This window comes from Delphinapterus leucas, chromosome 7 (genome assembly GCF_059928025.1).
Source record: "Delphinapterus leucas isolate spDelLeu-1000000601 "Yukka" chromosome 7, BTC_Dleu_Yukka2, whole genome shotgun sequence".
Taxonomy (NCBI): Eukaryota; Metazoa; Chordata; class Mammalia; order Artiodactyla; family Monodontidae; genus Delphinapterus; species Delphinapterus leucas.
Window position 1 is genome coordinate 51,873,055 of NC_143135.1, and position 56,049 is coordinate 51,929,103.

At 44.5% G+C, this 56,049-nt stretch overlaps 2 protein-coding genes and 3 pseudogenes across 12 annotated transcripts; 1 reads left to right on the top strand and 4 right to left on the bottom strand.

Annotated features, from left to right (window-relative positions):
- Nucleotides 1–16,125: 16,125 nt before the first annotated feature.
- Nucleotides 16,126–22,402, bottom strand: KCNE3 (potassium voltage-gated channel subfamily E regulatory subunit 3). 2 transcript variants are annotated; one of them, XM_022593799.3, is made up of 2 exons: nucleotides 22,144–22,402; nucleotides 16,126–19,258 (listed from the first exon to the last, which is right to left on the bottom strand). In XM_022593799.3, exon 2 carries the CDS (start codon nucleotides 19,216–19,218, stop codon nucleotides 18,919–18,921), a length of 300 nt encoding a protein of 99 aa, XP_022449507.1. In that variant the 5' UTR covers nucleotides 19,219–19,258; nucleotides 22,144–22,402; the 3' UTR covers nucleotides 16,126–18,918. The 2 variants fall into 2 exon arrangements, with proteins under 2 accessions (XP_022449507.1, XP_022449508.1); XM_022593800.3 differs by having other exon boundaries at nucleotides 22,286–22,400.
- LOC149748740 (uncharacterized) lies at nucleotides 20,383–29,558 on the bottom strand (annotated as a pseudogene). Its single transcript, XR_016393978.1, has 4 exons — nucleotides 27,820–29,558; nucleotides 26,474–26,559; nucleotides 22,377–22,446; nucleotides 20,383–20,604 (listed from the first exon to the last, which is right to left on the bottom strand). The product of XR_016393978.1 is annotated as an uncharacterized LOC149748740 (transcript).
- Nucleotides 29,559–30,008: 450 nt separating this feature from the next.
- On the bottom strand, nucleotides 30,009–35,629 carry LOC111184810 (RWD domain-containing protein 4 pseudogene; annotated as a pseudogene).
- Nucleotides 35,630–37,479: 1,850 nt separating this feature from the next.
- On the top strand, nucleotides 37,480–40,131 carry LOC149748741 (anaphase-promoting complex subunit 13 pseudogene; annotated as a pseudogene).
- Nucleotides 40,132–43,287: 3,156 nt separating this feature from the next.
- LIPT2 (lipoyl(octanoyl) transferase 2) lies at nucleotides 43,288–51,101 on the bottom strand. 9 transcript variants are annotated; one of them, XR_016393845.1, is made up of 4 exons: nucleotides 50,561–51,048; nucleotides 47,825–49,372; nucleotides 46,856–46,913; nucleotides 43,288–44,300 (listed from the first exon to the last, which is right to left on the bottom strand). XR_016393845.1 is itself a non-coding variant. In XM_089915304.1 (4 exons), the coding sequence occupies exons 1-4, from the start codon at nucleotides 51,006–51,008 to the stop codon at nucleotides 44,294–44,296; spliced, it is 633 nt and encodes a 210-aa protein (XP_089771430.1). In that variant the 5' UTR covers nucleotides 51,009–51,101; the 3' UTR covers nucleotides 43,288–44,293. The 9 variants fall into 9 exon arrangements, 5 of the variants coding, with proteins under 5 accessions (XP_089771430.1, XP_022449513.1, XP_022449512.1 ...); XM_089915304.1 differs by having other exon boundaries at nucleotides 49,253–49,372; nucleotides 50,561–51,101; XM_022593805.3 differs by having other exon boundaries at nucleotides 43,288–46,509; nucleotides 49,253–49,372; nucleotides 50,561–51,079.
- Between the last annotated feature and the right edge of the window lie 4,948 nt (nucleotides 51,102–56,049).

A 56,049-nucleotide genomic window follows, 5' to 3' on the forward strand; every position in this document is an offset into this window, starting at 1 on the left:
GCAAATGATTTACCTTTATAAAATAAATTAGGAAAATAAAGACATTTTTACTTACATTTCAGTATACTTTCTTAAACTGGGGAGAAAGGGGTTGAATTATATCCAACTAGCCAGAAGTTACAAATTGTTCATAACAATAAATCATTTCACATGTAACTTAATCTATTAAGTTTTTCTGTAGGGATGGGGAAAAGGCTGAGAACAGTTAATTTATACATAGAACTTTGGAATTCCCTGATATAGCCAATTATTGAAGGCTAGTGATTTTGGAAATTTTTGCAAAGAAGATGAGACTAGAACTGCATTTTTTTTTTTTTTTGTGGTACGCGGGCCTCTCACTGTTGTGGCCTCTCCCGTTGCGGAGCACAGGCTCCAGACGCGCAGGTTCAGTGGCCATGGCTCACGGGCCCAGCTGCTCCGCGGCATGTGGGATCCTCCCGGACTGGGGCACGAACCTGCGTCTGCTGCATCGGCAGGCGGACTCTCAACCACTGCACCACCAGGGAAGCCCTAGAACTGCATTTTGATTGAAGTATAGGATTTAAGCAGATTGCAGAGAGACGATGGGGAGTGGGAGGAAGGATTCACTCCAGACCCTAAAAGTGTCGAGTAACTGTAAGACTTACAGCAAGTGAAAATAACATGGCATAAATGGTCGTTATATGGTAGGGAGTTTGTTAGGTACTTATATATTATCTTATTTAATATTTATAAGAACCCAAGACAATTGGGATTACTTTCACAATTTCCCAGATAAGGAAACTGATCTCAGGAGAAATAAATTGCCCAAGGTCAACCAGCTAGGAATTGAGGTAGATTACATATGGCCACAAATTCTTTTCAGCTCTTCTCACCAGCACCACCATATAAGGAACCTGGTTTAGCCTTCTGGAGGATGAATAGCCACATGGAAGACACCCCAGCAAAGCCAGACATGTAAGTGAGGCCACGATGAACCTTCCACCCTGCAGACCATCCCACTAATTGCCACCCCATGAGTGAGCTCAAGTGAAACCAGCAGAGGAATGGCCCAGCTGATTCACATAATTGTGAGAAATAATAAATTGCTGTTGTTCTAACTGCTAAGTTATGGAGTGGTTTGTTCCACAGCCATAGGTAACAAAAACAGCCAAGTTTTTACTTTAGGTTTTCCTTGTTCCAAAGCTGGTATTCTTTCCATGACACATACTACTCTTTGTCAGTGATAACATAGGACTATTCAGGAAGATTATCAGGCTCCTTCGAATTCTTAAGAGAATTATATTTTAGATGCACAGAGTTGGAAAAGTCCAAGATGTGTTTGGATAACAGGAGGAGGCCATTCTAAGTAAGGTGGAAAGTTGTTGTCCATGAAGTAGTAGAAAGAAGGGTCTTATAGCATAGTGATTAAGAGCAAGAGCTGGGTTTGAATCCTAGCTCCATCAGCTGATAGCTCTGTGACTTCGCCCAAGTCTTATAACCTCCCTGTGTCTTGGTATTCCCATCGTTAAAAGGAAATAAAAATAGAACCTTCTTCCTAGAGCTGTTGTTGTAAGTATTAAATGAGATAAAGCATGTGAAAACTTAGAACAGGAACTGACTTGCAGTGGGCACTCAATACAGGGACACCGAGTACAATAGATTGAGGAAGATACCAGAGGCAGGGAGTCCAGCCTGCCCTTGAGGTGAGGATAATGTCATAAAGGCAGTGCTTGACTCTGGTGATGATGTTTGCTGATGGCAGTAGCAGGGCCCTTCTAAACACTCAAGAGTCTTGGAAACTTTTGTGGATGGAATGCTGAATTTTTTTTTTTTTTTGGTATCTCCATATCAGAAGCAGAGGTTTTTTTTTTTTTATAGTAATAGCCGATTTAATGAGTTGACATAATAAGTCCTTCACATAATGTGTTCAGCTATAAAGTATTCACATCCTTTTGTTATTTGATCACTACTATGCAAATAATTAGGAACCATGGAGTCAGAGTTCTGGTCATTCATTCAATAGATATTTATGCAGCATTTGCCATGTACTGGGCTTTTTGCTGGGTCCTGGGGGAAACAATGGTACAGAGAAACAAAAATGAATAGTCTCTGTGCTCACAGAAGTTATAGTAGAGAATAGAGATAAAGTAAGCAGGCAATTACTGTCCAGGGTGATAAATATTTTGTTGGAGGAAGTATGGGGTACTAATTGTGCTTATAGGAGGTATTCCTTACCCAGCCAGGGGAAACAGACCAAATAAAATATATTTCACTTCCCAAAATGAAGTGATCTAATGGATATCTGAGAGAAAAGTTGGAGCTAGCAAGTTGATGCCTGAAATTCTGCCACAAGTCAAGACTAGTTTGCTTAAATAGTGGGTTCATGTTGAAGAGTAATGAAGAGAATATTGCATAATTGGTGGGGGAATCTCTCATTCCTGACAGCAGAGAATAAGACAACAGCTAGTTGACTGGGACCTGGAGGTGACTAAACAGTAATATAGTAAAACTGACCTAGAGAATGTATCTCAATAGGTGACCCAGAGATACAAAAGAATGGGAAGAAGGTGAGATGAAGGGGTAGCTCATCTTTTAGGTCATAAGTGTGCAGAAAAACAAAAGGTGCCACAATGGGAAAACAAGTGTCAGATGACATGGAGTCTGCTCTTGGTATGGCCATTAACTCCCTTTTAATATGATGTTGGATAAGAAGTAGTCCGTCTCGGAGACTGATTTCTTCATCTGTGACCATCTCAAGAGAGTGGCCTTGTCTCTGGTCTGTTACAAAAAAGAAAGTGAAAGTGATCAGACTAGCTGAGTAGTATTTTGTTTCAGTAACATTGTCACTTGAGCCACAACCAGGCCAAAGCCCAGAGGATTTTAGGATCGAATGTTGAGCAGGTTAAGTCGGTAGCTACCAGTTCTAGAAAGGAAGCTACCAGTTCTAGAAAGAGAGCTAACCTTTCTAGGTTAGTGGTTGGCCCCTCTGATTATTTACTGAAGGTTTGCAGAGGAAAGTGGACTGTGATTTTACTTTGTTGCCCATCCTACTCCCTGCTCGTGTCACCCTTCTGCTCTCCTTCTGTTACAGGGAACTCAGAGAAGGTATATGATAAAATGAGCCTAGGGGAGCAGAACCCAAACCAAAGCTAATTGCAAATGGTGGCACTTCAGGTCTCAGTGTGGGAATTAACTTTAGAAAACGGTGATGGACCACATTTACAGTATTGTTTTGTCTGCCTGGCACCCACCCTTTCTTCTTGGAACAGTAACCTCCCTTCTGTTTGAACACTGATTGCCCCACTGTAGTCATGTGGTTCCAGGGGGGGCTAGAAATCACAGTGTCCCCCACCCTTGGCACGGAGTTGGATATGTCACACAAGCCAGGACAAAGGGAGATTTTGCAAATTGGAATTAAGAGAAGGGGCTCAGTGCCTCTCAGCTGGCAAAACTGTGAGGTGGAACCTGAAACTAGTGGTAGCCACGTCCCTTGCTGTGTTGAGGGAGCCCATCTGTAGTAGGTAGGCCGAAAAGAGAGGGAGGCAGGTGTGGGGGCAGGGTTGGGGGTAGGGGGAGACGAGAAGGGGGAGGAGAATTAGAAGGCTGTCTACCTTGTGGCATTATTGTGCCTATTTCCATTGTCTTGGAGGCCCAGCTACAACTTTCCCCTTGTTATGCGAAGAAATATATTTGCCTTTTAGCATTTTTGGGTTTCTGTACCGAGCAACCAAAAAAGTACTACCCGACCCAGAAATCTTTAGTTTTCTGTTGGAAGTCACTACTCACTGTTCAGATACAAGGCTACTGCTGGTCCTGGGGCTCTCATAGGTCCAGCTTCCCTGGAACAGCCACTTACTTCTCATGTTATTTCATATTTTTACAGTTTACCAAGTGGTAGTTTTAAATCGTTCCTCACGATGACCCTTTGAGATGGACAGGGCAAGGCAGGGTTATTCCTATTTTGCATCAAAATCAAGTCACACAGTTTGTGAGAGGAAGAGCAAGGTCTTGAATCCAAGATGTGGCTAGGACTCTTCCTACTATGGCAGGCTCTCTGTCCACTTGGGCAAGAGCATCGGGCTGGCTCCAAATATGTTGCTCATTCGTTCAGCAAATACCACTGAGCCTGTGCTAGGGCCAAGCAACTTTCTTGGCCCAGGGTACGGTGTCGAACAAGACACAGACTCTACCTTCACAAAGCTGATAACCCGGAGTGGATATAGACCAGTAAACAGGCATTTAGAATAAAGTGTGGTAGATATGATGGTAGGGGGAGTACAGGGTCCTTCTGAAGCAGATAAGAGGGGCACAAAACCTGATCTGATTTAGGAAAGGCTTCTCAGTAGGATCACTGCCAGCCCAAAACTGATACCTTTTCCTCAAAGCACTTGACAACCAACTGCCAAAAAATTGTTATAAAAATATATAAATCTGTAATATCTATACTGTGACACACCCTAGGTGTGTGCAGTGTGCAGCCTGCACTAACTGTGTGAGGCACCCTACTTCCCAGAGGAAATACTATTTAAGCTGAGATCCAAAGGGTGAGGGTGAGTTAGCTGACTCTCTACCTGTAGGCCCCAGGCATGAATTGGGTTTGCTGCCAAACACGCCATTATTTATTTAGGCAGCACAGTCCTCCTGTGGCTACTCTTATGTCCTCATGGACACCACACCCTTTCCCCTTCACTTCAGCCTGGTCTCCCAGGGAGCCCAGAGCACTCTGTCCCTGCGGGTCATACAATCTCCCCAGACCTGTTTGTCTACCAGAGACTAGGTTTAGGGTTTGTGTTTCTGGACCATAGCCCTCAGTGGTGCTTAATTCAAAAGGGAAGAAATCCCAAGAGAAAACCGGATCCTCTCTGGGAGGCACTAGCCTGCAAGGTACAATATCTGAAGGCCTGGAGCCTTCTCCCGATTGGCTGCTAATTATGCCATTCCCTTGACTGCAGTTTTTTGTTTTCTTAGCTTAATAAGAGAAACAAATGAGAAGGGAGCATGGAATCCTGTTCTTTTTTTTTTTTATTTCTTTTTTATTTTTGGCTGCATTGGGTCTTGGTTGCTGCCCGCGGGCTTTCTCTAATTGCGGCAAGCGGGGGCTACTCTTGGTTGTGGTGCGTGGGCTTCTCATTGCAGTGGCTTCTCTTGTTGCGGAGCACCGGCTCTAGGAGCATGGACTTCAGTAGTTATGGCATGCGGGCTCAGTAGTTGTGGCTCATGAGCTCTAGAGTGCAGGCTCAGTAGTTGTGGTGCATGGGCTTAGTTGCTCCGCGGCATGTGAGATCTTCCCGGACCAGGGCTCAAACCCTTGTCCCCTGCGTTGGCAGGCAGATTCTTAATCACTGTGCCACCAGGGAAGCCCCGGAATCCTGTTCTTAGTATCCTAAAATATTAGGCCTGGGGAAAATCCCACGGTATGCTTTCCCCTCCAAGCGTTCTTATCTAGGTGAAAATAAGCAGCAAATGCAGAGTTAAAGGGGAGTAGAAATTGTTTGTATAAGAGAAAACTGGAGGAGGGTTCATAAAGGACAAGGACAGTGCTGTGTTGATAATATTGGGGGTTCATGTGTTGGTGGAATGTTTATGAATCTCAGATCTTTTAGAACCAGCTGACAGGGGGAACTATTTTCCTCCCCCGATCGTCTGTACCTCTATATAAACATAGAAGAGTCACGTTTTGATGTCCTGAATGTCTTGATCATGAAATAAGCTCCACTTTAGAGATTTTACTGGTCCCCATTCCTATACTCTACTACTTATCATAATGATTGTTATGTTTTGTTATGTTATGTTACATTATGTTATATTATTTCTGAGTTCACTGGAAATTCTTTTCATCTTACACCCCCTCTTTTTCATGCCTCTCTGCAGGCTCTTCCAGGGTTGTTTCATGGAAGCTGTTAGAATGTTAGACTGTTCAAATGGGAAGAACTTTAAAGAGTGTCTGGCCTAGCTCTGCAGATTATAGCCAAGGAGCACAGGCCCACAGGGGCACTGAGTGACAAAGGTCAGCCAGGGAGTTAGAGGCAGAGCTTGGGTGTCATGCCCAGCGTTCTTTCTGCCATGGACACTATCTCTTTTGCCAGGTGATGAGGCTGAGATGAATTTTGGCATGGTTCTGAAAAGCCCACTGTCTTCTTTCTTCCCACTATAAATCCCTCTTTCCCAGTTCCTTCCTCTTCTCTCCTTTCTCCCTCCCAAACTTTGACTCTGATCCAGGAGCTACAACAGGTGTTGGGCCTGCCTTTCAGCAAATCCTGAATCTTGGCTGGCACGGTCCTGGGGGTGGAGCATGCCCTTGTGCCACCCGGTTGGCTGCCAGATCTTGTTTCAAGGTCTCTCTGGTAACCTGCAAGGCCGATTCTACTAAAAGTCTCCTTCCTCCTTGGCACATCTGGTGAGTGGCATGAGAGAAGTCTTCAAAATTCTCCTCTGAGCTCCCCAAAGGGGAGGGATATTTTATTGCAACCTTATCTTTAGCTCCCTAAGGATTTTTCTTTTTTGTATTAAGCTTGACACAGTACTAGTATACAATGGAGGCTAGTAAAACATGCCTAGTGTTGGCAATAATGGTAATAAAAAACTTACCTGATTATCTGAAACCTTCCCAGACTCACTCATTCCACTGGAGAGGGTGGGGCTGCTGTAGTGCTGAGTGTAATACCTTTTAGAGGCTCGATAAATGTTTGTAATAAATATGTCAAATATGTGTTAGCTTGAGCTTAAATTATATCCACTTTTTGAATTCACACAGGTGTGTGCATGTCTGGCGTGGCAGGCATGGAGAGTACACTGCTCAGATCCCCCACATGGAGAGCTTGCTGGGAGGAGTGTTGGTGTCTGACAGCCTCTGGCTGTAGCACCTCCAAAATCTACTGCTGTGTTTACACCACAGTCATGCTCTCCCTCTCCTTCTCCCTGTCAGTGGCTGAGCACTGCAGACATGCTAGAGCCAAGCCACTCCTGCCTAACACAGCGTTCCTCTAATGGGCAGTCTTGTTCTGTGGCTTCCGATTAGCCTGGCTGAGACTTTCTCAGAGCTGCATCGAAGTCTGAGGCTTCTCCTGCCCAAGGCTCCTTCCTTCTCCCTTTCGTTTCACAGGTGTCAGACCTGCATTGTAGCCTGCGGCTCTCCAACCCGCTCCTCTTCCCTCTCCCTTTTTCTTTTTTTTTTTTTTCCTTTTTGCGGTACGCGGGCCTCTCACTGTTGTGGCCTCTCCCGTTGTGGAGCACAGGCTCCGGACGCTTAGGCTCAGTGGCCATGGCTCACGGGCCCAGCTGCTCCACGGCATGTGGGATCCTCCCGGACCGGGACACGAACCCGTGTCCCCTGCATCGGCAGGCGGACTCGCAACCACTGCACCACCAGGGAAGCCCTTCCCTCTCCCTTTTATCCTTCCCAGGTGTTTCCCCTAGTAAGTCTCTTGTATTTCTTACGCCATCTTGGCATCTGCTTCCCAGAGGACCCAAACAGGTGCTTCCACCTTAGTGGGCCCAACTCACAAAGTCTATTTTTCATGAAGGTCTTGGGTCTCTCCGGGGAGGAACTCATCCTAAGGAAAGCAAGGAGATAGGCAATCGGGTCCAGCAACCGAATCTTCAAAATCAACGAGAAGTGAGTCAAAGTTCAATCAATATTAGGTTTATCATGCAGATTTGTTTCCTGGCCTCACTGCAGCCCTACCCCTACCCCTACCCCACCATTGGTTCATGCTTAGTAATTTGTGGAGGGGAATGGGGGTGAGGAGGAATCAGCAAAATATAGAAGACCTTCTTTACTAAAAACTCCATGAGTCAAAAGGGCATAAATAACATCTATTGGAAGCTCATGTGACAAAATATAGCACAATGGCAGGAGAAAAGTATTCTTCTCTCCTCTGCACAATCCATATAATGGATTCTGTGGACTGGGGACCCCAGAAGGGTCAGCGTCACCTGGTATCTCAACAAACCAGTGAGTGAGAATCACTCTTTGGGCCTCCCAGAAATTAAGAGATGCATTTCTCAAGGAGCTAGAGTCCTTTATTAACAGGTGGAGGCAATAGCTTGCAAAACTATGTACAAATATGAATTACAGATTATCAGAACTGAAAGGAACTATAGAGATCATTTAATCTACTGGTTCTCAAACTATGTTCCAAAGAGATTTTCACAGGCCTGGGGGAAAGAGTGCTACAGACAAAATATAAGTGTATGGTAGCCAAAGAAGGGAGAGATTAATTTGATGAAAGAGGGTTTTCAATGAAAGTAAGAGGATGAGCAGATGAATGAACTAGTCTAGGTCCAGTGGCTAATAGAGGAAGAGCTAACATGAGAATCATAATTTCCTGGCCTCCTGTGTGCTTTCGTAAGGGCACTTTTGTGATGTGGTGGCTGTGAGCAAATTGCTCAGAATGGAAAGAATTTGGGGGTCATGGTGTATGTTTTTTCCTCTATATTCCTACTCCTGGGAGAGAGGCAGAGCAGATCTGTCTTTTGGATGCAATTAGGTGACTCTAAACAAGTATGCTCTTTCTGGAGTCTGGTTTTCATTAATTTTATATCCTCAGGCTCACAAGTCAGCCAGGGCAGAGATGTGGACAGAAAGGCCTAATGGAAGGGATATGTTTGCTTCTAATTTAGAATAAGAACAACCACACCCTGCAGATCAAAATCCATGGAAACTTCCACTGCCCTGCAGCAGTGTATAAGAAAGCATTCTTAGGGCTATTTAATAGGCTCCTGAGAAAAGATTCCATATCAATACTTGGGGGAATGTTCCATTTAATATCCTTGTCTTGGAGATTCATGTTGCTCATAGAAAAGTCTCTTGAAGAGCTCTGCAAAAGATGTCTATTTAACCTTAATCCAGTGTTTTGCAAACTTGCTTGTTGATGGAAACTTTTATTCATGGAATATCTATTGCCATTATACAGAAAACATTTGAGAAGCGCTGAGGTGAAGACTACTGACTGAACAGAGGAGGTCTGGGTTGTGGTCCTGGCTCTGCCATTAACTCACATTTTTCATCTTCTTTGGACTTTAGTTTCCTCAGATGCAAAAGGAGAGGGTTGGAATCAATGATCTAGAGAGAAAAAAGAACTACCATTTATTGCACACTTACTCTGTGCCAGGCACTGACATGCCATCAGGACCCTTAGAGGGGCCCCATGCTTGGTGTAATCTGCTGTCATCATCTTGAAATTCTTAATAATTTTTAAACAAGAGGCTTTGCATTTTCACTTCGCACTGAGCCCCATAAATTATGTGGCAAATCATGTAGCTGGTCCTATGTGTGTGTATGTATGTGTATGAGAGAGAGAAAGAGACAGAGAGATTATCTCTAATATTATCTCTAATCTTTACATCAGCCTCAAGTATGTGTATTATTATTTATGATATACAGATATGGAAACTGAGAATGAATGAGGTGATATAAATTGCTCAAGGTCACATAGGGAGTGAATAGCAGAGCCAGGATTCCAAGTGAATCCACTGGGCTCTAAAGTTTTGCTCTTTCCACTAGACCAGCGGCCAGTGCAAACATTCTGTAATTCTAAGATACTTTCGTTCTTCAAGCTATTACTAGATCTATCTCACTGTTCAAGTAACAGAATAACTGTATTGCTACCACTCACTGTCTAATTGAATATCTGGCTAAATGAATTAGTGAGCAATGGACTAGATGTCAGTGAATGCAAGGCTAGATGACAATAGAAAGTTAGACAGATGTGGAGTCCAGAAAACCTGGTTCTGCCATTTACTAACCACGTGACCTGCGGTGACCCACTTGACTTTTCTAGGTCTCAGTCTACCTCATAGGTACATTGTGAGGGTTAAATGAAATAGTGTATTGCCTAACGCCTGATAATCCCTCAAAATATTATTACTATTCTTTTATTTACCTAGCCAGGCTAGATTTACTATTGTGATATCAGAGCTCCAACTATTGGAACCCATTTGACTTGTTCAATAACAAGCGTAAAAACATTAGATGTCTTTACTTTTTTTCTGAATCAAATTAAATTTTAATTTTTCTAATTCAAATTAAATTTAGCTTCAGCCTCATCTACCATGTTGGTGGGACATTCCATATCAGAACTTCTGTGGGGATAAAACAACCTCAGGGCTTACCCAATCTAGAAAACCTGGGGAAGTGTCTTCAGTCCATTGAAGTTGTAGCTCATTGTCCAAGCAGGAGTACTGCAGTCAGATGTATCTGACCCAGTTGCTCAAGGCATCTGCTCCTTCTATTCTAAACCAGGCCACCAAGAACTCCCCTATGGCTCCCAAAGCCATGGCTTGGTGTTCATTCCCCAGGTGTGCTTATAGTCACCACTGCCAGAGATACTGGGAGAGAGCCAAGTTCAGGTCCCCTCCTGGCTGTGTAGACTCCAACTCTGCTCCCTATTAATCTTCAGAGTTTTCCCCCCTCCCAAACAATCCAGCTCTGTCCCTTTGAGAATGTATATGTTGGAGGGTTTCCCTGGTGGCGCAGTGGTTAAGAATCTGCCTGCCGATGCAGGGGACATGGGTTCGAGCCCTGGTCCAGGAAGATCCCACATGCCGCAGAGCAACTAAACCCGTGTGCTGCAACTACTGAGGCTGCTCTCTAGAACCCGCGATCCGCAACTACTGAAGCCTGTGTACCTAGAGCCCATGCTCCGCAAGAAGAGAAGCCACCACCATGAGAAGCCCTTGCATCGCAACGAAGAGTAAACCCCGCTCACCGCAACTAGAGAAAGCCCGCATGCAGCAACGAAGACCCAACGCAGCCAAAAATAAAATAAATAAATGTATTTTTAAAAAAAGAATGTATATGTTGGAAACTAGTGAATAAAACAAAAAAGAAGCAGACTCACAGATTTAGAGAACAAACTAGTGGTTACCAGTGGGGAGAAGGGGAAAGGGCAATATAGGAGTAGGGGGAAAAAAGGGTTATTATGGGATTACATGAAATCATGTGTGTGAAACTTTTGAAAATTGTAAAGCACTATAGAATTTAAAGAATTTTTCATTCAATTAAAAAAAAGGATACATTAAAAAAAATAAAAGAATGTATATGTTGGAAACAGAGACCTCTAAATGGTCCAAACCTTCCCTCCCTATCCCTCAAAGAAAGCCTCCCAACCTACAAAGGACTAACTGTGTTTCTGAAAAGGATGCAGAGGAAAATTTTCTTTAAGTCTTTTTACTGAGTCCACAGCAGAAAAAAAAATAAATTGATTTAATTAATCAGTCATTAATTCATACACAATGTTCTCAAACTTTTTCATCTTCTGTGAAGATTCCCATGACCCCTTTCTTCCTTGGCCACTATAGTTCATATGCAATCCTGTATGTCTTATCTTTACTGCCAACTGGGGAAGTGGGCGGGGAAGGGGAAGTGACAGGACTAAACAGATTATGTTGCTGATTCTCTCCATTTTGGGGTGAAAATTGTCACAACCAATTGTTTGGAATTCCACATTTCTGATCTTTGGAACCCCTTGGGAACAATGAGAGCAGTGGGTGGAAAAAACACAGGCTTTGGAAGCTTTGATTTATGGGAATACGTTTATATGTAATGGCACAGAGTGCTTGGTGACAGGGTATTGGAACAGGCTAGGACACTGATGTTCATGGCATAGGTAAAAGAGAAGGAACCATTAGACCAGCAGTTTTCCCCCTCGTGTAGACAATTATACTGGTGTCTGCCAAATCAAGGGCAAAATTAGAATTTTGCTCTAAGGTAGCTGCAGAACTATAGATGAGTAGTGCTGGGCCCTCTAGTGGCCAGTTTTTATTCAGTGACCATAACTCGCTGTTTTTCTACACTGCCAGTCTCTATTACTGCCTTGTCTTCATTTTGGTTTTGCTAGAACCACTAACTGTCTCCATCTATATTCTGTCATCCCATCCCTCTGTCATTACTGACAACTACTTAGGAACAGGCTCAGTGCTAGGGAACAGTTCTTGAGGGAGAGATTGATTCCCTTGGAAACAGACTGAGGTGGAGAGTGGCATGCAGGTCTTTTGGAGAGCGCTCTTGGGAGGTACATCAGTAAGGAAGTGAGGAAGCAGGAGTGGGCAGAGGGAGAAGCTAACTCACAATTTGGTTGCAACCGAAACCTCAGCTGATCCTACCAGGAGTTCTGGAGCTGAGATGGCTCCTCAGTTGTCCCAAATAGATGCGATGGAACCAGCCTTTTGTATCCCTGTATCAGTCTGTCATTGGTCATGAGCTGCCCCCCAGTAGGGGTTATAGCCTTGGCTGAAATAGTTCCCTCTGGCCCAGGAAAATGCACAGTGAGGGGTGCAGCTGTGAGCTGCCAGCAGCCCATGTTTGCAGCAGTTGGGTGATGGGTGCATTGACCCCAAGGATCCGGGCAGAGTGTCACTGTATCCACTCCTGGGAGTTAGCAGTCATATTTAGGGGCTCCCCGAGCACTTTGTCTGTACCTTTCTTTTGTCAGTTACCCCTGTTGCAGGGAGGAAAAGTCCAGAAACAGAAGTCAGGAGACATAGATTCTAGTACAGACTACTGCTGCGTGATCTTAAGTATGTTACCTAAATTATCCTGGCCTCAAGACTAGCAATAGTCAATATGGTTCAGTAACAGTCCTTACCATTCATATTTTACAAAGTGTTCTCACATCCACTTTTAACTGAATCCACCAGACCAAACTCTCTAAACCAAATGAGAGAATGGAGATGGAAATGTCTTGAAAGGTTGAAAGCACCATACACAAACACATGTGAGAGATTATGTAGCACAATACTCATAATAATGTTGATTCATTTCACCAATACTTATGGAGCATACACTTTGTGCCAAGCCTTATTCTAGTTGATGAGGGCATAGAGATGCATTAGACATGGTCCCTGCTTGCACCTTTGCAGTGTTTCTAGGAGGGGAAAAGACATGCCTGGAGAGTACATTGTGGTAAAAATTATCAGAGAATTATAAGCAGGACAATAACATGAGTGAAAGAAGCCTCCACCTGTGAAGAGGAGGGTAGTTCAAAGTAGAGCTTCATAGAAATGGAACAGTTTTCTAGGTAGAAAAACAAGTGGGTGAGCTAATCCTTGCCCCCATGAAGACACGGACTGTGCCTTTCTTGTTTGCTGCTATATTCTTTTGCCAAACACATTGCCAAATATCTTGGTTGTACTTAATAATTATTTCTTGAATGAATGAATGGTAATCCAAGAGCAGAACTGTAAGCCTGTAACTGTCCCACAGAGATCTTTTGAAATGTATTTAAATAATCTCATCCTCTCTCCAACTGAGGGAGGTGCATCAATGATTCACATTAGATCTTTTCTTGAGATTTAACCCTTCTAATCTCCCAGCAGATTCTGTGGCTGGTCTCTATATGTTTCTCTTATTCCCAGTGTTGAGTTAGTGCTGTAGGGACTCAGGGACTCTTACCCAAGAGCTGTCCCAATTGACTGATTATCCCCATAAGCACTGTGACAATGACCTCTCTTCTCTTTGAGGCATCTTGCTTGGAGGTAAAAGGAGCTGGGCGAGGACAAGATTGTGACTGCTCTACTTGATCCATGAAAGGGAGCAGAGAGGCCAGCCACAGAGTGTGCTAGGAGATTAAGAGTGTTTAGTTTCAAGAAAGGAACTAATGTGACTCTCAAAGGGACCAACTATAGTGGGGAGAATATGGGCTTTGAATTTAGGTGAGTCTGTGTTAAAATCTAGACAGTGCTACATATTAAGTGAATGTTAAACAAGCGATTTCACCTCTGAGCTTCTGTTACTTCATCTATGAAATGAGGTTAAAAAGGTAATTACCTCTAGAGCTTCCCAGCACAGTGCCTGGCAGAGATTGGTTGGTCATCAAATAGTAATTTTTCTTCCCTTTCTTTCCTGTTCACTAATTTCCTTCTCTCCTGCTCCTAGACCTCATTCTGTCACAGTTTAACCATAGATGGGTTCTCTGATTTCATCCAGGCAGATCATGTTCTTGGTTTCCTAGTGGCACGTGAAAGAGGATTCTTTTTCCTACACAAAGCTGGCTGAAAGACTTGCTTTGTCTGTTTCCCCTTTGCCTAAACAAATATCTTGGATATTACCACTCCAATGAGAGGAGAGACCAGACTCACCAGTGCCAGAAAAAAAATAAAATAAAAGAGCAAAAGTCACATTCCCAGGACAGGCTTAGTTAGACCTGCAAGGCTCCCGCCTGCACCCCTCAGAAAACATGACTGAATCAGAATAATAGCACTTCTTCCTCTTGGCAGGACTCTACTCTTTTTTTTTTTTGGCCACACCACACGGCTTGTGGGATCTTAGTTCCCTGACCAGGGATTGAACCTGCGCCCTCAGCAGTGAAAGCACAGAGTCCTAACCTCTGGACCACTAGGGAATTCCCAGGACTCTACATTTTTTTTTTATCATGACCCGTCCTGGGGAAAGTGAGGAGGGTAGAGTGAAGACCACTAGCTGTCCACAAAATCCATTCTTTCTTCCTTAGTAATTGAGGTTTGGCTGCTTGCAGCCAGCTGTGGCCATGTTACTGAACCCTTGTCAATAGATGTGGGAAGATGGGATGTATGCAGCTTTTGCCTTGCTTGCTTAAGAGCAAATCTCAGGCTCTGGAATTCTGTTCTTTCTCTCTCCTCACTAACTAGAAATGCTTCAACCAGAGTAAACTTGGAAGCTACACGTTGAGGATGGCTGTCATAATCCCAGGTCCCTGAATGAGTAGAGCAGAGCCATCCACCTACTTGGAATGCTGCCTTGGACCATACTACACTGGACCACCTAATCAAATCCTACCTCACATCTCCAGGAAACATCCATGAATACATCCCTCTCCCTCTTCTTGACCATCACATTTAATATTGGTTCCCCACATTTTCTGTACTTAAGTGTATTGTTTCCTATTGGGTTCTTTTTGGTGTAATCTTGTTTTCTTTATTTAGTGTGTGCTTCTCGGCTCTTAAGCTAGAAGGAGATCACAAGATGTGACACTCTGCTTCTGCTCCCATTTCCCCAATAGCACAGCTGTTGTGGATGCTGACGGAGCCCCCGTGTGGCCCCTTCCCCAGCTGCTGTGAGTGTTGGCTGCTGTCACCTCAGAGCTGCTGCTTTCTCCAGCTCAGCCAAACGTGAGCACCCGTGGGAGGTTACATGCCCCCCTCTAGCAGCCAGCAGTCAGTGGTGACACAGGGTAGAAAAGGATAGTCACTAAAGATGGGGCTGATCCTGTGATGAAAACTGAGCTTCAGAACCTTCCTGAGGAACTAGGCTGTTGCAGATCTCCAACCAAGACAACTGGTCTAGGCTGCAATTGCTCACAGGTGCCACCCTTCTCCAGAGACCTGCCCTCAGCTGATGGGCACCTCCTCACAACCCTCCTCTCTTCCCCCTCCCCACCAGGGTGGCCCACAAGCAATGACTGACTGATATGGGGCATAAAAGCCCGGCCCCTTTGCCTCAAGGGGGTGTAAGTCTGCCTTGTGGTTTATGCCCCAGTTCCCTGTGGATCAGGCCAGGGCTAGATGTGACCTGACATGTACCTTGTTTGTCTTGTTCCCTTTTCTATCTACTTCACTCTTTCCCTTGCACGTTTCCCCCAAAAAGTGCTCCCTCAATAAATGCCTGTCTCAGACTTTGCTTCTAGGGAACCCAACTTCAGTCTACTGATGTCAATACTCTGCCGTCATCTTCCCAAATCATCTCCGGGGACCGTTCAGACCCATGGTCTGGGCTGGGTATGCCATGGTGCTGAAATTGGGTTGAGAGTGAGGAAGGAGCTACGTGAAGAACAAGTGGGCTCTACTGAAGTAGCTGTAAGGAATACCTGCTACATAGGGATGTTACGAAGGTTTTAAAATCTAAATGAGCTAATGTCTGTAAAATGCTTAGGCCATAGCCTGACATGTAGTATCTTAAGTATTAAGTGCTTTTAAGTATTAAGGCAGGGATTTCTTTGATCTTTTTCATTTGTTTATGTATTCCAAGTGTGCCTAGATGAGTGCATGGCACATAGTAGGCACTCAGCGTCTGAATGAGTGATTATTGAAGTTTTGCTTTGAGGGCCCAAGGTGATGTGCTGGGATCTGGCCAGCAGAGGGCAGAACCAGTGCAGCCAAAAGAGCCTATGGGCTGAAGGAGGCAGTGGGATAGAGCTGGGGGGAGAGCCAAGGGGAGTACCTACATCATAAAATATTAGAATGTTTAAATTATACCTTAAAATCTTATATTTTTATTTAGCCCAACGTTGAGTGTACATAATGAGGTATACTGAGCCCCTACTTTGTAAATTAAGACAAATAAGTAGTTCCAGGCCCCAAGATCCCTAGAGTTGCCCCAGTAGCTCCTCTTTGGTTTTTTTTTTTTTTTTTTTTTTTTTTGCAGTACGCGGGCCTCTCACTGTTGTGGCCTCTCCCGTTGCGGAGCACAGGCTCCGGATGTGCAGGCTCAGCGGCCATGGCTCACAGACCCAGCTGCTCCACGGCATGTGGGCTCTTCCAACCACTGCGCCACCAGGGAAGCCCCTGGTAGCTCCTCTTTTGAACTACCACATACTCCTCTCAATAAATCCCCTTTTGTGCTTATGCTAATACACACTGGATTTCTGTAACTTACAAGCAAAAGAATTTGTATTACTCTATTTTTAAGCCCTGTGAGTATAAGGACTGTGTGAAGGGGAGTCTCCCCCATAGATGGGGACACTGAACTCCCAGCGCAGCCACTCTGGGGTGCTTCCTGCTCCATCCAGCTGCCGACCTGCTCTCTTCAGGAGGGTGGTCTGGCCACATTTCTGCCTCCAAGCTTCCCTTGTCTTGTTCCATTCATTCTCTCTGCCCACGTAGATCTGTCCTATCTCTCAAAGCCCAGTTCAAATTCTACCTTTCTCTGGCTCCTCTGCATCCACTCAATCTCATTTCTCAAAATTCTGATAGCACCCATTACCTGACATTCATTCTTATTCTTGTTGGGATTCCATATTTTATTTGGGTGTTTGGGCTGGGCGGTCTCCAAAGTGCCATCCAGCTGTAGACTTCCGAGTCCGTTGTCCACCTATATGTCACGTCTTCTTAAGCAGGTCTCCACCTTCTCTCTCAAGAAGATATGAGGAAAGGCTTGAGAGCACACGTGGGGCTCAGCACTGATTTGCATGGAATCAACATGACTAACTGCTCATGGGAGCAAATGTGTTCTGTGATCCTCCATTCAAGTAACACACAGGTGTTTATTTTCATTTTTTCAAAGTAGAAGTAGCTCCCCCCCGCCCTATTATATAAGAAACATACTTACGGTCAAATAAATCAAATATTACATAAATTTTTAAAGTAGAAAGGGAAAATCACCCATAATCCTTCTCTTCAGAGATAAGTGCTCTCAAAATATGCTTTCAAAGTTTTTGATATACACAAATATGTGTGTTTTGATAGGGCTTTCTGGAGACCCCATGGAGATTCCTTAATAACAGAAATTAAACAGAACAGTGGGAGGTTCCAGCCTGGGATTTGTAGCTGGCCACATTTCATGTCTTCAGCTGAAGCATGTGAAACTACTGATATTCAGCTGTTTTTGGCCTACAAGCACAGCAGTTTTATGTGGTTCAAATCAATGTATGTGAAGCCTAGAATATCAGATCTGGTAGAGCCCTTAGAGACTTTCAACTATTTCAACTTTCTATTTCACGGTGCTGAAGAAGGACAAGAGTCAGAGAGGGAAGTGTCTAGCCAGTTTATATACCACACTGGTAGTAGAATCAGGGCTGGTTCTCTTTCCACTGAATCAGGTACCTGCCTCTTTTAATATGGTAATCTTCTAGGTGCGATAATAATCTTCTAGAAGCAGATTTCAACTTGATATCAGAAAATTACTCACTCTAGAATTCATTCAAAATGAATGAACTCTAAGGCTGCCTTAGAGGTACTGAAGTCCCCAGGACTGGAGATGGGGCTGGGAAAGGCACTGGGACATTGGTGGAGGGGCACAGGGACAATGGAGCTAATGAGGCTTAACAGTCAGGGCTCTGTACTTGCATGGCTCCTTCTTAAGATCTTAGGAGGGGCCCCAACAATGTATTACCATGGTGATATGTTTTTGTAATACTTGCAAAAATAAGATATTTTAAAATTCTTTTTCTTAAGGAGGGCCCCCCAGAATTACATAAGTTTCAGGCCTAGATCCACTCCTAGGTAGCACACAGTTTTGCAAAGCACTAGGCAAGGTGACCAGAGAACCTGGGTTCCAGTCATGGTACTGCTTTGGCCCAAATGGGCAGAATGGCACTTGCTCTGCTTCCCTCACAGGGGGTAAAATCACAAATGTTAAATGGGCTGAAAAACATAAAATGTGAAAAAATATAAATAAGTAACATAACTTAGATTTCCTGTCTGTGATATGAGATAATCATTGCTGCTTCTCATGGTCATTGAAGATAACACATCAAAAAATGTGTCCTCAGGGCATTTTCCTGTCTCATTTCCCTCTGCTACAACTTCCTCTTTTCCTTCCTCTACCCCCTAGCCCCCAACACTCCGGCCACTAGAACACTCATTTGTCATTATATGTTGCCACTTTTATATATATATACATATATATGTGTGTGTGTGTGTGTGTGTATATATATATATATATATATTTTTTTTTTTTTGCCACACTGAACGGCTTGTGGGATTTCAGTTCCCCGACCAGGGATTGAACCCAGGCCCTTGGCAGTGAGAGCACGGAGTCCTAACCACTGGAGCACCAGGGAATTCCTGCCACTTTTATATATTTGTTCAAAGGGCTCCTACCGTCTATAACGTCTATCTTTGCTGGAAAAAATCCTTATCCACAAGGCCTAGGTCTGCTAGATCCTCTCCTCCTTCCCCAATGATGACCTCCCTTAGTACTGTTTCTTGTTGATCTTACAGATTAGAACACTGAGGCCTGATGTAACACATAGCTGAGTTCTGGAGGCCCCACAAGATAATCCTCAGGAATCTTGATCTTCTGCCATCCCCGGCCTCTTAGCATTAGAGCATAGACACACGGTTCTTGATGTATACATGATAGGGGTCACTGCGCTTATCCACTTTGCGGGAGCGGGTGTATCCAAGGATGAGGCTGCCCACAGTGGCAGCAAATAGGAACATGACGAAGAGAATGTACATGTAGGAGTTGTCATCGCGGCCAGGTAGGCTGGCCCGCCTCTCCTCAGTCAGGTTGTCTGACCCTGGCCGGCACAGCAAGTTGCTGTGAAGAGTAGCATTTAGAGCCTTCAACACAGTGTGCAGGCTCTCATACCAGGTCTCAGTCCCATTGGTGGTCTCCATAGCAACAGGGATTCAGGTGGGGGAAGAATCGGAGGATGCTCTGGTAGTGACAGAAAAGAGAGAGGATGGCTTCTGTTACTTGTAGATTGAATGACCTTCCCACTCTTTCAGACCCCAGCTAAAATCCCATCACAATTTATTCTAACTACTTGTTTGCTTGTCTGTCTTCTCCACTAGACTGCCAGCCCAAGGAAGGCAGGGAATGTGTCTGTTTTATTCACTGCTATGTATGAGCACTTATGACAGCACTCAGTAGGTGCTCAATAAATACTTGTGGAAGGAAGTCTTCCTTGACCATTGTAAGCATGCTGATCTATCCTTTCTTTGGGTTCTAAAAGTCACTGAGCTTTAGGCTAGAAGGGCCTTAGGGATTATTTACTGTAATTTCTTCCATTTTACACACAGGCCCAGAGAGAATAGTTGGCTTGTCCATGATCACAGAGAATACTGGAGGTAGAGCCGAGGTACAGCCCTGCTCTTTGATGGCCAGCTCAGAGCTCCTCTGGCCTCCACACCAGCTCTGGGGAGGACTGTGTGGCACAGTTAGAAGACATTCCTCAGAACTCTCCCTCAGCACAGTTCTTTCTTATGCTCCACAGACACCATGTAGAAGATGTTTGGGGTTGGCTTAGATTTCCCCCTACCTGGGTCATTTGACCTATAAAGCATCCTAGGTCCCACTCTAGGTATTCCTAGCTATTGAGGAGAAATTCTGTTGGAAAAGAGGTGGCTGGGGGAGCAGGCAAAGGCTGATAACCACTGCAGGCACTGGGCCTGAGGGCTTTGGAGTGAAAGGAATACTCAGTCCAGTTTGGGGTTATACCCACCCCAGAGAGAAAAGACACTAGCACCTCAACTATCCTGCCTTCCAAAACAATGTCACTGTGTACATGGCATATAACTGGTGATAGCAGATGTTCCTTTTCCTTCCTCTCAGAGATCCTTAGTCTACAATGTAGAAAAATAGCCAAAGGCAGCCTTGTATCCTAGTCTCTGGAAAAACATATGTCATTCCTTTAAACAAGGCTCCATGCTCACTTCCTTCAGGAAGCCTTTGTGTGCTCCCAACATACTCCACAAGCTTTATCATCACAGCCTTCCCTTTGCCCCAGCACTTACATATGAGGCAATGTGTGGCTGTCCTCTTGCTATTGATAAGGGTTATCAGCAGACCACATGCTCCTGGTCAGAAAGGCTGTGTCTCTCCTCCAAGTCTAGGGGACTACCGTAGTTCTCCTTCCCTCAGTGGTCTCCAGTAAAGATGGCCACTTTGGATTTCTCTATAGGCCAGGCACTCAGTGTTCACTGACTGGTTCCAAAGCCCTCCTTTATCTAGGTAGAGCTGTTTAACTTGACTATTAACCATCACGTCTCTTCCCCGGAAAAGATGACAGTTAGTTATGACCATGATAAATATTCATGAAGAACTCTATGAATGCAGAATTTGGGGGGAAGAATCAAAATAATACAGCAATAATCCAGGACTGGCCCACAATTTATGCAAGGCCTTGGGGCCCCCTGCCATCTAGCACTCGGGCAACCTTGTCTGGATGGAAAAGGGGAAGAGTTAAGATCGAGGAGGCATAGGTTCTCATCTACTATCCCACTTGTCAGGCAACAAGTGGGAAAACAACATCACTGTGTACATGGCATATAAATGTGCCTTCCTCTTTCCTCATATGGGCTAATGGAAAGCAGGAGCAGCACAATGAAATTAATGGCTCAGTGAATCACCTGGCCAGTCATTGTTTATGGAGGCCCACTCCTGGGCAGCCTTATTCTGGGAGCTTTAGGAGGCCAGTCCCTATACTCAGGGGCACAAAGCCAGCTCTTAATGTGGGAGACAATGTAGGAGCTACTGGGGCTTAAAGGAAGAAGGGATGAATTCTGACCAGTGCTCAGAGAGTGTTCACAGTGATGGAAGAATTTGAGTTGGACCTTGAAGGATTTTTTGGAAGTAGAGAAGGCAAGGGAAGCAAACAGATGGACTAGAAAGCACACTTTGAAGAATGGAAAGTAGCATAAAGAGTGTAAGATGCGTGAAAGGATAAGATAGGATGTGGGATGGAGACATTGGCCCAAACCAAATCATAGAGGGCCTTCAGTGCCAGGCTGCAGAGTTGGAACTTTATCCTGTAGGTGGAGAAAAACCATGGAATGATATTTTAAAAGGGGGTAAAATAATCAGATCTGTGCTTGGAAAGGACACTCTGGCTTCTATGTGGAGTGTGGAGTAAAGAGGGCAGGGATGGAGGCAGGGAGCCCAGTGATAAGTGAAATAGTGTGGGTTCAAGGTGCTGAGTCCTGAGCTGGGGCAGAGGGAATGACAAGGTGGGGGCGGGGACAGATAGAGGATGTGAGAGGCATTTGGAGGTGGGAATGGCTAAGGCAGTGGTTGCAGGAGGAAGGGGCCTCAGACAGTTTTATAAGCAGACAACAGACAGATGGCATAAGTGCAGGAAGAGCTCACTTTGAGGGAAATAAGTTTCTTGCCCTGTTTGCACTTCAATTTCCTCATCTATCAAAAAAGATTATCACCAGGAGTTGTTGTTCAGTGGGTACAGAGTTTCAGTTTTGCAAGATGAAAAACTTCTAGAGATCTGCTGCATAACAATGTAAAGATAGCTAACACTACTGAGATGTACCATTAAAAATGTTAAGACAATAAATTTTATGTTGCTTTTTACCACATTAAAATTAAAAAAAAATTTTTTTAATTAAAAAGGAAAAAAAAAAAGATTATTATCTCTGCTCTGCCCCCTGCCCCAGGCTTGCTTGAGCATATACTTTTATTATAGTGAAGAGGATTTTTAAAATACATTTTAATAAAAAACACAGTTTTCATTAAAATGAAAATCTGTTTTTCATTTTTGAGAAGTAAATACATACACACAGCAAAAAAAAAGAAATTGAAGCAGTACGTACAATGAAAATGCAGTCTCTCTGTTCCCAATGGCCCAGGTTTCTTTCCCAGGGCAGTCACTGTCACCAGTTTTCTTCGATAGCCTTGCATGGGGGTTTGAACTGACAAGGCAGACGGAGGGCCACCTCCATCTGGAAGACTCACCAAACAACAGCAAATTCACTGGCTCCTAGTCAGCTCCAGGAATCTCCCTGTGGGTGCCCTAAGGCTCCTCAGCCCCTCAGGATGTCCTGACATGTCTTCAGGATGTCCCTGGACACATCTGGGGTCTCAATATTGACTTTGGGAGCTGGGAAGGCCCAGAGCTGGGTGGGGAGGGGACAGAAAAAGAAGGAACTAGACACACAGAAAAAACTTCAGAACGAGGGTGGATCGCCCAAGGCCAAGCCCCAAGGGTTGTGCAATAGCTGTGCTTTGGGTGCTGACACCCTGCCGCTTCCCCTCCCCTTCCTGCAGCAGCTGGATCAGGCCAACCTAGGGTTGCAGTTATAGGAGCTGTGCCATGGCCAAGGGACATCTGATTGCTGTCCCCCGACTCCAGATTCACAATGTCTCATCTGGGTGACTTCATGAGAAACCTCAGTTCAACACATGAGCTGCTGCTCAGGGATCAGCTAACAGTGCAGTCTAAAACATCCCCTTTCCCCAGGGTACTGGCATCTTAGCAGGAGCCTCTAAAAGGCTGAAAGGGCCTGAGACCCAAGGAAATGATGTGAGTGGCAGAATGGCAGCCAGCAATTGGGTTGCTATTTTATGTAGGAACGAATGATGTTACCAATCAACCTATTTGGATAGACTGGGTATAAACATAGGCATGGCATCAACACTATCTGTACCATAGCTTTGTTGTGAAAATTAAAGAAGAAAAGTATGCAGTGCCTGGCACTAGACGCTCCACAGATGTGGTGGTGGTTTTATTTGTGCAGAGCAGAGGCTGGCAAGGCCTTCAGAGTCCATCTAATCTAACCTCCCTCATTTTACAGTGAAAGAAATGAAAACCAAAGAGCTGTCTTGGTTCAGCTGCTACTTGTGTGACTTTGGGCATGTGACTTCCCTTTTCTGGGCCCCAGCTTCTGTCTGCATCTGTAAAATCAAAGGGTTTTTCTATGTAATCGTATAAGGTCCTGATCAGCTCTAACATGAAGATACCACAAAACCATACGTGAGATTTGGGAGATTGGGTAGGCTGGCGGGAGAGGATTTGGGGGACTCTCTAGAGTCCCTTAAATCACGAGATAGAGAAGACTTCAGATTCTTTCCTCACAGGTTAAGATGCTTGAGAGTCCCAGGACTGAGTTACACTTAGTATTCCAGCCTAGATAAACTGAAGGCCAAATTTGCTGACTTGTTCATTTTTCCTCTTTATAGCTCACCTGCCAGGGTGATCTAGCCTGGGGGAGACAGACTCTGTGTTAGAAAGTGGGGGTAGGGGGAAAGCGTCGGGGACAGGGTGGGATCTGAGGTGGAGTTCAGTGAGGGGAGTAAAGGTTCACACAACCATTTATTCCTCACACCCTCCTTCCAGTGCCTCTCTGGATAGACCTGGATGGATATTTGTAGTTCTGATGGAACATGCAAAGGAGCCACAGTTGCATATCTTTAGAAGCTGGGTTGAGGTGGGATGGAGGACCTGTGTGCAAGGAGAGGCAGAGAGCTCATAAAGGGACAGCTTGGTTCTCTATGACCTGCCTCTGGGTCCCAAGTTGGGAATTGGCAGCTGGCAATGTGGGGAATTTTGTTCCTCTTTCTGAGCTCCTTGGCTTCCCTCTTCAAGACAGTTGCCGATTGTGAAGGTCTATGGATGGAGAAGACAGAGCTCCTGCCGTGGAGAGTCCCTGACTTGAAACAAGAGATAATCATTTAGGAAGGGAGATGAACAGTGACTGAAAAGAGATTTTGAAGATCGTTTAGAATCTAGATTCTAGGCCAACCCCTCCATTTTGTAGTTGAGAAAGCTGAAGGTCAGAGAGGGGAAGTGACTAGTCCAAAATGACATGGCTAGTAAATGGTAGAGCTCTGATGAGAACCCAGGTCTTTGGGGTGCTGTTCAGGTGCTCTTTCCGCTACAAATAGCAATGTCTTCTGGCATCTGAGCTGCATTTCACACCAAACACAGGCTCCTCATGTCCTGGGGCATCATCTCCTCTAAGTCCACCACTACTCCTTTTTCCTGCACTACAGATTCTTGCTAATCTTTTTTTTTTTTTGGCCACACCACTGGCATGTGGGATCTTAGTTCCCTGACCAGCGATCAAACCCGCACCCCCTGGATTGGAAGTGCGGAGTCTTAACCACTGGACGGCCAGGAAAGTCGCTCTTGCCAATCTTAACTGAGGATCCAGTAAGGGGAGAAGTTGGTAACTTTTGGAGGAGTTAACCTTCCTTTCTAGCCTTGCTCCCCATGGCCCTTTCTGCTCCAGACCTACTCCTGCTCTTCTATATAAGCCAGGTGCACTCTCTTCCTCCACACCCCGATGTCACTCTTTCCAACACATTAATAGCTTTGCCCAAACTGTTCTTGACTTGAGCTCGCCTGGCCTTTAACTTGGGGATGGAGGCATAAAGCTGGGACCTGGAGGATGAACTGGGTATCTTAGTAAGGTTTTCTTTCAGGTTTCTCTGGGGAAAAGTGAAACGCCACCATCGGTTCTTTTGGTTTCCCTATGCTCTGTTTCAGCTTCTCTTGCAGAATGAGTGTCTGAAGTGCTTGGAAATGTGGTAGAGAGGCAGGGGAAAAAGGCCACATAAAGCAAGTGGATCCAGAGATAACTCCTGGGAATGCACAGTTTTGCCTCTGGCCCCTCTGGTGGTCTTATCACCACCATGGGCTGGTGGGAGAGGAACCTTAACGTATAGTTAGAAGGAGACACAGAAATAGAATCTGAGCTGGAAGGGATCTTAATAATCACGTCATTGGTGTAACCCCCTCATTCAACCAGTGGGAAAAACCACCCCACCCCAAGAGGAAATCACTTGCTCAAGGTCTCACAGCCTAGGAACTGGGACCAGAAACAGGTATCTCATCCACATATCTTTCCACTATAAGTCCTCTGTTGCCTATAGGACAGTCTAACCTCCTGCGATTATCATTCAAGCTCCTTTGGATATGACCCTGCCTCCAGCCCCATCTCACCACAGCTCTCCCCACTGCCTGTGTCCCATGATACTGAGCTATAGCCATTCCCCAAACATTCCTTGCACTTGCACACCTCTTGCCTTTGCTCATGCTGTTTTCTTAGGCAAAAATACCCTTCCTCTTTTTTATCTGCCTAGTGAACTCCTACTCATCCTTCAAGACCGAGCTCCAATATAACCTCTGTAGACCCTCTCCTGAGACACCACCTTCCCCACTCCCTAGCCAGTTAAGTCTCTTCTTCTCGTCTGTTCCTAAAGTGCTTTGCATAAAACCCTATTAGAGCAGTATGCTGTACTGAAATTGGGTGTGTATATCTGTATAAATATAAATAGATATAGATATAGATATACTAAACTGTGCGCTGGGAGGTGTGAAGGTAGGGACCTGTGCCTCATACATTTCTTTATAGCAGGCACTCAAGAATAGGTGGATAAATGTCTCTTCTTATTAGACTATTCCCCCCTGCGCACACACATACGCATTCATGAAAACAGCTTACAGCACTTAAAAAGCAACTTCAAGGGCAGGCCAAAACAGATTCCATTTGGTCTGGGGAAGGGGAAGCTCAAAGAAAAGACACCGTCTCAGTCAGATGGGCAAGTGAGTCAGGGGAGGAGGAATTCTAAGCCACCTTTGGAAGCCCAGATGTTCCCTGCACCAGAACCCCATTCAATCCAAAGGGCAAACATTCTTGGCCCCAAAACACCAGCAGCAGCTTAGCAACCCTCTTCCCTGTGTACCCACCCAGGGGGCAGCCACACACACACACCTGCTGCACACACACAGTCCAACTCCCAGTCTCCCAGCCTCTAATCTTGCCTTTCAGGTATGCCTTTCATGGTTCCAATCTTGGCTGTATGCTTGGCTGTGTGACCTTGAGCACTGCATTTATGTTCTCTGAATCTCGTCTATGAGATGGGGATAATTACCCCTGTCCTGCTTGCCTCACACGCAACTCGGGGAGACCAAAGGGGAGAGGTGTTTTAGAAATTGCAAAGTATTATGTAAACATAAGAGAGAATTATTGGGCAGCCTGGTCACCTGTTTCCTTTTCTGTTTCCCTATCTCCTCCGCCACCCCCCAGTATTACCAAGAACAGCTATCCCTATGTCCCCTCTCCCCATCTTAGGTTCTCCTACCCTCAGAGGAAGCCAGGAGGTTCTTTATTACTTTTCTTCATTCTCAGACACACTTACCTCCTTCAGAAGCCTTCCTTGTTTCTCATCCTCTCTGATCAGCCCTGTAATCTCTCTCCATTTAGGGGTACCATTCTGTAGTCCTGCTGGTGATAGAGAACACACCAGAGTTGGAGTCAAGATACCTGCCCCTATTTTGTAGACATGTCTAGCCGTGTGTCTTGGTCAAGTCATTTCTCCACTCTGGGGCCTCATTCTCCCCATCAGTAAGATGGGATATCTTGTCTTGCCTCCCTCTTAGTAGGCATTTTGAGCATCCACCCATTCAGTTTATAGATAGAAGTGTGTTTTGCAAAGTGTGGAGTGAGTGAGGGATGAAGGTTGTTTGTTCTCATCTTAAGGAGTCAAGAAAATCTGAAAGCAGTTTCCTTGCCTCCAGCTTGGCTCTCCTCCATTCAGAGCGGTTAACTGGCTGGATGCCAGGAGATAAAGAGCAGCTAACATATTTACAATGCACTTTTGTAGCTGAAGTGGAATCAGCCCTGGGCTAGGAGTGGGGAGAATTGGGTTCTACTTCTGTCTGGTCCCTGGTGTGACCCTGGACAAGCATCTCCCCACTGGGCCTCAGATTCTCCATATGCAAACTGCTGAGGAGTGGGGAGGGGGCTAGGAGGAGACACTCTCCAAGGGGCCCTCACACAGGGGTCTGAACTCCTGTACCTTCTACACAAGAAACTCCCGGGCCCAGTCCCCTTCCCCCACATGCCATACGGAGTACATGGGCAACAGGACCAGGAGGCTCATTTTACATTTGGTGACCCAGGAAAAGAACGCACAAAGCACAGAGCAGGTGGGCGATTGGCACAGGTTTACACAACCTGTAAACTAGAACTCAAGTCTCCTGACTCCCAGCCTAGATCTATGTTACTAGTACTAGAAGACATCTAAGGGAGCTTCTAGGCTTTTCCTAGGACTGTGGCGCATAGGGCGAGGGGCACAATAAAGTAGCGAATGGGCAAGGCAACTCGCACGCTGAGCAAGCGGCTCCCGCCTAGCAAGAAGACACGCCGGGTCCCGGAGCGCCATTTCCGCGTGTACTCTCGCTGCGGAGCCGCAGGTTGGTTGTTATATCGTGCGCTCGCATATCTGTGGATGTGGAAGGAGCTTGGGTGCCGCCGCCGTCCCGGGGCCCGTGAGTGCCGACCTAAGCCCCCACGGTTTCCGGGAAAGGCGTGCCAGGAGCCCAGCTTCGCGCTCCCACGTGCGCCCCGGGATCCCTGTGGCTCTGTCCAGGGGAGGATCAGTATGTATCTGCGTCGGGTGGCGGCCTCCAGGGAGGCGGATAGACCCCTCATTTCTACCCCTGGCGCCGGCTCAGCCTTCCCGAGCTGGCGGGTGCGCCTTACCTGCCGGTCGGCAAGGCTCCCAGGGGCGCCGTCTGTTCGTTGGACACCTCGCCCTGGGCTCGCGGGTGCCCCGCACTGCGCCCCAAGGCGCTCCGCCAGCCCGCCTGCTCGCAGCCCGCGGCCAGCACCGTCTGCGCCCCCTCCGCTCTGCGCTCCAACCCTCGCTCAGCTGCCTTTTCCCTTCCTCAGGGCGTCCCCTCACCCGGCCCCGCCCGGCCCCTAACACACCCACTTCTCCCGGAGCTGGCTTCGGGCGCCTCCGCCCAGCTGCTTGGCCTCACCCAGCTGTGGGCTGCGACCCTTCCGTCCCCTGCAGCGCCTGCTTCCTGGACGTGAGACCGAATGTTCCTTGCTTCGCTTCAGCTTGCCCGGTCTGAGGAGGATCTCAGAAGAGCGTCGGGTGCCGGTGGAATCAGACCTTGCTCCTACGTGGTTGTATGGTGGCGGGCAGGTCACTGCTCCTCACTGGGCCATGGCTTCCTCGCTATAAAACGGGTACAGTTCCTGCATGCATTCTTCACAGGGTGATGGTTAGGGTCAGGTGAGATCTTAGAATCCAAAATATTAAAGCCGGATGGTCACTGGAGAAATCATCTGATTCTAACACAAACCCTCTTTTCCAGACAGGATGCAGTTTGGGGAAGGGGCCCAGTTTGGGGAAGGAGACTTGCTCAGGCTCACTAAGGAAGTCACTGGCAGAGCTCAGACTCAGAAGCCACTAGGCCACTCTCTCCCCTTAACCTCGGCCAATGTTTCATCCAAGTCTCAACAGTCCTTCACATGCCCAGACAACTGGTGTCCAGCCACACCACGCTGCTCCCTGTCCCTGAATACCCTTCACTTTATGGCCACCAGGCCCTTACTCAAGCCGTTTCTTCCTTGCTGGGGACACTGCAGGTTCCAGAGAAGAGAAGCATCCAGGGACAGCTGGGAAATGAGGACCAGGAGGCCATGGGCAAGGGAGTGGACGGTGGCAGGGAATAGCTCTCAGGGACTCTGTGGGGAGTCCTTATCAGAGCCCTCTTTGCCAGCCTCCGGCCTTGGGATAGTTAATAACAAACTGAGGTGACTTCCCTGGTGGCGCAGTGGTTAAGAATCCGCCTGCCAATGCAGGGGACATGGGTTCAATCCCTGGTCTGGGAAGGTCCCACATGCCGTGGAGCAACTAAGCCTGTGTGCCACAACAACTGAGCCTGTGCTCTAGAGCCCGTGAGCCACAACTACTGAACCCACATGCCACAACTACTGAAGCCCGCATGCCTAGAGCCCGTGCTCTGCAACAAGAGAAGCCACTGCAATGAGAAGCCCACGCACCGCAGTGAACAGTAGCCCCCAATCGCCACAACTAGAGAAAACCTGTGTGCAGCAATGAAGACCCAACACTGCCAAAAATAAATAAATAAAATAAGTAAATTTAAAAAAAAAAACAAAAAACTGAGGCCAGCTCTGGCTCCCTTGCAAACAAAAATCTGTTCTAGGGCTTCTCTGGTGGCACAGTGGTTAAGAATCCGCCTGCCAATGCAGGGGACACGGATTCGAGCCCTGTTCTGGGAAGATTCCACATGCCGTGGAGCAGCTAAGCCCATGTGCCACAACTACTGAGCCTGTGCTCTAGAGCCAGCGAGCCGCAACTGCTGAAGCCCGTGCGCCTAGAGCCTGTGCTCCGCAACGAGAGGAGCCCCTGCAATGAGAAGCCCTTGCACCGCAGCGAAGAGTAGCCCCCGCTCACCACAACTAGAGAAAACCCACCCACAACAATGAAGACCCAACGCAGCCAAAAATTAATTAATTAATTAAAAAAAAGAAAAGAAAATAAATTTAAATTTAAAAAGAAATCTGTTCTAGGTAGGACATCTGAGGCATATACCCTCAATCACAGAATCTCAGATTATATCTAAGAAGTGCTGTCATTTAAAAAAGACCTGGGCTTCCCTGGTGGCACAGTGGTTGGGAGTCTGCCTGCCGATGCAGGGGACACAGGTTCGAGCCCTGTTCTGGGAAGATCCCACATGCCGCGGAGCGGCTGGGCCTGTGAGCCATGGCCGCTGAGCCTGCGCGTCCGGAGCCTGTGCTCTGCAACGGGAGAGGCCACAACAGTGAGAGGCCCGTGTACCGCAAAAAACAAAAATAAAAACAAAATAAAAAATAAAAAAAGACCTATCACATGGAGGGAATGTTGTACAAAATTGCTAATCTTCATCAAAACATGTTACTTCTGTCCCATTACTGGGCATATACCCTAAGAAAACCATAATTCAAAAAGAGTCATGTACCAGAATGTTCACTGCAGCTCTATTTACAATAACCAGGACATAGAAGCAACCTAAGCGTCCATCGACAGATGAATGGATAAAGAAGATCTGGCACATATACACAATGGAATATTACTCAGCCATTAAAAGAAACGAAATTGAGTTATTTGTAGTGAGGTGGATGGACCTAGAGTCTGTCATACAGAGTGAAGTAAGTCAGAAAGAGAAAGACAAATACCGTATGCTAACACATATATATGGAATTTAAGAAAAAAAAATGTCATGAAGAACCTAGGGGTAAGATGGGAATAAAGACACAGACCTACTAGAGAATGGACTTGAGGATATGGTGAGGGGGAAGGGTAAGCTGTGACAAAGTGAGAGTGGCATGGACATATATACACTACCAAACGTAAAATAGATAGCTAGTGGGAAGCAGCCGCATAGCACAGGGAGATCAGCTCGGTGCTTCGTGACCCCCTAGAGGGGTGGGATAGGGAGGATGAGAGGGAGGGAGATGCAAGAGGGAAGAGATATGGGAACATATGTATATGTATAACTGATTCACTTTGTTGTAAAGCAGAAACTAACACAGCATTGTAAAGCAATTATACTCCAATAAAGATGTTAAAAAAAGACAAAAGCAAAGAGACAGAAAAAACATGTTACTTCTGTGTGACTTTTGTAGTTTCATATTTTGACCCAGCTACTTTTTTTTTTTTTTTTTCCTGTCTGGATATCATCTCTCAGGGGAGTCATCCTGACTCTGAGCAGGCAGTCTCAAATTTCAGTCTACCTAAGAATCACCTTGGCCTTTATTTTAAGTGAAGTAGACTTTTGGGTTCCACTCCAGAGGTTCTGATTCAGGAGATCTGGACTAGAGCCCAGAAATTAGCATTTAAAAAAAAAAAAAAAGCTTCTGGAGAGATTGTGATTCAAGTGGTTCTTGAGACCAGCCTTGAGGAAACAGCCGTGGCTCAGTAAGCATTCCTTCCCACATCCTGCCAAGCCTTGCATCTAATCTATAGGAGTGTTTATTACAATTATGAAAAGTCACTATTTGTTCACCTCATCTACTAGATTGTGAATTCTCTGAAGTTAGGGATTGTCTCTTGTCCTAATAAAATTTTGGAATCACAGTCTTAGAATCATACCATGTTAGAGTTCTAGAATCATTTATTGATAGAACCTAAGTTGGAAGGACTCTTAGTTACCTAGTCAAATCCCTTACCCAAGAATTCCCTATATTTCTTTGTATGTGTGTAATAGAGGTTTTATTGCTTATTAATTGTGTCATTCCATACAATTTTAAGTAAACAAACTTAGAAAATGATGATGGCAGTACTGATGAGATATTGATGATGATGGCAATATTGATGAGAATGTTCAACTGTTTCACATAAGGTAGTAAGAGGCACCACTGCCACCATCACCCCACCTCCGAAATTTATACATTTCATATAAAAAGAGTAAAAGTAGTTCATTGGCATTTAACTAGCATTATTCTTTGTAATCTATGAACCATGATAAGCCTGAACAATTTCAGAATCTTCAGAGCAAAACCATTTTCTTCCACTAGCAAATGTAGCAGTTGCAATTTCTTTAAAAAAACAAGCAAACAAATCAACATATTCCAATGGTCCTGAATTTTAATGTTTATATCATATTAATTCAAGAAATAAAATGTGATTCAGCATTTGAAAATGAGGCTGAACTTCCTCACCATAATTATACTTACTTCATAATTCAAACGATTTAACTGAAGCCAGCGTTAGCCCAGTAAAAACCATGGTCACAACTCAACTGCTCTTTTGCTAAGGAAACTTCTTTAAAAGTTAGCTATTCTTTAAAAACTCAGACCCAAGCTGCATAACTGTGACTTGAGGAACCAACAATCAACCCTTCCAGATACCACTGTAGTAGTCCTATGTGGTTTTTGTGTTTTTTAAAATTAATTAATTTATTTTTGGCTGCGCTGGGTCTTCGTTGTGGTGTGCGGGCCTCTCATTGCGGTGGCTTCTCTTGTTGCGGAGCATGGGCTCTAGGCGTGCAGGCTTCAGTAGTTGCGGTGCACAGGCTTCAGTAGTTGTGGCTCGTGGGCTCTAGAGTTCAGGCTCAGTAGTTGTGGCACACGGGCTTAGTTGCTCTGCAGCACGTGGGGTCTTCCCGACCAGAGCTCGAACCCATGTCCCCTGCATTGGCAGGCGGATTCTTAGCCACTGCACCACCAGGTAAGTCCATCCTATGTGTTCTTATAGCTGGGGAGCACATACAGAATCACTGTGAATCACACATACATATCAATAACTTGCTGGTAAAACTACACCAATAGTTTCCTCTGTTAATGATTTTTTAAAAAAATAAGCATGTACTACAGTTCAGCAGTTGAAAGACTTCTAAGTCTATTATTTTAAAGATGCTGAGAAATACATTTGGATACTTGAAAAGAAGCAAGACTAGAATTGTGGTTTTATATTAAACCATTTAGAAGACCTCAGTTACAAACAACTAAAAATACATAAATAGGAATTTCTTAAAACCATTTTCTCTTACAATACAAAATTAAATATTAAATAAATAGGAATTTCTTTAAACCATTGTCTCTAACAATACAAAAATTAAATATTAAGGCATCTTTTACTCCCATCTATTTTGGTATATACAGCAAAGAGAAATGTTTTAAATAGGAACCAGCACTTCTATTCAAATGCTCTCTAGTGTATTTGGCAGATTTGTTTTTATATTCTCCTGTTCAACATTCCATTGAAAGCTCTTATAATTGAACACTGTGACCGAAACCAGGGGAAAAGTATAAACAGATATTCGTTTATTAAAAATAAGCAGTTCACCCTTGAAAAGTAAAAAGTAACTACAAACAATATTATGTATAAAGTTCAAATACTAGTATTTAAATCTCTGAAGCAGTTTATGCTTCAGTAATTAAGAGAAAGAAGAGATGAAGGCTTCACTAAGATGAGAAGCCTATTAATATGGATCATGCTGTGGACTAATTGTTCACTCAGTATTCTGTCCCACTGAGATGAGAGTTTGAAAAGGGCTTCATATTCCTTTAAAAAAATTACACCAACTAGAATAAGATCATATGAGTTAACATTGATTATTATTCCCCATATTTGTCCATTTACAAAGCTCAATTGGCTTCATAAAGTATACTAATCAGTAACATTTTCACCTTTTATTAAGGTAAGTTTGTGAAAATAATTTAATACAACCAGATCTCCTCATGAACTTTCAGCTTAAAACATTTTTTATGTAAGAAATATATCCAAAAAATCTGTTTTTATAAAAAGTCACTTCAATACCAGAAAAGAGTAATAAAAGATTTTGAACCCAGTTTATTTTTTAAAAGATGCTCTTCCCATGTCTCAAATTCCAAGTGCTATTCATCATCTTTAAAGCCAATTTTGCTTAACTTCACCACATCAACCCAGTTCCATCCTCGAGGAAGTTCTCCTTTGTGATCTGCTTTATCTACCAACTTATGCTTCTGGGCTTTTTTTTTTTTTTAATTCTCTATTTTTAAAAAAATATTTATTTATTTGGTTGCACTGGGTCTTAGTTGTGGCACACAGGATCTTCATTGTGGCTTGCAAACTCTTAGTTGCAGCATGCATGTGGGATCTAGTTCCCCGACCAGGGATCAAACCCGGGCCCCCTGCATTGCAAGCCCAGAGCCCTAGCCACTGGACCACCAGGGAAGTCCCCTAATTCTCTATTTTTTTAATTGAAGTATAGTTGATTTACAATGTTATGCTAATTTCTGCTGTACAGCAAAGTGACTCAGTTATACACATATATACATTCTTTTTTTAAATATTCTTTTCCATATGGTTTATCCCAGGAGATTGGATATAGTTCCTTCTGGGCTTTTGAAAGTTGTCTTTTTTTCTCACTTGACGGGGCTGCATTAGGAATTTCAAACAAGATGATATTTCTTGTGGCTGTCGTAGAATTAAGAGGGATGGTGATTCTCCATGAACTGTTGTTTATTGTCCTTCACATATTCAAACAACATGTGGGTCATGGCGGTCCTTCCACTGCTTCCTGTAACTTGGCTGATATGCTCTGCTTTACAGCTGATGATATGATGCTAAAAGATGAGTTCATAGATATGACTGGAGGTGTTTGAGGATATGTTTCTGTCCAGGAAATCTCTATGAAGAAGGCTTTGGGATCACCATTTTCTCCTATCTTATACTGAAATGAAATGGGACTTAATTCCTGGAAACTTTTCATCTCCTTCATAAGTAGAATGTGGTGGCTCCAGTTCCATCTCCTGGTCCTTCTTGGCGCTCAACGCGCTGGTTGCAAGGCACCTCCCTTGGACTGCATTCAAGACAGCAAGAGAAAATGAGGGCAGTGGCTCCAAGGCCCATAGCGGTGGGAGGCACACCCTTCACAGGGCAGAGGAAAGTCGCGCACACGCCCCTGGCCCTTGGGCAGCGTGAAGCTGCTGGCTAGGGGCTGGCCTGTATTTCATTTTTGACAACAGATTGATCAGCTTGTCTTGCACACCTCTAGTGAAAAGGAGCTCATTGCCTCCAAGGCATCTGAGGCTCTGATTGTTAGGATGTTCTCACATTTTGATAAATACTGCCTCCTATTGACTTCTACCCTTTGGTCCTTGTGCACAATGGAGACATCAAGTACACTCCTAATCTTTGTTCCCTTTTTCAGTCCTTCAAAAACTTAAGGTCTGTCTTCCATTTCCCCTTCTCTGGAGTGAGGACGGGGCAGGAGCCCTGTTAGGGAAGGCAGCTGGCCAAGGGGCCAATGGAAAGTGGGCTGAACTGCCTCATTTTCCCCAGCTGTGCCTTGCAGTCTTGCTATGAGGCTTAGATGGCCCAATGTGTGTAACATGCCAAGAGCGTGATGCATACGCTTAATAAATGGCAGCTTCTAGTGTTATTAGATGAGAAAAGGAAGGATGAAACAGAACTCCTCTCCTGGGGAAACCGTAGTCTGAGAAGGACCTTCAGGGAACTCTCTAATCCAGAGAGGCTGGGGACAAGGCCCTGGACCTTGAGATGGGGGACGGGGGAGTGAAGTGGGCCAACTGAAGGGGTCTGGGGAAAACTCATCTAGAGATACACCTCCTTCAAGTTTTGCGTAGATGCCACCTTCTTTGTGAGGCCTTTCCTGACCATCCTATTTACAAATCCTAATCCCTCCCTTCTTCTGCCCTCCCTTAAAGCCCTTCCCTGCCTTGGTTTTCAATCTGATCTGTTTAACTTTAAAATATATACATATTTTGCTACTGTTGTTCTTGCTGCATCCCTCAACTGAAGCTCACAGCTCCTGTCTGTCAGCCCTATCTCAGACCTCTCTTCTTCTCTGGATTCCTGTAACCACCCCCTTTCCTCTCCCCTTCAGGCCTGGAGAGGTAATGGTGCCCAAATGTTTCAAGATCCAGGGTACTTCACAACCCCCTGTGGTTTCCCTACTTCCTGCCTACCTCTTTGAATAGAGCCTCCTCACATTACTGATGTGACGTGGCCATCTGCTTCCTGCTGGACCTGGCTGATGCAGAAGGCCATTCTCCTACAGCCCCTTACACTTCCCTTGAACATAGCACTTACCATTCTGTGTTATAATTGTCTACTTTATTTGTTGATTCCACACCTAGAACATAAGCTCCTTAAGGGCACTAAGCCAGCACTAAGTCTGCACAGAGTAGACCTTACTGAGAATTTGTTGAATAAATGAATGAATGAATAAAGGTAATGAAAGGAAAGATCACTAGGAATTACGTTATCAGGGAAGGCTTCCAAGAAGAGATAGAACCTGAGAGAGCCTGATGTTCTTTCAACCTCTCGGCCACACCTCTCTCCTCTGAGCACTAGACTCCTATATCTAACTACCTACTTGACATCTCTGTTTGGATAACATGTTGTGGCTGGAACTCGTGACTTCCTTCCCTGTTCCCTTCAGTTTTCTGTCTCTTGGTAAATGCAACCGTCATCCACCCAATTCCCTGTTTGTTTCCTTCATAGGACTCAACCCCAACCCAGTCTTCTATTTATCTGTGTACTGATTTGGGGTCTGCCTTTCCCATTAGACTGTAAGCGCTGCAAGAAGACAGGCCAGGTGTATCTTTTTCACCATAGAATACCCAGGATGTAACTCAATGTCTGTCTAGTAGGTGGGGGAGAAGCGTTGGGAGGTAGGACGAGCATGGATGATGTCTGTCGTCAACGGTCTCAGAAGCCTGGGTTACCAAGGAAAATACAGCATGAATCACAGAGGAAGTTTAATGATCACATCAAGTAATTTTATTCCATTACTCATCAGGAGCCTGTGTCTGTGCTTCTGCAATCTTGTCTCCTCTTGGCCTGTCAGTTTAGCCCACAGAACATTTATCTTCCTGTTCTGAGCTTAACCATCCTCCTGCCCCTGCAGGCAGCAAAGAGTGGTGAAAAGAGCACTGGAAGACGTGCAGCAAGGTGTGGTGTCAGGACACTGAAGATCTCAGTGGCCTCTTCTTCACCCTCACACATGCTGTGTCCTGGGCAGCAAGGTGGAAGAGTACTCGAGAACACAGCTTCTGGGGTCCAATGGAGCTGGGTTTGAATCCTAGCCCTGCAATTATCAGCTGTGAGAACTTAACCTCACTGAGTCTTAGTTTCCTTATGTAGAATGGGGATTAAAAACAACTACATCTTATGGTTGTATGGATTACAATAAGATATTGTATTTAAAGTGCTTCACCTCGTACCTGGCACATAGCAAGTGTTCCATAAAGAAGAGCTATTGGGAACTCCCTGGTGGTCCAGTGGTTAGGACGCCGTGCTTTCACTGCCAAGGGCACAGGTTCAATCCCTAGTCAGGGAACTAAGATCACGCAAGCAGCACAATGTGGGGAAAAAAATTAATAAGGGCATATGTGTTCATGGTTGTATAAACATGGACTTTTTGAATCTTATGGTTTAAACAATAAGGGCTATGGGAATGCAGAAGAATGTGGGTTCAATGTGGACTAGGGTTTGCAGAGATGATGGATGTATCAATCAGGAATCTTAGTTGCAACAGACAGAAAACCCAGCTCAAACTGACTTAAGTAGAAAAGGGAATTTCTCAGCTCATAAAAGTATAAAATCCTGACATATCTAGCTTCAGGCATGGCTGGATCCAGGAGCTCAGATGATGTCTTCAGGAAGCTGTCTCTGCTTTTCTCACTGATGCTCCATGCTCAGGCAGAATCCCATATTGTGGTAACAAAATGACTGCCTGAATTCCATGCATACACTCTATTCTATGAATGAAACCGGTAGAAAGAGCTTCTTTCCCCCACAACCCTCCTGACAGAAGTCCTGGGTCAGACTCTTATTGTCCTGAAACGGACTCAGTGCCTATCCCAGTCACAGAAGCTGGTAGGGGGTGTGTCATCTCTATTCAAACCACATACACTTGGGTGGGGGAAATGGGTGGAGGGGGCAAAAGGTACAAACTTCCAGTTATAAAATAAATAAGCCGGGAATTCCCGGACTCTGCGCTTTCCCTGCTGTCGGCCCGGGTTTGATCCTTGGTTGGGGAATTAAGATGCCAGGAGCTGTGGGGCACGGCCATAAATGAATGAATGAATGAATGAAATAAGCCATGAGGATGTAATGTACAGCATGGTGACTATAGTTAATAATACTGGATTGCATGTTTGAAGTTGCTAAAAGAATAAATCTTAGGCTGTGGAGCGGCCTCCCACGCCTGTACCAACGGTGGTGGCCTGCGAGGGTCATTTTTAGCGGGGGGTGGGGGGGAGGCGTTTTAGCTTTGCTAATGTAACTGCACGTTTACAGAGCTCTAAAACAGAGATGGATAAAACTGCCCTGCCCCGGGGAACATAGGCATCACCTGTCTGGGAAGACCCTGTGGCGGGCAATGCAACAAGCTCCCGATGGGGACCATTCACTGTGCCCAGGGAACTATGGGGCCTGCGGAGGGGCGGGGACCGCGTTCTTCCGGGCACTTAGAGAAAGTTCCTGCAGGAGGTGACCTGGGAGCCAAGTTTTTAGACTGACTGAGAGTTAGCTGGGAAAAAAGGAACAAGATAGAACATTAAAAGCATTGGGATAGTCACGCGTGTAAGAAAAATTTTGTTCAGGAAAGTGGTAATGGCTTATTCTGGCGAGTGTGGTAAAGTGCTTGGGATGGTGGAGGTGTCCTGGTCACTGCCCGCCTTATGCTTTCCACTCTGCCAACCCCTGAAGAGTGAAGGCACCTTACCGCCTAACTCTGGAAATGCGATATTGACCCCGATGAGCTGACGTCCAACTCTGAGTTTGGAAGGAAAAGTAGGTGTTAGTGATGGGGCAAAGAGACCTTTAAGTGCAAAGGTTGGAAAGTATGACAGGGTTAGAGGTGTCCGGAAGAGGGACAGATGGGAAAAGATTGAGGCCAGATTGGGGAAAGATATGCTGAGTCATTGATACAAAATTTACACACAGCAATTGGAAACAATAATGCCTGAGCAATCAGTCACAAAGCCGACCTAACTTGTTTAGTGGATCATAAGGACGAGAAGGAACCGATCAAGGGCAGAGTGTGTGCTGAAGCTAGAGTGATCTGAGAAAACTTTACAAAAAGGTGGCATCTGTGTGTGACCACGAAAATCAGCTGGGAGGGACTGTGATCTTATAAATAAACAGATGAGATGAGTCTTTCCCAGGGTAATATCATGCCAAAAGACACATCCAGGCTAAAAAGCCTGGAGAATCCTACTGCTGGATTACATTATCTCCTCAGTCTTCATGTTTAGGAAATAACCTTTTTGGCTTGCAGATCTGGCAAGATTAAAGCTGCAGGAGAATGGACAGTGAGGTACAGAGAGATGGAAGGATCTTGGATTTGATTGATGATGCTTGGTGAGAAGACAAGCTGCCTTATGAGGATGTTGTAATACCACCGAATGAGCTTCCTGAACCTGAACAGGAAAATGGCGGCACCACAGAATGTTAAAGAACAAGAAATGAAGTGGACTAACCTACCCTTACAGTACCTCCATGAGAACATTCCCCCCATAGGAAACTGACACCTGGCTCCTTGTTCATTGACAGATTTTTTCAAATACACAGATACAAAATGTTTTCTTTCAGTCCCTTAATTTGAATCTTTGAATGATAGATCAACGCTGAAAAATGTACCACTAATTTTGTGGCCGCAAAATGCAAGGTGAAAATATTTAACCAGAATGAGAAGCTGATTGCGATTTCTTGGGAATGCAGAATATCTGGCCCTTTGAACCTAAAGTTCTTCATTGACTAGCGTGTGTTTGAACATGATTCATTAAACATTTGCCTTTAACTCTGATTTTGCTTTACTGTCAGAGTTTAACACTTCCCAACTACTTATATTTGTCCTGTGACACAAGTGATTGAAGATATGAGAGGGAAAGGCGAAGAATGACAAAGCCAGACATGAGAATTAACTTCTCATATACCCCCATTCTGAGAATCATCTGAGTGGGTGTGTGTGTAGTCTGTAGATGTAGTGGACATATAGGTAGGCCATTCACTGACAAGTGGGATTCCTAAGAATCCCCATATTTTCAAACTTTGGATAAATTTACAAATTAAAAGCTATCTTGACAGTTAACCTCTGCTCTCCCTACAACTTCCTTTGGTGCTGCTGGAAAGGCGAGATGGACCACTAGCTTTATCCAGTAACAGGACTTCTTATTTTCTCAAAGCCCTTTCAGATATAACTGAAGCACCTTGGAGTCAGTATTTAGTTACACGTTTGTACAAGAACTTGTATTTTGAAAAACACATTGAGGGACATTTATCTCCTAGAATTATTTGCCTCTGTTATGTGATATCTCTCTTGTTCTCTCCCCAGATTGTAAACTCTGTGGGAAGAGGCCCTGGCTTTTCCATCTGTATCCCTTATTGAAAAACTGGAAACACTGAATAACTGAAACCTCCCTTCAAAAAACAAAAAAGAATAAATCTTAAAATTTCTCATCACAGGGCTTCCCTGGTGGCGCAGTGGTTGAGAGTCCACCTGCCGATGCAGGGGATGTGGGTTCGTGCCCCGGTCTGGGAGGATCCCACATGCCGCAGAGCGGCTGGGCCCGTGAGCCATGGCCGCTGGGCCTGCGCGTCCGGAGCCTGTGCTCCGGACACAACAGTGAGAGGCCCGCGTACCGCCAAAAAAAAAAAGAAAATAAATTTTGTAACTGTGTAAGGGGATGGATGTTAACTAGACTTATTGTGGTGATCATTCCACAATGTATACAAATATCAAATCATTATGTTGTATACCTGAAACGAATATAATGTTACATGCCAATTATACTTCAATTAAAAGAAACAAACAAATACACACACATAAAACTGGTGGGGGGTGATTCCCTAAGGAAAATCTGGATGCTACTATCAGAGGTAGTCTGAATGGCTGTACAGGCTGAAGCAACAAGTATCCTCTATAGTAGGCCTTGGAAAACAGATATGATTTGGGCAGACAGGAGATTGACAGTTGAGCAGAAATGAGAAACGAGAAGAGGGGAGTAAGTGTGCCGTGAGCACGGCTCACATACCTGGGCAGAGGGAGCAGGCATGTTCTGTGGAGTCCTAGAGAGAAGACCTGAGACCAAGCGGGCTTGGGGATGGGAGAGTCACAGGATCCAGATCTCTGCTCACTGGGAGTGTGGGACAGGCTGCCTCTGATGGGAATGGGCTTCTTATCTTGGAGGTGAGCAAGTAGAGCTTCCTTGTCAGAGTGGCTATCAGAGGAGCCTTCTAGATGGGCTCTGAAATCCCTTGCATCCCTCAGGTCTGAAACTCTGTAGTCCAGAAATCACCAGCTTCCCCAATCCTGATCCCCACCCACTTCTCTCTCTTCTATACTTCTCTCTAAGGGGAGCGCTACATCCTTCTCCCTGATAGAGTTATGGGGTGTCTGAAGACATTCTAAATTCTAATTCTGGCTCCTAATTCTAATTCTGGCTCCTACTGCAAGTGTAGGACCTTGGGGGGACCACTTGTCTTCTCTGGGGCTGTTTCTCCCTCAGCACAGGAAGGGGTGAGGCTGTCTGATCTCTGGGGCCTCTGTCAGCTCTGACCTCCTTGAGTGCCTGTCAAAGACTCAGCCTGGCCCTGGGGAGCAACAGGACACACTACAGCTCTAAGGCCAACCAGGTGTGTTGGCTCTTCAGGGTCTCAAAGGCACTTTCACACTCATTGTCTCCTTTGGTCCTTTCACCTTCCTGTGTGGATGGCAGAGTGGGAGTCAACAGGAGTGCTGTTGAAGGTACAGCCTTTGGAGTCCAGACTTGAGTTCAAATCATGGATCTGCCTTTAACTAACTATATGAACTTGGGCAAATCTTCATTTGAGCCGGTTTCCTCTTCTCAGAACACAGTCAGCAATACAACCTTGTGGGTTTGTTATTTGCTGTGATGATTAAATAATGCCTGTAAAGTGCTTATAACAGCCCTGGGCCCATGTGGGTTGGGCTGGAGAGAGGTGAGTGTGGTGGAATTGAGCTGAGCTGAATAACAAAAACTCCTTGAAGGTACCCAGCATCTCACAAGGCATAGCATGTCCCCAGTCCAGCCTCTGACTGCAAATCAGGGCCATGTCAGTCAGCGTTCTGGCAGGAAACAGATGGCACCCTGAAACTAGATACTTTGAAGAGAGCATGAAGGAGGATTTAGGAAACTGACAAGGAATGGTGCAGCATGTCTGGCTAGCAACAGTGAGGAGGGAAAGCATTGCCAGGCTTGGAGGGCAAGGGTGGGATGGGTTTATTGGAGCCCAGGGAGGGCAGCCAGGCTGGGACTGTGACTTCATGTAGAGACTGCAACCAACCCATGCTGACCTAGCAGAGACGGAGCTGGGAAATGAATCCCTTCCTTTCCCTCCACTCCCTCCCCTCCCACCCTATGGTCTTCTACTGCTGACTTTGTACCAACCCAGATGGAAGCTCAAGAGCAAGGAGTCCCATGGTGGGTGGAGAAGGGTGGTGAGCATACAGAGGGGCAAATGGGAGGATCAAGCAGAGGCAGTGGCAAGTCAGTCAAATGGGTGAGGTCCTCCGCATTCATTTTCAGGCTGCTCCGGGCAAGGGCTAGTAGAGAGGAGTAGAAGTAAGGAATGTGGGAGGAGGCTGTGAGGCCAGGCTGTTCACCCTAGAAAGGGGTAGGAGGAAAATCTGCTGTTCTTCCAATACCCACCTGATCTCTCTCACCTCCAGGCCTTCGCCTATGCTGCTCTCTCTGCCTGGAACACCCTTCCTCCTGGGGCTGGCTAACTCACCCTTAGATGCTGCCCGCTCCTGGATCAATCTGTGCCTAAAGTCTATCCCCAGACTTCTTAGATACGAGATCTAAGATACTGCTTTTCATTGCGTTTGAGCCAGGTTTTCTCTTTCTTACAACTTAGAAGTCACTTGAGCCTTTTCTGCCCCTCTTCCCTTTTAAGATTTGTCACTTCTATGTTCCCATAGTACCTGTACAGACTTCTCTCATGGTACTTATAACAGGTTACTGCGAACAGTTTTTACTGGTGTGTCTCCTCCACCAAGCTGTGAGCTCCCTGAAGACAGGGACCAAGTCTGGCCCATCTCTGTGTCCCCAGGGCCCAGCACAGGCTGACACACCTTGCACTGGCTGTTTGGCCAAAAGTCTGCTTTTGGTTTTAAGGTTTGTTGGATTCGCTGGCAAAATAACCACTCATCTCACACAAATAAACAGCTTCAATCAAATCTTTAATAGAAGGTGATTTAACTTAATTTCAATATACAACCATTAAAAGGAAAGGAATAAGAATATTAACAGAGTATATAAATTTCAATATACAATCATTAGAGGAAAAGGAATAAGAGTGTTAACAGAGTATATAACAGAGCATACATCACTGAATTGGGCCGACGCCTACTTCCAGATCCAAGCAGCAGCTGGGAAGTCCCTTGCACAGCAACCTGGAGTCCCAATTGGGAAGGTCCCAGGTGGTGTGTTCGCCCCACGGGTGAGACTGCAGAGTGCCGCCCAAAGGAGTCCTGCTTTTAACGCCAAGCTGCAAACTGAGGATCATCAGCTTGCGTGAAGATATGCAGCTCTGGCTGTTATTGCAAATGCTTTGATACTTTAGTTGTAAGTCTCAGAATGTTCGCTGATCCCCGGGAACTGGCCAGATTCCCAAGACTTGCGAGCACCGTTTCTGCTGACCTGCATGTAGTCTAGCAGTTCAGCATGTAGCTCTTTCAGGGTCTTTTTTTTTTTTTTTTTTTTAGGAGTTTAGTAATTTATTTATTTATTTTGGCTGTGTTGGTCTTCATCTCTGTACGAGGGCTTTCTCTAGTTGTGGCAAGCGGGGACCACTCTTCATCGTGGTGCGCGGGCCTCTCACTATCGCGGCCTCTTTTGTTGTGGAGCACAGGCTCCAGACGCGCAGGCTTAGTAGTTGTGGCTCACGGACCTAGTTGCTCCACGGCATGTGGGATCCTCCCAGACCAGGACTTGAACCCGTGTCCCCTGCATTAGCAGGCAGATTCTCAACCACTGCGTCACCAGGGAAGCCCCAGGGTCTTTTTTAGTCAAAGGCCTATTGTTGCCTCTGAAGCCTGAACAAGACTATTTTACTAGCTTCTCCAACACTGGCCGGACCACACCAGGCATGTTATCTTCAAGCAACACAGGTTAAGGCCATGTTAGCCAATTGGAACCTGTTGAGATGAGGGCAGTGGGGGCAGAATCTGGAAGCCATATTTTATGAAGAACAGAAGAATCAGGAAAGTTTAACTTGAAGAAGAGCCCGCTCCTAGGATAGAATTCATTTGCTGACTCAACAGGCCATTTCTGGGCACCTCTGTGTGAGGCCCTGGGCTGGTCCTGAGAGGGCCATGGGTGAAACAGCTATAGTCCCTGCCTGGGGAGCTCACAGTCTGGACGGGGTCAGACATGGAAATAAGTAACTACATTATAGGGGCCACTGCCACCCGAGGGGGATGCACAGTGTGGCCAGGGAAGACCTCTCAGAGGAGGACTTGCAGGAGGGCAGAATTATGACACTGTTGAGGGCAGGTTTCAGTTTGGGATGAGGAACAACTTTCTAACAATCAGAATTATGAAGAATGCTCCACGTCTGGAGCTGTGTGAGCAGGGCTGGGATGACCACTTCACAGACTGGATACTGATGTCTGTCAACAAAAGGACCAAAGCTACAGGGAATTCCTCATAATAACAGTCATTGAACCACTGTTTCCTTTCACATGCTAGGATACAAACAAACAAAACAAAGAAACAGTCTCTGGCTTAGCAAAGCTCACAGTTTAGGTAAATTGAAAAAATGTAACACTATAGTCTTATACCAGTGTCTCATGAACTTGAATGATTTAGGAACCCCTTTTAAAGGAAAAAAATCATTGAGGTACTCAGTGCTGATAATCTAAATATGTTCAAATTTAAACTCAGTTTAAACTCCAATGCAACTGTAAAAGCAAATCTTTTACATAGTATTTATTCAATACAAATTTTAATGAAAATGAACAAAACTAAAAAACTAATAAAATGCTAATAACACTAATGCTACCGGACATATTGAGTTCTTTTGCACTCAGCCTGCCAGGTCTATAGACGTATTCCAGCTGGTAAGTGAAGAAGGAATGATAGAATCAGAGTATCACATCTTGCAAACCCCTAATAAAATAATGAATCTAGGGCATAGTCATCACAAAAAAAAAGAGGAAAAAAAAAACCCCAAAACAGATACTACATGCTACTTGATGTAAGAACACACCATCACCTACAAAGCAGATGTGCTAAAAAAATCATACCTGAATCATGCCAATTGTCAGGATCTACTTTTTAACCTTCAGGAAACGCAGGAGAAAAAGATAAAAAAGATGGCGGGGGAACCATAGGTGAAAAGAGACATTTATGAGACATATGAGCCAAATTCAGTGTGTAGACCTTGTTTGAATCCTGGTTTGAACAAACCAACTACACGAAGGAAGGAAGGATGGAGGGAGCGAGGGAGCGGGGGAGGAGGGACAAAGAAAGAAATCTGAATATTAACTGAATATTTGTTGATATTGAATAAGTATTTTTTATATGTGTTAATGACATACTGTGGTTATGTTGTTTTTAAAGAATCCTTATCTTTTGGGAATACATACTGAAATATTTATGCATGAAATAATATGGTACCTGTGATTTGCTTCACAACAATCCAGGGAGGAGGCAGGAAATGGGCACTGGTTTAGATAAACTAAGAATGGCCATGAGTTGATTGTTTTACCTGTGTTATGCGTACATGGGGTTCATGGGGTTTGTTGTATGTTTGAAAGATTTTATAATAAAAAACTTTAAACATGAAGAAAAATCTAAGATGCTAGAACATTTAAAATTCAGGCATTGTACATTGCCAATGGGAATATAAATCGGTATGTTTTATGAAAGGCAATATGATAATATCTATTAAAATAAAAATGCACATGTCCTTTGACTCAGAAAATCACTTCTAGAAACGCAAACTCTGTGCTCACTGTGTGTGATACAATATGCAGACACACACACAGACACACATGCACATTTATACAGGGATCCTCATTGCAGCCTTATTTGTAAAAGAAAAAGATTAGTAATAACCTAAACATCCTCAATAGGGGGCTAGCTAAATAAGTCATGGTAAATCCACTGAATGGAATACTCCACAGCTGTTTCGAAAAATGAGGATGACTCCATAGCCGTTTTTAAAAATGAGGATGTTCTTTATATACTGACCTGAAACAATCTTATAAAGTGGAGAGATGTGTGTATAGTATGCTACTATATGAAAAAGAAAGTACACATATAAGCATGTATGCTTATATATATATATAAAATATCTATGAAGAATATAAATAAGACATTTACCATCATTTAGGCCTCCAGGAAAGGGACTGGGTTTACAGGGGAAAGGGACAGGAATAAGACTTACATTACAATGGTAGCATTTTGTACCTTTTAAATTTTATTCCATGTATATGCATTGCCTATATTTTTTTAAAAGATCTAAGTTTTAAAAGAAATTAAAACAAGATTAAGATGTTAAAAATATAAAGACTATCTAGCAATGTGGGAAAATCTCTGTAATACTATGGTTTAAAATAGTATACATAATTTTATCCACACAATAATTCATAATAGAATTATAAAACAGAATAGAATAGAATAATAAAAGATGTCTGCTCATAATCAAGTGCTGGAAACACACAAATGAAAAGAATGTTTTTTTAGGTGGGAGTGCAAGTGTTGTTGTTTGTTAAAACTTTATAGTTATTATAATACGGTATGATAATAGGTAAGGTAAATTACAATTTAGTGAAAAAATTAGATTTTGATTGCAAATATCTGATTTCCATGAAGGTTTTCAGTCAGAGGCTTTTTTCATGAAGCGAGGTGCACCTGGTCACACTGTCAGAGCAGGTTCTGTTTGGTTTCCTGCCAAAGGAACAAGGGCTGGGCCAGTCACTGCAGTTGGTCACGTCCTCAAACTTAGCACTCATTCACCAGACCTTGGACAATTTGTTTATTTATGAGGAAAAGACTTCTCATAAACAAGAAGAGGCTTTCTGGAGGTGGAAAAGCCAGGGTGTTAACTATCCTCTTTCGTACACTCAGCTTCCTTCCTTGAGGAAGGGCCCCAGTGGGAAAGCGTAGGTGGGCTCTGTCCAGAAAGGAAGGAGAGTCAGGAACCCACAGCAGTGGCCTGAGCCAATTCCACACATCCAGCCTCAGCCTAACTCTGGCCTTCTGCCCTGCGTCCTCCTCAGCTCTGTCGACCCACCTGTTCGTGGAGGCATGTCTCCTCCAGGATACCTGCCCTGCTCGCCCTTCAGAGGCAGCTGTGGAAGAGTGGAAAAGAGCCCAGATTAGGAGCCAGGGACTGACTGCCCCTAACTAAGTGCATGACCTCAAATAACTCACTTAGCCTCCCAGGCCTCAGTTTTTTCATCCATAAAATAAGCCTACCTATCTTGCTGTGCTGCCAGAAGAGTGAATGAGATCGTCGTGTGGTCTCATTCTGGGTCCTGCACTATGTCTCTGCCTAGACTGCTTCTCAGTCTCCTTGGCCTGCTCCTCCTCGGCCCGTGCCTCACATTTATCAGTCCTCTGCCCTCCCCTTCTCTTTGGGCTCCCAGACCGAAACCATCGCTCATCACAGCCATGCTCCAGATTCAAACACCCAACTGGCCCTCTCTACCTACATCTTCCACAAGTATCTCAAACCTGATTTCCCTAAAACTGAACTCATTATCATTCTCTCCAAACTTGGTCATTATCCAGAGTTCTCTATCCCAGCAATACCTCTAGCATCCACCCACTTGCTCAAGCCAGAAACGTGGGGATTTTCCTTGACTCTACTGCAACATTCATGGATAACAGCAGCAGTAGCCATCTTCCACTACATGGCCTGGGAAACAGAGAAAGCTGGACTGAAGTAAGATAGAATGAAGCAAACACACCAAGAATCACGGCAGAGAACAGGAGAGAAAACACCATGTGGGCTCCTAAAGGGCTACATGCTCTGGTTCTGTTCTGGAGCCCTGCTGCAGCCCCATCCTTGGGGTTGCAAGGCCCCCTCGGTACCTTTTCCAATAACCCTCCCATTGTGGGGTTTGTTTGATTGTTTGTTTTTGCTTAAGTTAGTTTGAGTTGGGTTTCTACACTTGCAAATACAAGAGTCCTAATTAATACAAACATATTTTATCCGTCAGCATAAGCTAGTTATGCTGTGGTAATGAACAACCCTCACATTTTGGTAGCTGAACTCCACCACCTGTCCATCAGCAGCAGGGAGCTCTGCTCATTGCAGTCCCTCAGGAAGCAGCCGCCATCTTGAATGTTGTTGGTTACTGTTCCACAGAGCCAGGACTGGAACTAGAGTTGCCTGACTTCTCATTCAAGGTTCTTTCTACTCTAACTGCCTGTGGTAGTCAGTCTCCAAGATGGCCCTTAATGATCCTCACCTCCTATCACCCTCGTGCAGTCTCTTCCATACTGAATAGGGCTCACATATTAAGAGACTGCAGAAATGACTGTGTGACTTCCAATGCTGGGTCATAAAAGACATTGTGGCTTCCACCTTGTCTCTTTCTGGCATCACTTGCTCTGGGGGAAGCCAGTTGCCAGGTCATGAGAACATTCAAGCAGCCCTGTGGAATGATGAGGAACTAAGGTGAGGAATTAAGGTCTCCTTTTAACAACTACTACCAACCAAGCATGTGAGTGAATCATCTTGGAAGCTGATTCTCCAGCCCCAGTCAAACCTTCAGATGAGAGTTGCCCCAGCTGACATCTTGATTGCACCTGAGACACCCTGACCAGAACCACCCAGCTAAGCTTCTCCCTAATTCCTGACCCACAATATTGGGGTGATTTGTTACACAGCAATAGATAATTACTATAGAACCTTACAAACAGAGATGTCGTATAAGAAAAACTTACTTCTATCTTTGGCATTTGTACAGTGTGAGAAATTATTCTTCTCTTTCCCCTAGCCTCTGGCCTAGCTCAGGTTACCTAACTAAAAATAGCTATCAGGCTTGAGAAATCCAACCCAGGAACACAGAATCCCATTTTATTCTTTAAAGAGGCCTTTCCCTTTCCCTTTTATTGCGGAAAGCACCCAGGTCTCCTGAGAATGAAAATTCACCACATCACATCACCTTCACCTGGATGATCCAGAGAAATGATTCTTACAAAAATCAAAGGAACTGGAGCCCAGGCCTCCCCAGTTAAATACAGTATTGAGGAAATAATAAATATTTGAGAAATGACACTCTGTGATATCTGAGTTTTTCTGAGAAAATGGTGTCAATGGTAGTGCTAATGCCTTATATTTATACAGCACGCTTTTCATAATGTTTTCACATCTATATCTGAGGTAGGTGGGGAAGATATAAATAAACCAGGATACATATGGAACCAATGGCTCAGAGCTCATGATTTGCCCATAGTCTCATGGTGTGTGAATGACAGGGCTGGGTCTAGAATCTGGGTTTCAGTGACTCCAAGTCAGGTGTGGTGCTTTCCAAGGCAGGACCTCCAGGCTGTGATAATATAAATGCCCTTCAGCTGGGGCTGTCCTCGGAGATCAATGTGCACTTATAGGTCTCTTTAAAGGCCTCAAGGAAACGTGGTATTACTTCATCCACAGTGACATGCCTCTGGAGCTCCTTACTCAGGGAAGTGACACCTGTCCCAACCAGCCCACAGGGCACAATGTGCTCAAACCACGTGAGGTCCGTAGAACAGTTCAGCGCCAGGCCGTGAGATGTAATGTGCCTTCCACAGCGGACTCCTGCAAGACAAACCAATGGGTCTTAGAATAGGTACCCTCCCTCCCCAGGCTTCATGATCCCCCTCAGTGTGATGAGGAAACTGGACTAGACCACTGACTTTCCAACTTTGTTTCTAGAGCACCCAAGGGGTTGTGCACAGATCAGGGGAGGGGGACAAAATGGGAGGAGAGGTGTGTCGCTCCACAGTAGCTGCACTTATTATGGAGATTACAGAAAATGTCCTTTAACAAAGAGATTCCTCCGTTGCTTAAAAAAAAGGTTGAAAAAACTATTTCACCCTTATTGTCCTGATACTGTGAAGTACCCTGGCAATTCAATTCCCGTGTGTGTCCATTGGTAAAAATGAGTGTTGAACGAGTTGGCCTCTAAGGGCCCTTCTGGTTCTGAATATTTCAGTGAAGAGGGTTAAAAACTTTGTTTTGTTGTTTATTTGTTTTTACATGTAATGAGATATTTATTAAGCCTTAAAAAGGAAAAAAACCTGACACACACTACAACATAGATGAACCCTGAGGACATTATGCTAAGTGAAATAATCCAGTCACAAAAAGACAACTACTGTATGATTCCACTTAAATGAGTTACCTAGAGAAGTCAAATTCATACAGATAAAAGTAGAATGGAGGTTGTCAAGGGCTAGGGGGGAGGTGAAATGGGGAGTTGTTTAAAAGTGGAGTTTAGGGCTTCCCTGGTGGCGCAGTGGTTGAGAGTCTGCCTGCCGATGCAAGGGACACGGGTTCGTGCCCCGGTCCGGGAAGATCCCACATGCCGCGGAGGGGCTGGGCCCATGAGCCATGGCCGCTAAGCCTGCGCGTCCGGAGCCTGTGCTCCGCAACGGGAGGGGCCACAGCGGTGAGAGGCCCGCGTACCACAAAAAATAAAAAGTGGAGTTTAAATTTTGAGAGATGAAAAGGGTTCTGGAGATTGGTTGCATAACAATGTGGAAACACCTAACACTACTGAACTGTACACTTTAAAATGGTTAAGATGGTACATTTTATATTATGTGTATTTTACCACAATTTTCTTTTAAAAAGGGGAAAAAAATCCTTCAGAGGAAGAAAGATACATTACATCCAGGACTAGTTCTGATTCAAAGCCCGCGCCAGACACACCTCCTCCCAGCCGGGGCTCTGCCCTCACCACCATTGGTCCGGCCCCGCCAGGCCCCGCCCCGAGGCGCTCACCGATTGCGCAGATCTTGCGCTCGCCCAGCCAGACGCCGGTGTAGGGTGGGGGCCGCGCGCGGGCACCTGGTAGACCCTGGAGCTCGCACAGGCGCACAGCGCACGCCTCCAGCGCCGCCACGTGGGCGCGCAGGCGCAGGCCAAGGGGTCGCAGGTCGAGTACGGGGTGGCAGAGCAGCTGGCCCGGGCCGTGGAAGGTGGCTAGGCCGCCGCGGCCAATGGCGCGCACATCGGCACCCAAGGCCCGCAGCCGCGTCGCCTCCTCGGACGTCAGGCCGCCGCGCAGCCCGGCGGTGTACACGGGCCCCGCGGGCTCGCAGAGCAGGAGCGCGCCCGCCTCGGTCCCTGGCTCGGCCTGCAGCCGCCGCAGCCAGCGCTCCTGCAGCGCCAGCAGCTCGGCATACGGCACCTGACTCAGCCACAGCAGCCGTACCGCCGGTTGCCGCATTGCGCGGGCCGCGGCGTCTGCGGGGCCCCGCCTTCTGCCTGCGCCTGGGGGCGTGCTGGGAAGGGCGGGGACTCGGGGACTTGTCCGGAGTCTCCGCCCTCAAGTGCTTGTTACTGGCTATTGACTGTACGATACCTAGGGCAAGGTGTGTCTCTCTTCATTCGTTCATTCCAACAACCAGTATTGAGGGCCTGCTTGTGTTCTGCAGGCTCTGCCCTAGGTTCTTGATACAGTAGTGTACATTGTATGGAAAAAGAAAAAGATCTGTCCTGGGAAGCTTACATTCTTACAGCAGGCAATAAACAAGTATTAAAACGTTAAATAAATAAGGGTATTTCAAATACTGATAACTGCTATGAAAAGAAAAGTAAAATAGGGTAATACGTGTCCTGAGTGGAGTTCCCCGAGGAAGAGGGAGATTAACATGCAGAAGGTTTATTGCGGTGGGGATGGGGTGAAGGTACTTTCAAGGCCAAGCCTGTAAGGGAGTGATGGAAGCAGGATTAGGCAGAAGGAGAGGTTGAATTGTGAAACTAAGCAGAAGCCTCAGCCAATCCCAAAGAATGCTCTGAGCCTGGGATGACCTTTCAGAATTATTCCAAATTAAAGAAGGGGACCAGAAATTTATGTCCTTGCATTGACCAGTGATGGAGGCTGTATGTGGACAGGTCCTGTAACTTTTGGCAAGGCTGTTTCCTTTGGAGGAGGGCAATTCCCAGAGAGAAATTGAGCCATGAGCAACTTACTCCCAGAAGCTGGGGGAATGACTGACTAGATCCTGAGGATGGATCTGGATCACAGCATCCATTATGTTGTATTGGAGTGTGATTTAAACAAATCTAAATTCATTTAATAAACTTTTACTGAGTACCAGCTATGTGTTTGACCCATTGCTATGTGAAGAGGTTACACATGACTATCCTACCCCTGTATTCCTAATAGCACACAGAACCCAGTTTTTATGTCCTCAATCTATCCTCTGAATGTGTCTTCTAAGCTGCAACCAAGGATTGTTTAATTGAAAAGAAGAAAGCAGAGAAGTATAGAGAATAATGTAACAAATTACCATTTACCCACCATCCAGGCTTATCAAATTTTAATATTTTATTACTTTTGCTCAGGTCTTTTTTAATTTTAGCTTTTTAATTTTAATTTTAGAAACTAATAACATTGATCACTCCCATAGGTACCTGAAAGACATTTCATAAATGTAGACATAAAATCCTAAGCAAATATTAGCAAATTTATCCAGCAATAAAGTATTGTTTATCCCAGGAACGCAAAATTGGCTTAACATTCTAAAATCAAACAATATAATTTTCACCGAAAAGGAGAAAAACCATGAGATTATTTTCAATAAATGCATAAAAAGCAGTTGGTAAAAATCAACACCTACTCTAACTAAAATTCTCATCAAACTAGGAAGAGAAGAGAAATTCTCCAATCTGATGAAGTGTATTGCATCAATCAGGATTTAGATGACAGAGAAACCACACAGGTAATATTTTATTTTATTTTGCGGTACGCGGGCCTCTCACTGTTGTGGCCTCTCCCGTTGCGGAGCACAGGCTCCAGACGTGCAGGCTCAGTGGCCATGGCTCACGGGCCCAGCCGCTCCGCGGCATGTGGGATCTTCCCGGACCGGGGCATGAACCCGCGTCCTCTGCATCGGCAGGCGGACTCTCAACCACTGCACCACCAGGGAAGACCCACACAGGTAATATTTTAATTACCACACAGGTAATATTTTAATTTTTTATTTTGAGAAAATGGTAGATTCATATGCAATTGTAAAGAATAATACAGAGAGATCCTGTGTACCCTTTACCCAGATTCCCTCAAAGATAATGTCTTGCCAATGTCACAGTTGGGATATGGACATCGATACAGTCAAGATACAGAACATTTCGATCACCATAAGGATCTCTCCTGTTGCTCTCTTATATCTACACCACTACTTAACTCCCAGCAAACAATTATCTGTGTTATATAAATAGCATCATACGGTATGTAAACTTTGGGAACTGGCTTTTTTTTTCCACTCAGCATAATCTTCTAGAGACACATCTGGGTTGTTGCATGTATCAATATTCATTTCTTTTTATTGATGAGTAGTATTCCATGATATGGATGTACCATAGCTTGTTTAACCACTCATCCATTGAAGAATAGCTAGGTTATTTCCAGTTTTTAGATATTCTGAATAAAGCTGCTACAAATATTCAGGTAAAAGTTTTTAATGTGAACATAAGTTTTCATTTCTCTGGAATAAGTGCCCAAGAGTGTAATTACTGGATCACATGGTAGCTGCATGTTTAGTTTTTCAAGAAACTGCCAAACTGCTCTCCAGAGTAGCTGTACCATTTTACATTCCCACCAGCAATATATATATGAATGATGTAGTTTCTCTGCATCCTTGGCAACATTTGCATTACCACTATTTCTTATTTTAGACATTCTGATAGGTGTATAGTTGTATTTCATTGTGATTTTAATTTGTATTTCCCTGAAGGCTAATGGTGTCGAACATCTTATATGCTTGTTTTCCATCTGTATATCCTCTTCAATGAAATATCTGTTCATGCTTTATGCCCATTTTCTAACTGATTGTCATTCTTTTTTTTTTTTTTTTTTGTGGTACGCGGGCCTCTCCGGTTGCGGAGCACAGGCTCCGGATGTGCAGGCTCAGCGGCCATGGCTCACGTGCCTAGCTGCTCCGTGGCATGTGGGATCTTCCCAGACGAGGGCACGAACCCGTGTCCCCTGCATCGGCAGGCGGACTCTCAACCACTGCGCCACCAGGGAAGCCCCCTGATTGTCATTTTTTTACTGTTGAGTTTTGAGAGTTCTTTGTATATTCTAAATACTAGTCCTTTATCAGATATATGGTTTGTAAATAGTTTCTCTCACTCTATGGCCTGTACTTTCACCCTCTTAACAGGGTCTTTTGCAGAGCAAAAGTTTATAGTTGTGATAAAGTCAAATTTATCCACTTTTCCTTTTATGGATCTTACTGGTCTAAGAAGTGTTTGCCTAGCCCTAAGTACTGAAGATTTTCTCCTCTTTTTCCCTAAGTTTTGAAACTTTGGAGTTTTTGTTTTGTTTTGTTTTTTTGCAGGTTGTGTGTGTGTGTGTGTGTGTTGCCTATAGATGGATGTCCCATTGCTTCAGCACTATTTGTTCAAAAGGCTATGTTTCCTAATTTAATTGCTTTTACAGCTTTGTCAAAAATCAGTTGGGCATACTTTTGTGGGCCAATTTCAAGGTTCTCTTCCATTGATTTGTGTGTCTTTCCCTCCACCAATACCGCATATTCTTGATTGCTGTAACTAAATAATAAGGCTTAAAATCAATCTGATTCTTCCTACTTTATTCTTTCTCTTTCCAAAATTGTTTTAGTTATTGCAAAATGGTTTCATTATTTGCCTTTTCATATACATTTTAGAATAATCTTGTCTATATCTAAAAAAATCTTGATGAGATTTTTATAAAAATTGCATTAAACTTATATATCAATTTGGGGAAAATTGGCATATTTGCTACATTGGGCCTTCCAGTCCATGAACATGGTACCTCTCACCATTTATTTAGATCTTCTTTAAATTCCTTCATCAGCATTTTGTAGTTTTCAGCATACAAATCTATATGTGTTTTGTTAGATTTCTGCCTAAGTTTTTCCCTTTTTTGAGTGATTCTAAATGGTATTGTACTTTTAATTTCTGTGTCCATATGTTCATTGCAAATATAAAGAAATGCAAGTGATTTTTCATATGTTTATCTTGCATCCTGCAATCCTTGCTGAATTCACTTATTAGTCCTAAGAGTTTTTTGTAGATTCCTTAGACGATCTTGTCATCTGCAAATAGGGACTGTTCTATTTTCTTCCTTTTTGATGGGTATGCATTTAATTCCCTTGTTTTGCCTTTTTTGCACTGAATATAACTTCCAGTACTATGTTGAATAAGAGTAGTAAGAGCAGACATCCTTGCCTTTTTCTAATCTTAGGGGGAAAGCATTCAGTCTTTCACTGTTAAGTATACAGTTAATTGTAGGTTTTTCTGTAGATGATCTTTATCAAGTTGAGGGAGTTTTCCTCTATTCCTGTTTTCCTGAGAGTTTTTATTATGAAGGATGTTGAATCTTGTCAAAAGCTTTTTTTGCAATGATTGCTATGATCTTGTTATTTTTCTTCTTTGGCCTGTTAATGTGGTAGATTGCATTGATTGATTTTTTGGACTGACTCTTGAATGATGACTAACCTTGCATAGCTGGAATAAATCCTGTTTGGTTGTGCTGTAATTCTTTTTTTACATTGTTGTATTTGGTTTGCTAGTATTTTGTTGAGAATTTTTACAACTAAGTTTATGAGAGATATTGGTCTATAGTTTGTTTGTTTTTTTTGTCCTTCTTTGGTTTTTAGGGTAATACTAGCTTCATAAAATAAACTGGGAAGTATCTGTCCTCTTTTATTTTCTGGAAGATGTTGTGTAGATTGTCTTCATTTCCTTTAAACATTTGGTACAATTCTCTGTGAAACCATCTGAGCCTGGAGATTTCTTTTGGGGAGTTTTAAAATTACGAATTCAAATCTCTTCATAGTATAGAGATATTCAAATTATCTATTTCATATTGGGTGAGTTGTAGTAGTTTGTGTTTTTCAAGGAATTAGTCCATTTTATCTAAGTTGTCAAATTTATGTGTGTAGAGTTGTTTGTGGTATTCACTTATTTTCCTTTTTATGTTTACATGGTCTATAGTGAGGTCCTTTTTGTCATTCCTGATGTTGATAATTTGCATCTTCTCTCTCATTGGTCAGTCTTGCTAGAAGGTTGTTAATTTTATTACTTTTTCCAAAGAATCAGTCCTTTGTTTTATTGTTTCTATTATTTTTATGTTTTCAGTTTCATTTATTTCTGTTTTTATCTTTATTATTTACTTCCTTCTGCTTGCTTTGGATATATTTGGTTCTTTTTTTCCTGTGTTTTCTCAATGGGAGCTTAAATAATTGATTTGAGATTTTTCCTCTTTTCTAGTATATGGA

What these genes read in the sequence shown, in the direction of transcription:
- KCNE3 (XM_022593799.3), bottom strand. Translation starts at nt 19,218, where the DNA reads ATGGAGACCACCAATGGGACTGAGACCTGGTATGAGAGCCTGCACACT.
- LIPT2 (XM_022593804.3), bottom strand. Translation starts at nt 51,008, where the DNA reads ATGCGGCAACCGGCGGTACGGCTGCTGTGGCTGAGTCAGGTGCCGTAT. An exon ending in GCGCAAGATCTGCGCAATCG is followed by an intron (nt 49,373 to 50,560) that starts GTGAGCGCCTCG and finishes TTTGTCTTGCAG; the next exon opens with GAGTCCGCTGTGGAAGGCAC. An exon ending in GACAGGTGTCACTTCCCTGA is followed by an intron (nt 46,914 to 49,252) that starts GTAAGGAGCTCC and finishes ACTCTTCCACAG; the next exon opens with CTGCCTCTGAAGGGCGAGCA.